Here is a 72,089-nt window from a genome sequence, read left to right on the forward strand (position 1 = left end):
AGTATGCCTTAAAAAGCAGGCTAAAAGTAAAAGGTGAGTTTCAAAAACGCTATGGTTGACTTTCACTTTAATATACATCAGTACTGTATAAATGTACCAATTATATATAAGTATAGGATAACCATCTGATGCCCAGCACAGTATACCAACTATGAAATGACTGATATGTGTAATAACTATATTTATAAGGATTGAGCCAATATGCTGAATATAAGATGGTTGACGAATTGTGTTTAGAGTAAATGACATGTTTATTACATGTATCTGATGTACAACTGTATAAGCATGATATTACATAGGGGCTAGAGATTCTGAAATTACTACTCACCTATAGGAAATAAATTATGCTCAGACTAATTTAAGAAATAGATTGTATACACTCAAATATCGTTAAGGAATGTGCACAAATAACACAATGGCCACTATTTAACAAAGTTCTTGCGGACCTGATCCGACAGTGTGGATCAGGTCCGCCAGACCTCGCTGAATGCGGAGAGCAATACGCTCTCCGTATTCAGCATTGCACCAGCAGCTCACAAGAGTGCAACGCCGCCCCCTGCAGACTCGCGGCCAATCGGCCGCCAGCAGGGAGGTGTCAATCAACCCGATCGTACTCGATCGGGTTGAATTGTGGCGATTCCTGTCCGCCTGCTCAGAGCAGGCGGACAGGGTTATGGAGCAGTGGTCTTTAGACCGCTGCTTCATAACTGCTGTTTCTGGTGAGTCTGAAGACTAGCCAGAAACATGGGCCATCAAGCTCCTTTCGGAGCTTGATAGATAGGCCCCAATATATTTATAACAGGTAGTCACTAAACCTAAAAAATATATACAGGGTATAAATATATATATATAATCCCTCTTATAGTGAATCCAGCCTCCTGTGACATCTGCCTGGGTGCTAACATGTACCAAACAATTGCAATGAAAGAAAGCACTCACAGGACTTCTTACTTGTGGGTTAACCAAACAGGCAACTTTACTTGAATTGACGTTATGAGGTTCAAACTGACCCCTTCCTCAGAATTCTGAGGAAGGGGTCAGTTTGAATCTCAAAACGTTGATTCAAGTAAAGTTGCCTGTTTGGTTAACCCACAAGTAAGAAGTCCTGTGAGTGCTTTCCTTCATTGCAATTATATATATATATATATATATATATATATATACTGTATATATATATATATATATATATATATATATACACATATATATATATATATTTGATTTTGTGGTCCCAGGAAAATGCAGAACTAAATATGTGTTTTGGGGACTTTTGGTAAGTGGGCAAAGTCAAAAGAGCCCTGAAGGTAAGAACATCAGATATATGGTACCCTGCATCACAGTTACTATTACTTAAAGGGATAGGAAAGTCAAAATTAAACTTGCATGATTCAGATAGAGCAGGTCATTTTAAGACACTTTTAAATTCACTTCTATTTTCAAATGTGCTTCGTTCTCTTAGTATCCCTTGTTGCTTAAAATTGCATGCTCTATCTGAATCATGAAAGAAAAAAATTGGGTTCAGTGTCCCTTTAAGAGCTGGCCCAGTTTTGGTTTAGCACCTGGGTAGCGCTTGCTGATTGGTGTCTAAATGTAGCCATTCTGCTATTTTAACACCTTACAGAAGGTGATGGAACTCTGATAAAGCTCTGTAATAGAGCGAAACGCGTTGAATGTTGTGACTATCTATCATTGGAGCAACTCTATATTGGAGTTTTATAACCCTGGGTATTTATTTTTCAATTCTACAAAGATTTCCATCGCCTGCGTGCATAGCACTAAGTGCAGGCATCAGCGCATATATCCACCCTCTACTGGAGGCAAGACGCTTATCCTCAGTGACCATAAGGATATTGTCAAACTTTTTCTGAGTCGCAAGGAGGAACGAGCCCCCCGAGTGTCACCGGTGACGTCAGACGTTAAGTCACGTGCGTTGAACTCGAGTTTGATGTGCAAGACTAACAGTTGCTACTTTGAAACTGCTCTACAGATATACAAGGATTTCAAGGTAATATGTATCATTTTTGCTTATAACATCATCAGATTTCAGAACGGTCAGCGCTACAGAGACATAGAATCCAAAGGTAACAAGTACTTTGTGTGGTAAACTTCCTGTTTCGGAACCATCTACAATTGTGCCGTTAACTGCCTAATGGTTTCTGATTGCCTATATAGTGGAAAATCCACCTCTATTTGCCAGAGGAGCTCCTCGCTATTAATTAGGAACTTTTGAATCATCACAATCTTTTAACACAATTTGAACTGTAGCTTTATGAACTTTTGATTATATTAACGCTACTGTGGAGATTTCCGTACTGATAATATCTGTGGTCCAATACAGATTTATTAGCATTTTTTAGCCTCTTGGCATGATCTATTTGTGGTTGATATTACATGTCAGATCTCTTTTAAGTTGATTTTTGAGTACCATATATCCAGATTCTTTTAATATTTAATATTATATATCTCTTGTTAATTTATCTGTTATTTTAGATTGTGTATATTTACTGGGGAGACGTCCCCTTGTGTATTGCTACCTTTGGTAATAACATTTCTATGTATCTTAGCTAATATTTACACAGATTTTTGCACTTTATATATCTGCAATAAATATATGTTTTATTATACCTTTACACTGATTATATTCTTATTCACTGATTAATAAACATTTGGACACTTTTACCTATAAACACTTAGTGTTATTCACTGATACCTTCATCTATAAACACTTATTGTGATTCACTGATACTTTTAGATTTTTTAGCGCCCTTACACTTTTTTTTCCCCTTAAAATAGAACCGCTTTGAAGAGAGCTGCAGGGACCTGAGGAAAAATTACAGGATGACGAGTAATAATCCTGCTACTGTAGTTGTACCCAACAATTTAATGTTCCTTAAAGGGCCATAATAGTTGAAAAATTAAGTTCTCTAATTCATTTGACCATACACTGTGTTTTTAAAGCTCACAAAGGGGTTAAATACACAACAGATCCTGGCCCTGTGCAGAGACTGATGCCAATCCAATCAGCAGCATTAGTTACACATCTAAATAATATGGGTTTCAGATCAGTACCAACAGTGCTCTGTGCGGTACTTCTACTGTGTGTTTAACCCATTTGCAGGGATTACACAGAGTGGTGCAGGATTATATGTTCTAATGAATTAGACCACGTCATTTTGAACTATTTTGTCCCTTTAACTCATTTCTAGTCTTTTTTATATATTGTTTTGAGTTGTTTTTTTTTTACCTCGAATTGAATCAGATACAAAGCAATTTAGCAGAACACATCATTGAATAGTTTGGTTATTGAAGGTATTATACCAAAATCGTGTTTGGATAGTGTTGGGACTACTGATTACGATAAACCATATTGCTTGCTTTATACGATTTAGCAAGGTCACAACAGTTCTGTATGAAGATAACCCTCACGATAGCTCTAATACAAACATCATCACCAACTGACACAGGAAAATAAAATGACCCTGAACGGTGTCACGTGCTACTATGTACCAAAAACAACACAGCCATATGCTAAAGTAGATAAATTATTACCAATAGCTGCATTGCTCCCAACGGAAGTGACGTCTTGAGACTTCCCGGCATGCAATGGGTTGGACTGTCAGACGGAGCGGGACCTGAACATAGTGCTGCAGTTGGTTTGATTCTTTACCATGGTCTCGCTGCTGTCCCGGGGTATCGGGGTGTTTGTCAAGGCTGTAGTGGAGCTGAAGGCCACGCAGACAATAAGGTGGCTGCACGGGAGGGGAGCTCTGGGCAGGGATATTCAGTATTCGGTTTCCTAGAGCCTGTCCTGGGCACCTGTTAGGGTCACTGGGACACATGCTCTGCTCTCAGGCCTATCGAGCACTGAATAATATCACACCAGCCTTGTGTTTTTTATGTATAATACAACAATATAGCACGTGTTTTACTATAAATCATAACGGCACATTCCAAAAATCTGTTGGGAATCTACTAAGTATTTATGGAATAACCTTAAAATGTGACTGTAGTTATTCTGCTATGGAGACTCTGCGTCCAGAGGACAGTAATTATTAAATTCTGCTATCGAGTCTTTGGGTCCTGGGGACAATAATTATTAAATTCTGCTATGGAGACTGGGTCCTGGGGACAGTAATTGTGCTATGGGGACATTGGGTACTGGGGACAGTAATTGTTCAGTTGTGCTATGGAAACGTTTATCTCTAATATCACACAATAGCAAAATAAAAATATAAGAGTTTTCATTTAGACTTTGGACCTTGGCAGAAAAATCACAGCTCTGTATTTATTGCACATAAAGATTGTAGTCTTGCACTGAGATCAAACACCATGCAATATATTTATTTTATTTAAAGCTTTATTTAAAATATCCATTTAGATAAAGATTGTAGTCTTGCACTGAGATCAAACACCATGCAATATATTTTACTTAAAGCTTTATTTAAAATGTCCATTTAGATTTTTACACTTTTCACTTACCTATGGTGCGAGAAAAAGAACCAACTAGTGAGGATTAAATGGATATGAATCCCAAGCTTTTTCTTTCATGATTCAGATAGAGCATGCCATTTTAAACAAATTTCTAATTTAATTCTATTATCAATTTTTCTTTGTTCTCTTGGTATGTTTTGTTGGAAAGCAGCGATGTATGCTTAGGAGCCTGCCCATTTCTGGAGCACTTTATGGTAGCAGTTTTGTAGGCATATTATCCATTTGCAAGAACACTAGATGGCATCGCTATTTCCTGCCATGTAGTGCTTCAGATGCCTACCTAGTAGGGCTGTGCGATTTTGAAAAAAAAAAAAAAAAATTACGTTTTTCGACCCAAAAATACGCAGTTTGCGATTTTATTAAAAATGACAAACGCCTTACTTTTTCAGTTAAAATTTTATTTAATACTACAGAGTCTTAATGTACTTGTTTTTCAATGGCCAATACACTCTATGATTGATGATCACTCAACTCAATTATCAGGGAATGCAATGGAATCAAATGTTATGCGTCACAGAAGTTAATAAATAAAAATAATTAAAAACACTTTAAAGTTATTGGACGCTAGTACTACTCCTTTAATTGCTCATACTATGATGATTATCTACACTCAACTCAATTATCAGGGAAACTTTTTGTTTTGCAGTCTAATAAAAGGTAATTAAATCAATTTTTATTACCTCTGTCGCATCTAAAACAGAACTTTGTTAAATTGTTTTTTGTTTTTTTTTTAAAGAATTTTCCTGTTCTGAAAAAACGCAAAAACCCCCAAAAACTTTTTAACTTTATGCTTGTGGGGGCATATCCCTGGCTACCAATGGAGCTGTGGCAGTTTTATCAGCCAGCGTTACTTTCGCACAGACTAGTTGTGCACAAACCTGTGCTTCCTGTTAGTTTCAAAATAATCCGCTATAATTTAACCTACAAAAATCCCTTTATAATGTTTTCTCATAGGCATAGAAGATTTTCCTTTAAAGTCCATTTGATGGGGTTCTTTCCGGACAATATGCATATTCTTCCAATTTTGGGATTAAATGGTTATTTCCTTTTACCCTATTTAACAAATATAATAAAAGTGACTAAGAAACAGCTGTTCAAATATAATCTTTTGAGGGTCTATACATGATAGGAATTCAGTTCATTGCAACTAAATTATGGCAGGATGTCTGAATACAAACACATTAAATCAGTCCCTATTTTAAACTACCCTGCTCATGCAACTATAGCATTTTTAATTCAGTGCTCACTGCTTAGAATATAAATAGAAAACTAATGCAATTATTTCTTACCTGTTCAAAACTGTTTTTTTTTTTTGGGTTGGAAAAAGTTTTGCCTAAATATAAGACCACTCGCAAATTAACCTGCAACCATTGTAAATGACAGAGATGTCCTGCTAGTACTGATACTGTACAATACTTGACTCAGGCAGTTCCTTCTTTCCCGCTCAGCAGGAAATGTTTCAGAACATTGCCGTCGTAACCTGCGGCAACGCTCTGATTTAAAACTGTCAGAAGTAGAACATAGCCGCACAGGCAGATGAAGGAGGGGTGGGTGCCGTGGGGCCGCAAAAAATATTTTGTTCCAAAAAACCGCGGACTCTTGCGATTCTTAAATTGCGGAGGTTAATCACGGTTTAAAACCCTATATTAAAGGGACGCTGAACCCACATTTTTTCTTTCGTGATTCAGATAGAGCATGCAATTTTAAGCAACTTTCTAATTTACTCCTATTATCAAATTTTCTTCATTCTCTTGGTATCTTTATTTAAAAAGCAAGAATGCAAGTTTAGATACCGGCCCATTTTTGGTGAACAACCTGTGTTGTTCTTGCTGATTGGTGGATAAATTCACCCACCAATAAACAAGTGCTGTCCAGCACCAAATATTGGCTGGCTCCTTAGCTTAGATGGCTTCTTTTTCAAATAAAGATGGCAAGAGAACAAAGAAATTGCTAATAGGAGTAAATTAGAAAGTTGCTTAAAGTGAAGGTCAATTTTCATGTGAAAGTGCCCGTTTTTTAAAAAAACTATTAAAAACGTATTTTAAAAATACCACCTTCTTCTGAAACGCCGGATCACCGTTCTGAAACGATGCCCCGCCTGCTTCTTCCTGGTTTACTTACACAGCAATGACGAAACCGGCTTCCTCCAATCACGGCGTTGCCTCAGTCAATGATTACCCTGGGGGGGGAGCCGTGATTGGAGGGTGCCAGAATCGTCATTGCTGACGTATGAAGAGGCTTGCGACGGGCTGGTGAAGCACTGGAGCGGCTTAAAGTATATTTTAAAAAATTGGCTGAAATGTCAATTTTCATGAATGAAAGTGCCCTTGTTTTTTTATAGTTTTTTTTTTTTTTTTTTTAAACCCGGGCACTTTCACATGAAAATTGACCTTCTCTTTAAAATTGCATGCTCTATCTGAATCCCGAAAGTAAAAATTTGGGTTCAGTGTCCCTTTAATAATTTTCTATCACTTTCTAAAATACATCTTTTTATTTATCGTAAATCCCACTTCCAAAACAACCCCCCCCCCCCCAAAGTACTTTTATATTCAAGACAGCACTAGCCAATACACTATTGCTTGTGTCTGTTTATTGTACAGTACTAGTAATGAAATAGAACTGGAGCAAGGCTTAATGTGATTGTAAAGTTTAATGAATAAGTGCCCGGTATCTAAAAATACTCTTAAAAACAGGGGCACTTTCATTCATTAAACTTTACATATGAAGCTTCTTTTTGTAAATACCTTTTCTTTATGCAAAACAGACCGGCGATCCTCTGCCTGCTTTTCCTGCTGTAGTTAGCATAGCGAGGACGAATCCGGCTTCCTCCAATCGTTGCGTGGCCCCATGAGCTGGACACCAAAGGGGGCGTGCATAATATTCTAAAATATTCTGCTATCCAAAGCACAAGTTAATTGTATAATTTAACCTAAATGTATTTAAAGGGACAGCAAAGTCAAAATTAAACTTTTATAGTTCGGATAGAGCATCCAATTTACATCTGTTATGAAATTTGCATTGTTCTTTTGGTATCTTTTATTGAAGTGTAAACCTTGGTAGGCTCATAAGGGCTCAGGAATGTGCACGTGTATTTAGCATTCTATGGCAGCAGTGTTTTGCAACATTGTATAACAAAGCTACAAATAATGTTCCAAAACACCGCTGCCATAGAATGCTAAAGACGTGCACACTCCTGATCCCTTATGAGCCAACCTAATTTTGCTCTTCAATAAAAGATACCGAGAATGGAGCAAATTTCATAGCAGAAGTAAATTGGAAAGTTGTTTAAAATTGCATGCTCTATCCGAATCATAAGTTTAAAGGGACACTGTACCCAAAATTTTTATTTCGTGATTCAGATTGAGCATGACATTTTAAGCAACTTTCTAATTTACTCCTATTATCAAATTTTCTTCATTCTCTTGGTATCTTTATTTGAAATGCAAGAATGTAAGTTTAGATGCCGGCCCATTTTTGGTGAACAACCTGGGTTGTCCTTGCTGATTGGTGGATAAATTCATCCACCAATAAAAAAGTGCTGTCCAGAGTACTGAAACCAAAAAAAAAGCTTAGATGCCTTCTTTTTCAAATAATGATAGCAAGAGAATGAAGAAAAATTGACAATAGGAGTAAATTAGAAAGTTGCTTAAAATTGCATGCTCTTTCTGAATTACAAAAGAAAATATTTGGGTACAGTGTCCCTTTAATAATAATTTGTGCAATAAAATATTGAAAAAAGTATTACTAGTTTATTTTAGCTTAAATGGATACTAAACCCACATTTTTTCTTTAATGTTTCAGACAGAGCATGCAATTTTAAGCAACTTTCTAATTTACTCCTACTATCAATTTTTCTTTGTTCTCTTGCTATCTTTATTTAAAAAGCAGGAATTTAAAGCTTAGGAGCCAGACAATTTTAGGTTCAGAACCATGCATAGTGATTGCTTATTGGTGGATACATTTAGCAAACCAATAAACAAGCATAACCCAGGTTCTCAGCCAAAAATGGGACAGCTTTTAAGATTTACATTCCAGCTTTTTAAATAAAGGTAGCAAGAGAACGAAGAAAAATTGATAATATGAGTAAATTAGAAAGCGCATGCAATTTTAAGCAACTATCTGAACCATTAAAGAAATAATTTGGATTTAGTGTCCTTTTAATATTGTTTTAAATTTTAGCTGTGTGGATAGTAAAATCATCTGGGTGGTGCACCCATTAAAAGGTCCTGAGAATAACGCTGGAAGTTGTTTGTTAAAATGTTTTGTATGAAAAAATGTAATGGACAGTCTACCTGAATTTTTTTATTGTTTAACTCTTTGAGTGCTAACGACGGCTCTGAGCCGTCGTAATTTGTCCCAGTCAGGTGCTGACAGCTCAGAGCCGTCACTAGCACTCACCCGCCTTGAGGGCAATCTGGGGGCTCTCACTGACTCCCACCCCGGCAATCTGGCTTGTATAGTGACAGGCATCTCCAGGGCTTCACGTTTTGCATGGTGGCGTCACGCACAATGACGTGATGATGTCACTGCGCAACTTTATTTAAAAATTACAATGGACAGTATATTGAAATGGGGGCATGCTGCTTAGAAGCCCGTATCTCAGGCATCTAAGTAGCTAAAGACCCCCAAGACCCACCGTTGGAAAGGTAATCACCTAACCTTTCTAATGTATGTCTTGGAGATCTGGGGAAAAAAAAAAAAGTAAAAAAAAATATATATTTAAAAGACAAAAAACTTGAATCCAGCTTGGCACACAGGTGGGAAATTGCTTAGCACTCAAAGGGTTAAAAAGATAATCGGTAGCCTACTGCATAATGCTCGTAGGGCAAGCATGGCTGTTAGCTAAGAGGTGGAAACCGTCGCCTCACTGAAAAAACTGAGCTGTGCTGCGGGTGGCCGGAGGAGCTTAGGTTAGCGCTTAAACTGCAGAGAAATAGTTACCTATTCATCAGTTCTTTTTTTAAACCAATGAATGAAGGTCGCTTTTATTTTAGTGATGGTAAAACCTACCATATTTTGAAACGTTAGAATTTACCATCACTTTAAATATACTTTTTTACCTCTGATTACCTTGTATCTAAGCCTCTGCAGACTGACCACTTTATCTCAGTGCTATTTACAAACTTGAATTTTAGCCAATTAGTGCTGGTTCCTGCATAACTCCACAAGAGTGATCACAATGTTTATATATATATATATATATATATATATATATATATATATATATATGTTACACATGAACTGGCTGTGAAAAGCTGATATAATAATGCACTTAGATATGAGGCGGCCTGCTGAGGCTTAGAAACAGTCATATCAGAATATCATTTTGTCTGTTTTAGGATGCTTATCTAAAGTTTTAAATATCTGGTCATTTGTTTTACGGTGTCTGGCTATTTGGTGTGTAGTGTTTTACATATGTGTATTTTTATTCCTTACGTAGATGTAACAGCCTTGCAGGCAGCATTTCATCCTGGCAATGCTTAACTTCAAGGTGGTTTTCTAACAGCCAAAAACAGCCCGATGGCTGCCCAAAGAGGCCGCTTTCTGCCTACATCCGTTTTTTTTGTGAAACAGATGCCGATACTCCATAAACAACATCCAGGTGAGCAAGAAAGTGGGGGAATTACTTTCTGGGTGAGCTTAGATTACTGTAAGCTTTATTTAAACATATTTTGTGTATTTTTGGGTAAACACAGTTTTTATTTTATACCAACAATAATGATCATTGATGGGAAATGAGCATATTTTGTGCCTAGGGCAGCAGGATTTAGAATGGGGAGCAAATTTTAAAGGGACATGAAACCCAGAATTTTTCTTTCATGATTCAGATAGAGCATACATTTCTAAAAAAAAGGTTTTTAATTTACTTCTATTATCAAATTTTTGTTCCCTTGTTATTCTTTGTTGAAGAGATATCTAGATAGCGTGCACATGTCTGGAGCACTACATGACAGGAGATAGTGCTACCATCTAGTGCCCTTGCTAATGTGTAACATTGTAGCAAAACTGCTGTCATTTTAGTCCTGCAGACACGTGCACACTCCCGAAATTACCTCCCTGCTTTTCAACAAATAAGAATGCAAAGAAAATATGATAATAGAAGTAAATTGGGAAGTTGTTTAAAATTGTATGTTCAATCTGAATCATGTAAGAAAAATGAGTTTTGTGACTACCCTTTAAGGGGTAGTCCTGTGGCATTAAACCTTCCCACTCCTATGTCTAACAAATATTGATCCATTTTATTACAATTTAACCCCTTAAGGACCAAGGACGTGCCTGACACGTCCTCTGGGGTTTCAATCGCTGGAAGCGATGGTGATCTCTTCCAGATGCTTTCAGGGTATTGCAGTGATGCATCGATATTGAGGCATCACTTCAATACCCTTTTTTTTTACCCACTGATGCACAGAGGGCCACTCTGTGGCCCTCTCTGCGTCGGTCATCGATGGTGCCGATTGTTGGTGGGTGGGAGCTGTAGCAGGGAGGCGGGTGGGCGGCCCATCGTCGGTCAATTTCCTGATCCGGTCATACGGGAGTGCGGCGTGCATGCGCCACATTTGCCTAAATATATTGTAAATGTATGGGAAGGAGGAGGGGGGGGGAATAAATACTGGGCAAGAATCTGGGAGGGGGCAAGTTATTGAGGGGGCAGCTACACTAGAGAAAATGTGTGTATGTATATATAATAAAAACCTTTGTTATTCGTAATTAGAAGGCCGCTAATGCCGCTGCACACCACATTTGTATTATGCCCAGCAGTGAAGGGGTTAATTAAGTAGCTTGTAGGTTTAATTTTAACTTTAGTATAGAGATCAGCCTCTGACCTGACACATCCCATCCCTGATCCTTCTCAAACAGCTCTCTTCCCTCCCCACCTCACAATTGTTACCACCATCTTAAGTACTGGCAGAAAGCATTTTTTATTTATATTCTGCAGTGTTGGATCCCCTCTTAGCCCCTGACCTTCCTGATCCCTCCCATAAAGCTCTCTAACCCTCCGCCTTCTCTACCTAATTGCCGCCATCTTGGGTACTGGTAGCTGTCTGCCAGTACCCAGTTTGCCAAAAAAAATAATGCCAAAGCCATATATGTCTGCTATTTCTAAACAAAGGGGATTACAGAGAAGCATTTACAACCATTTGTGTCATAATTGCACAAGCTGTTTGTAAATAATTTCAGTGAGAAAACTAACGTTTGTGAAAAAGTGAACAATTTTTTTTTTTTTAATCGCATTTGGCAGTGAAATTGTGGCATTAACTATACCAAAATGGGCCTAGATCAATACTTTGGGTTGTCTACTAAAAAAAATGTATATATACATGTGAAGGGTTATTCAGGGATTCCTGACAGATATCAGTGTTACAATGTATCTAAGGCTAATTTGGAAAAAAAATGCTTTGGAAATAGCAAAGTGCTACTTGTACTTATTGCCCTATAACTTGCAAAGAACATGTAAACATTGGGTATTTCTAAACTCAGGACAAATTTTAGAAACTATTTAGCATGGGTGTTTTTTGGTGGTTGTAGATGTGTAACAGATTTTGGGGGTCAAAGTTAGAAAAAGTGTTTTTTTTTCATTATATTTTATAATTTTTTTTTTATAGTAATTTATAAGATATGATGAAAATAATGGTATCTTTAGAAATTCCATTTAATGGCGAGAAAAAACGTATATAATGTGTGGGTACAGTAATTGAGTAAGAGGAAAATTACAGCTAAACACAAACACCGCTGAAATGTAAAAATAGTCCTGGTCCCTAACGGTAAGAAAATCAAAAAATGTTCTGGTCACTAAGGGGTTAAAGGGACAACCCCCCCAAAAATGTTTTACTTCTATTATGAAATTTGCAGCATTTTACTACTGGCAACTATCTGAACATATCTAGTAAGCCAGTCATGATTCAAATGTGTGCAGGCACCAATCAGCAGCTAGCTTCCACTAGTGTAGGATATGTGGGTATTCTTTTTCAACAAGGGATACCAAGAGAACTAAGCACATTTGAAAATAGAAGTGAATTTATAAGTGTCTTCAAATTACATGCTCTATCTAAAGTATGCAAGTTTAATTTTAACTTTCCTGTCCCTTTTTAAGGATCTTTTGTTTTCTAGTGGGATTCATGACCCCTGCATGGGCCTCTATATGGTGGAGCGGATTAATCGGAGGCCATGGCAGCTTAAAAAAAATTAATACATTCCTGATGGGAAACCATGTCAAATTAATCCTGTGTAAATTAAAGGGACAGTAAAGTCAAACATAAACTTTCATAATTCAGATCATGCAAATTTTAACACCTTAACTATGGCCATCATTCATATGCCTTCTTATTAGTGCCTGTTTATAGTGCAGGTCTTGCCGATGTCGCAACATCACGCTATATCTGCATGTTTCCGGTAGTGAGGCATGCAGTACTAGCGCAGTTTCTCCACTATCAGCAAAGCTGCGCTAGTAAACAGCTGTCTGTCGTTAAGAGGTTAAACAACTTACAAGTTTACTTCCATTGTCAAATTTGTTTTTTTCTCTTGGAATACCTTAGAGTATACCTAGGTAGGCTCAGGATAAGTAGTGCACTACTGGGAGCTAGCTGGTGATTGGTTGCTGCACATATATGCCTCTTGTCATTGACTCACTAGTTGCAACTAGCTCCCAGTAGTGTATTGCTTCAACAAAGGGATACCAAGAGAAGTAAGCTAATTTGATAATTGAGGTAAACTGGTAAGTTGTTTAAAATTGCATGTTTTGTCTGAATGATGGTTTAATTTTGACTTTCCTGTCCCTTTTTATCTCCTTCGCTACCGGGAAATTTCAGATAAAAACTTGCTTGAAGTACTAGAGAACTATAATTTATTTACCTACAAAATAATATAGTAAACAACCCTAGATATTGATCTAGGCCAGTGATGATGAACCTTGGCACTTCAGATGTTTCAGAGCTACATTTCTGAAACATCTGGAGTACCAAGGTTTGGCATCACTGATCTAGGACCATTTTTATATATTTAATGCCGCTATTTGGCCCCCAAATTAAAAAAAAAAAAGATTAAATATATATATATAATAATAATTGTGTTTTTTTTTTGTTTTTTTTTTAAATAGCATTTTTGACATTTAGAGCTGTTGCTAATTAATGGTGTGTGATTTACAACAATACAAATTATTCTTTGTTTTCATATATATATTTAAACTTCTTTTCTCACAGAAATTAAACAAGTTGATCGTACTAGAAAAATTGCACAGGAATGGAAAGAACTTCCACAATATATCAAAGAAGTAAGTAACGGTTAAAATACTCGGGTGTAAATATACATTTTATTATAACCGTTGCATTTTTAATTACTCTGAACATAATCACATGGATTAAAGGGACATTTGAAAGAATAAAATGCTTAACTAGAAGGATGACCAATTGGCGGACCAGGCCATATGTGGCCCACTGCATTCGTTTTTTATGGCTCCTGGGGCAAAGTGGAATTGAAAATGTGTGCTTTAAGAACTTGTGGCAAAGTGGTCACAACTCAGAAGAGCTCTTGAGGGGAGGGGCAGCAACAGGGTACCCTGCAACCTAACCAAATTTAAAACCTTGTGCATTGATCTGCGGCACTCGTTTTAGGAAGATGGTTATCACTGCTCTAACACATTTAAATCTTAAGCCAGCATTTTCTTAAAGGGACACTCAAGTCAAAATAATCTTAACAATTTTTACTTTCTTTATTTTTGCACTGTCTTTTTATATGCACAATTTCTGAGGAACAAGCTCGCCAGGTATATGTATACTACTCTGTGATTGGCTGATGTCTGTCACATGATACGGGGGCCAGCAAATAAGAAAAAGTAAATTTGCTCGGAAAAAAAAATCTGTTTTTTGAAATTCAGAGCAGGTGTTATTGCATTGTCTTTTTTATTATGCACTTGTTAATTATGCAATTCTACTGCATTTAGTGGTCCTTTAATTGAATGTTGTGGTTAACACCTGGGGTTAAAGGGCCGTTAAACACTAAATATATTTTATAAGCATAGCATTGAGGTTATTTCCCACTTCTCTCTAATCATTACTGCCGCCATGTTGGAATCTGTATTTCACTACATTCCAGTGCTGACCTGTTTGGACAGATACCTCCAGAGTAACCTAGGTTCCTTAATGGCAGCACCCCATTATTAGAGGGATCTACATGAACTGCGTTTAGTCTCCCTTTAAATACATAATGTTATGATCTCAAGCTCAAAGCATTACTGCTTTTGAGACGGCCACAGCCAATCGGGAGTGGCATATATATGTAGTGTATGTGTGTGTATCACGCTCTCGCTCTCTCTATATCCATTTAGTCCTCTCTTATTCTCATCTTTTTATATATATATTGGGTGAAAATATTTATTTTTATTGTTTTTAGCCCTTTGTAACAGCTGCAAGTGCAGAACAGCTAAAGTTCCGGGAGGAATATAGAATATATAAAGAAAGCCTAACGCCGTCTCAGTTGGAAATTCGAAGAGAAGAAAGACGACAAAGAATGGCCAAAAGTAAAAGCATGAAGAAAAAAAGGGTAAAATGTGTTTTATGTATTTTATTTTTCAATTTTCTGTAGAAAAAAATGTTGTTGTTTTTGTTTTCAGATTTAGGCATAACATAGCCGTCTTAAACGGTGCCCATCAATGAGGATGATTTTCTCATCCTTTTAAAAGGTAGATCTTATTTACCTTGTGGAGTTATGATCGGTAATCATCAGCCACTCTTTATATACTTAAGTCAGCTGTCTTCGACAACGCATGTGACATCATCAGTGTGCAAAGGGAGCTACTCAGAAGCAGATGCACTGCCAGACGCAGGGTCTCTTACCATTTATAGGGGCATGCGGTACATTGGTTAACAAAGTGGTGTTTTCTCTTTCAGACGAGGGGTCACATAGCTCTCAAGTGCAGGTGGTTGTTTTAAAACTGGTTATTACCTGCAACACTAAGCAGCAGAAACCTTTAGAATAAACACGGCCTCACCTCTTTTAAATAAGAGGTCACTTATCTCATATTTGAGTGAACTTTCTTCCCACTAGAAGGTGATCACTACAGGGAACTGTGCTGGAAAGGGGCATGGAGATTACCTGCACCACTAGACACCATAAACATGTTTTATAAGACCCTCTATCTCCTTCTGTCATCTGTGCAAAAGGATGCTAGGCCCCTTATTTCCACTGAGTAGCCTTATTTCCAGTTGCTGTAAAACAAACTACCTAATACATGTAATTGTATTTTCTGAAAGTGTCTAATTTTAGTGAATGTGAGAGTCTAAAAACCTCTTATTTACAGCTGATATTATGGCACTAATGTTAGGGATTTTGTTGAGTAATCTTTAAATGTAGATGTTGTGACAGTGATACAAATGAGCAATCCGTCTTAGAGAGAGATATAGATATAGAATGTTTGACTGTAGCTCTTTGTTCCTTGTAACACGGTTTCACCTGGTATCTTTATGATAATGAAGCCCCCTAGTGGTCTTTAAAGTGATATTTACTGACCTGCAAGTTTCATTACTTGTTTTAAATATTGACAAAATAAGTAAAGTTTTAGTGTCTATAAAACAATGAGAGCTGCCATGTTGTAACTTAGGTTACCTTCTTTGCTGTGGCCAATTAGGGATGGTTATAAATGGGTCACTAGAGTGTGCAGCCAATGGCTGTGTGGAATATAACAGTGTTCTGCACTTCCATTTCAAACAGCTGAAAAACTCAAAATTTCAGAATAGAATTACAGGAAAAGGGGACAAAATAAATAATGAAAGTATATTAGAGATTTTTGTTTTATATATACAGCTTATTTTACATTACCATCTCAAAGTGTTAAATGTCCCTTGATTGATAGAATGATGTCTTCAAAGCAAATATTAGCCAGTGAATAATATGTATGTGTATTTGTAAAATTCACATTAGTTTATTTAAATATAAAAAAAATAACATTCTAATGTCTATATAGCAGTGGCTGCTGCCATATTGTAACTTAGGTTTCTTTTTCTGCAAAGGCCAATTAAGGACAGTTATAAACGGTTAAAGGGACAGTCTACTCCAGAATTGTTGTTGTTGTTGTTTAAAAAGATAGATAATCCCTTTATTACCCATTCCCCTGTTTTCCATAACCAACACGGTAATATTAGTATTGTATCTAAGCCTTTGCAGACTGCCCCCTTATTTCAGTTCTTTTGACAGATTTGCATTTAGCCAATCAGTGCCTTCTCACTTGTAAATATATGGGCGTGGTCACAATGTTACCTGTATGGCACACATGAACTTACGTCCTCTAGCTGTGAAAAACTGCCAAATGCATTGAAATAAGGGTTGGCCTTTAAGGTTTTAGAAATTAGCATATGAGCCTACTTAAGTTGAGCTTTCAACAAAGAATAGCAAGAGAACAAAGCAAATTTGATGGTAAACGTGAATTGGAAAGTTGTTAAAAATTGCATTCCCTATCTGAATCATGAAAGTTTTTTTAATTTTGACTAGACTGTCCCTTTAACTAGAGTGCAGGGTGGATTTGATTTAAATGATAGTTTTTCATTTTTAGAATAACTTCAGATTATTTTTCCAGTTATATCAGACCATTACTGATTTAGTTATATATCATTAGATATGCATAGATAGATAGATCATTGAAATGAATGACATTATTGGGAAGTATCTCCAGCTTAATAGGTTAATCTTTCATATTTGATCAACTTTTCAGCTGTGCTTTATTGGAAGGAGAAAGTGATTACCTTAATAATTGAAATAATTTAATTTAACTAAATAAAAATAACCATTACTTTAATAACAATTTAAAAAGTTTTATTTAATTTAAACAATAACACTATATATATTTTTTTTTAATTCATGCCCCCCTCCTCACACTTAGGTCCTTGTGCAGATATATTCCACTCCAAACAATCTTCTCTATTCAGTGAGCTTCTAGAAACTTATTATGGGTTGATTCTGTGTACATAGATTTGCAGGGGAGCAATGGCATTAAAGGGACAGTAAAGTCAAAATTCAACTTTCATGATTCAGAAAGAACATGCAATTTTAAACAATTTTCCATTTTACTTCTCTAATTTGCTTTGTTTTCTTGGTATCCATTGTTGAAAAGTGCACTATTCTGAGCTAGCTGCTTATCACTGTCTCACGCAATATGCTCAGCTAGGCCCCTGTAGAGCATTGCTCTCCTTCAACAAAGGATATCAAGAGAATGAAACAAATTAGATAATAGAAGTAAATCTGAAAATGATATGCTCTATCTGAAACCCAGACACTTCTTACATGATTATGTCCCTTTTTAAGGTCTATTTCTCAACTCTGTTTTATAAAAAATTTGCTTTGTAGAATGGGCATCTATATAATATCTTCAAGATGGAAAAATTGTCCAAAATAATCACACAGAAACCTCTTTGGAAGCATGACGCACTGAATGGATTAAAGGAATTAATTTACCAAAATAATTATTCATTACAGCCATGAATATACATAAAAAGAGAGAGAGAGATGCACTCAGCTGAGACAGAACAAAAGCTGGAAAAACTTCCGTGCCTGTTCATTTTATTATAGTGTGTCACTCAGGGTGCATACTCTTTTAGCACACTATGCCCCTTCACAGAGAAAAAATATCCTGTAGCATATCAGTCTGATCCTGCCCAATGACAGTCCAGCGCCGAAATACCAGGCAATTCTTCTCTGAACAAGAGAAAACAACAACCCCAGACGATCGTTTCGGCCTTTTGTGGGCCTCGTCAGTGAGGTGCAGTTGCATCTCTCTAAGGGCATGTGTGCAAGGAGTCCACGTCAGGTTTCCCCTTTTACTCTTAGGGAGACCCAAGAGCAATTTGCATAAATAAAAAGAGAGAGAGAGATGCACTCAGCTGAGACAGAACAAAAGCTGGAAAAACTTCTGTGCCTGTTCATTTTATTATAGTGTGTCACTCAGGGTGCATACTCTTTTAGCACACTATGCCCCTTCACAGAGAAAAAATATCCTGTAGCATATCAGTCTGATCCTGCCCAATGACAGTCCAGCGCCGAAATACCAGGCAATTCTTCTCTGAACAAGAGAAAACAACAACCCCAGACGATCGTTTCGGCCTTTTGTGGGCCTCGTCAGTGAGGTGCAGTTGCATCTCTCTAAGGGCATGTGTGCAAGGAGTCCACGTCAGGTTTCCCCTTTTACTCTTAGGGAGACCCAAGAGCAATTTGCATAAATAAAAAGAGAGAGAGAGATGCACTCAGCTGAGACAGAACAAAAGCTGGAAAAACTTCCGTGCCTGTTCATTTTATTATAGTGTGTCACTCAGGGTGCATACTCTTTTAGCACACTATGCCCCTTCACAGAGAAAAAATATCCTGTAGCATATCAGTCTGATCCTGCCCAATGACAGTCCAGCGCCGAAATACCAGGCAATTCTTCTCTGAACAAGAGAAAACAACAACCCCAGACGATCGTTTCGGCCTTTTGTGGGCCTCGTCAGTGAGGTGCAGTTGCATCTCTCTAAGGGCATGTGTGCAAGGAGTCCACGTCAGGTTTCCCCTTTTACTCTTAGGGAGACCCAAGAGCAATTTGCATAAATAAAAAGAGAGAGAGAGATGCACTCAGCTGAGACAGAACAAAAGCTGGAAAAACTTCCGTGCCTGTTCATTTTATTATAGTGTGTCACTCAGGGTGCATACTCTTTTAGCACACTATGCCCCTTCACAGAGAAAAAATATCCTGTAGCATATCAGTCTGATCCTGCCCAATGACAGTCCAGCGCCGAAATACCAGGCAATTCTTCTCTGAACAAGAGAAAACAACAACCCCAGACGATCGTTTCGGCCTTTTGTGGGCCTCGTCAGTGAGGTGCAGTTGCATCTCTCTAAGGGCATGTGTGCAAGGAGTCCACGTCAGGTTTCCCCTTTTACTCTTAGGGAGACCCAAGAGCAATTTGCATAAATAAAAAGAGAGAGAGAGATGCACTCAGCTGAGACAGAACAAAAGCTGGAAAAACTTCCGTGCCTGTTCATTTTATTATAGTGTGTCACTCAGGGTGCATACTCTTTTAGCACACTATGCCCCTTCACAGAGAAAAAATATCCTGTAGCATATCAGTCTGATCCTGCCCAATGACAGTCCAGCGCCGAAATACCAGGCAATTCTTCTCTGAACAAGAGAAAACAACAACCCCAGACGATCGTTTCGGCCTTTTGTGGGCCTCGTCAGTGAGGTGCAGTTGCATCTCTCTAAGGGCATGTGTGCAAGGAGTCCACGTCAGGTTTCCCCTTTTACTCTTAGGGAGACCCAAGAGCAATTTGCATAAATAAAAAGAGAGAGAGAGATGCACTCAGCTGAGACAGAACAAAAGCTGGAAAAACTTCCGTGCCTGTTCATTTTATTATAGTGTGTCACTCAGGGTGCATACTCTTTTAGCACACTATGCCCCTTCACAGAGAAAAAATATCCTGTAGCATATCAGTCTGATCCTGCCCAATGACAGTCCAGCGCCGAAATACCAGGCAATTCTTCTCTGAACAAGAGAAAACAACAACCCCAGACGATCGTTTCGGCCTTTTGTGGGCCTCGTCAGTGAGGTGCAGTTGCATCTCTCTAAGGGCATGTGTGCAAGGAGTCCACGTCAGGTTTCCCCTTTTACTCTTAGGGAGACCCAAGAGCAATTTGCATAAATAAAAAGAGAGAGAGAGATGCACTCAGCTGAGACAGAACAAAAGCTGGAAAAACTTCCGTCCTGTTCATTTTATTATAGTGTGTCACTCAGGGTGCATACTCTTTTAGCACACTATGCCCCTTCACAGAGAAAAAATATCCTGTAGCATATCAGTCTGATCCTGCCCAATGACAGTCCAGCGCCGAAATACCAGGCAATTCTTCTCTGAACAAGAGAAAACAACAACCCCAGACGATCGTTTCGGCCTTTTGTGGGCCTCGTCAGTGAGGTGCAGTTGCATCTCTCTAAGGGCATGTGTGCAAGGAGTCCACGTCAGGTTTCCCCTTTTACTCTTAGGGAGACCCAAGAGCAATTTGCATAAATAAAAAGAGAGAGAGAGATGCACTCAGCTGAGACAGAACAAAAGCTGGAAAAACTTCCGTGCCTGTTCATTTTATTATAGTGTGTCACTCAGGGTGCATACTCTTTTAGCACACTATGCCCCTTCACAGAGAAAAAATATCCTGTAGCATATCAGTCTGATCCTGCCCAATGACAGTCCAGCGCCGAAATACCAGGCAATTCTTCTCTGAACAAGAGAAAACAACAACCCCAGACGATCGTTTCGGCCTTTTGTGGGCCTCGTCAGTGAGGTGCAGTTGCATCTCTCTAAGGGCATGTGTGCAAGGAGTCCACGTCAGGTTTCCCCTTTTACTCTTAGGGAGACCCAAGAGCAATTTGCATAAATAAAAAGAGAGAGAGAGATGCACTCAGCTGAGACAGAACAAAAGCTGGAAAAACTTCCGTGCCTGTTCATTTTATTATAGTGTGTCACTCAGGGTGCATACTCTTTTAGCACACTATGCCCCTTCACAGAGAAAAAATATCCTGTAGCATATCAGTCTGATCCTGCCCAATGACAGTCCAGCGCCGAAATACCAGGCAATTCTTCTCTGAACAAGAGAAAACAACAACCCCAGACGATCGTTTCGGCCTTTTGTGGGCCTCGTCAGTGAGGTGCAGTTGCATCTCTCTAAGGGCATGTGTGCAAGGAGTCCACGTCAGGTTTCCCCTTTTACTCTTAGGGAGACCCAAGAGCAATTTGCATAAATAAAAAGAGAGAGAGAGATGCACTCAGCTGAGACAGAACAAAAGCTGGAAAAACTTCCGTGCCTGTTCATTTTATTATAGTGTGTCACTCAGGGTGCATACTCTTTTAGCACACTATGCCCCTTCACAGAGAAAAAATATCCTGTAGCATATCAGTCTGATCCTGCCCAATGACAGTCCAGCGCCGAAATACCAGGCAATTCTTCTCTGAACAAGAGAAAACAACAACCCCAGACGATCGTTTCGGCCTTTTGTGGGCCTCGTCAGTGAGGTGCAGTTGCATCTCTCTAAGGGCATGTGTGCAAGGAGTCCACGTCAGGTTTCCCCTTTTACTCTTAGGGAGACCCAAGAGCAATTTGCATAAATAAAAAGAGAGAGAGAGATGCACTCAGCTGAGACAGAACAAAAGCTGGAAAAACTTCCGTGCCTGTTCATTTTATTATAGTGTGTCACTCAGGGTGCATACTCTTTTAGCACACTATGCCCCTTCACAGAGAAAAAATATCCTGTAGCATATCAGTCTGATCCTGCCCAATGACAGTCCAGCGCCGAAATACCAGGCAATTCTTCTCTGAACAAGAGAAAACAACAACCCCAGACGATCGTTTCGGCCTTTTGTGGGCCTCGTCAGTGAGGTGCAGTTGCATCTCTCTAAGGGCATGTGTGCAAGGAGTCCACGTCAGGTTTCCCCTTTTACTCTTAGGGAGACCCAAGAGCAATTTGCATAAATAAAAAGAGAGAGAGAGATGCACTCAGCTGAGACAGAACAAAAGCTGGAAAAACTTCCGTGCCTGTTCATTTTATTATAGTGTGTCACTCAGGGTGCATACTCTTTTAGCACACTATGCCCCTTCACAGAGAAAAAATATCCTGTAGCATATCAGTCTGATCCTGCCCAATGACAGTCCAGCGCCGAAATACCAGGCAATTCTTCTCTGAACAAGAGAAAACAACAACCCCAGACGATCGTTTCGGCCTTTTGTGGGCCTCGTCAGTGAGGTGCAGTTGCATCTCTCTAAGGGCATGTGTGCAAGGAGTCCACGTCAGGTTTCCCCTTTTACTCTTAGGGAGACCCAAGAGCAATTTGCATAAATAAAAAGAGAGAGAGAGATGCACTCAGCTGAGACAGAACAAAAGCTGGAAAAACTTCCGTGCCTGTTCATTTTATTATAGTGTGTCACTCAGGGTGCATACTCTTTTAGCACACTATGCCCCTTCACAGAGAAAAAATATCCTGTAGCATATCAGTCTGATCCTGCCCAATGACAGTCCAGCGCCGAAATACCAGGCAATTCTTCTCTGAACAAGAGAAAACAACAACCCCAGACGATCGTTTCGGCCTTTTGTGGGCCTCGTCAGTGAGGTGCAGTTGCATCTCTCTAAGGGCATGTGTGCAAGGAGTCCACGTCAGGTTTCCCCTTTTACTCTTAGGGAGACCCAAGAGCAATTTGCATAAATAAAAAGAGAGAGAGAGATGCACTCAGCTGAGACAGAACAAAAGCTGGAAAAACTTCCGTGCCTGTTCATTTTATTATAGTGTGTCACTCAGGGTGCATACTCTTTTAGCACACTATGCCCCTTCACAGAGAAAAATATCCTGTAGCATATCAGTCTGATCCTGCCCAATGACAGTCCAGCGCCGAAATACCAGGCAATTCTTCTCTGAACAAGAGAAAACAACAACCCCAGACTGACGAGGCCCAAGAGAGGCCGAAACGTACGTCTGGGGTTTGTTGTTTGTCTTGTTCAGAGAAGAATTGCCTGGTATTTCGGTGCTGGACTGTCATTGGGCAGGATCAGACTGATATGCTACAGGATATTTTTTCTCTGTGAAAAGGCATAGTGTGCAAAAAGAGACTGCACCCTGAGTGGCACTGGCCTTGTGGACAAGCACGGAAGTTTTTCTAGCTATTGTTCTGTCTCAGTGAGTGCGTCTCTCTATTCTCTTGATTTTATGTAAATTACTCTTAGGTCTCCCTAAGAGTAAAAGGGGGAAACCAGACGTTGGACTCCTTGCACACATGCCCTAGAGATATGCAACTGCACCTCACTGACGAGGCCCAAGAGAGGCCGAAACGTACGTCTGGGGTTTGTTGTTTGTCTTGTTCAGAGAAGAATTGCCTGGTATTTCGGTGCTGGACTGTCATTGGGCAGGATCAGACTGATATGCTACAGGATATTTTTTCTCTGTGAAAAGGCATAGTGTGCAAAAAGAGACTGCACCCTGAGTGGCACTGGCCTTGTGGACAAGCACGGAAGTTTTTCTAGCTATTGTTCTGTCTCAGTGAGTGCGTCTCTCTATTCTCTTGAAGCCATGAATATACAACATCTTGCTATATAATTAAAAAAAAATATATGTATCAGGATGAATAACCTTTTAAATTATAATGTACCTTAAATAGAAACATTCCAACTTAAATAAAAATCAGATTTTAAATATTTAAAAAAAATCTTTTCTTTTTTTTTTTAATCCACCCTGTATATGGCACACATGAACTAGCACTGTCTGACTGTGACAAGCTAATAAAATGCCCTGAGATAAGAGGCAACCTGCAGGGGCTGAGAAACTGGCACATATTTAGAGGTTGTAAAATATATCAATATGATGCTGTTGGTTGTGCAATGCTGGGCAATGAGTAGTAAAGGAGTTATCTATCTTTTTAAACAGTAAAAAAAAGTAGAGTAGTGTCCCTTTAAGGGAGACTTCAATAACATTGTTTTATCTCTACAGGAGTTGACGGTATTTGGAAGACCAAAAAGACCTCGTAATGCTTTTAACATTTTCATGTCTGAAAACTACCAAGAAGCTACCGGAATTTCAATGCAGGTACAATAACTGGATCATGAGTTTAAATCTCCATTTTAGTAATTAAACTGATGGTTTCAAACTGTGCTCTACTACAAATATTATTAGTGAGATAAAGCAGAATTTGAATAGTTATGTCTATGTGATGTGAAAACCATTTATGAAATATTGAATGAAAAAAACACACGCGCACACATATATATATATATATATATATATATATATATATATATATATATATATATATATATATATATATATATATATATATATATATATATATATATATTTAAATACATTTTTTTTTTTTGTGGGGGTACTCACCGACTCATAAGGGGTCATATTTGTAATTATCATGTAAATACTAGTGGGGGCTGCAAAATGCATCACACATTGTAAATAATATTGTCCCTTTGCTTTACTCAGTTACTAAGCAGAAAATATCAATCAAAAATCAATGAGAACCGGAACCTTTTCTTTTACAAAAAAGCACTGTGTATATGTGTGTGTGTGTGTATGTATGTATGTATGTATGTGTATATCTATCTATACATATACAATTTGAAGATTGCAGCACTCTCACAAACTCTTCCCGACTCGGCAATAATCAGACCAGGGTGCATCAAGGATGCAATAAATGAATAAAGAAAATGCACTCTCTGGATTTAAAAGTTTCAATAAACTTTACTGTGTGACGTTTCGAGGCTTTCACCCCTTCCTCAGACAAAGACATTGTGAACAATGAAACATTATAAAGACATACATAAGCCCCTCCCCCTCAGTGCACCACCAATAACAAGTGAACCTGAACCCTTTGCAATCAATTAGCTAATTAACCTTTAGCCATATGTTCATTTCATGATATGCCATTACGCTACAATGTATTTCAATACCAGCAGTGAGTTGTCATAATACATATATACATATGTACATCGATTCTATTGTATTTAGATTAGCTTGGTTAATGCTTATTCACTGTATATGCTGCTACCGAGCTCATAATTCTTAGATTTACGAAGCTGAGATAGAGACAGAGTCGTGTCGGTAAATGGAATATATTGGAATCACTCTGTGTTTATGCGCTCCAGGGAGAATCTACCTGCTTAAACGTCAGGTTTAAACCTATTTCAAAAGAGCACTATAAAGCTCATTTTATTTGTGCGGTGAAGATGTGTCAGTAGCCTAGCACGCTATTCATATCTATTGTAGGGAACCTCGCATCCTGCGTTCGTGGGCAAACGGGGGGGCATGGTTAAGCCAGCGTGTAAAATACGTAGCGCTCAACAGTGTAACCAATAGCGGAGTAATAGGGAAAACCTTGCAATTACCATTTCGCAATAAACAGCGTGTAGTAAAAGTGTATGCGAGATGCCAATAGCCAAAAATAGCCTTGCTCTACATGGGCTTGTAATACCATATTAAATGGAACAGGCAATGACCTAGTTGTAAAGTACCTATTATGTGGATTCAGCATATACCTAGTAAGTGGAATATAACTAGCCCCTACATGCCACTAATTGGACTTTGAAATAAACGATTGTGCATAACCATCTATACAGCCCAATGTATAAAGGAGTGTACCTGGCTTTTACACTGATTGCTAGTGCCAACTACAATAGTTAGGGGGAGCAGCAAAGGCGACAATAGAGAGAATGTTGATAAAAAGCTAGTAAATATTGTCTGAACTAACCCATAGATATACATCCATCTTATCCTATGGTCAGATCATCCTGTGTGCACCCTCTAGCCCCACTAAGAGGACCTGTGGACCTCATTAAAGTAGGTCATAATAAATAGATGTAGACATACTGGAAAACACAGTCAGTAAGACCCATAGGTAATAAAGCAAAAAAAGCAATAATGTTTGTAATGATGATGACAGGAACAAAATGGCCAATCATCGGAGGGCAATAAGGGCATCTTTGGATACTAACAAGACTAAGCAACCCGTTGCACGCCACTTTTTAGAAGCCAAGCATACTGTCAAAGATCTGAGGTTTATATTGATAGACCATGTGTGTGTGTCCCAGCCCGAGGGGGTGATAGGAAAAAGAAACTGTTGCAGATAGTCTAGATGGACTTTTAGACTGGATACGTTATACCCTAGAGGTCTCAATGCTAGTATTGATTGGCACTGTTTTCTGTAATAGTCCCTTGGAGAAACGTTTATACAATATTATTAACCCTTATACAGTGCTATCTACATTAAGTATATACAACACTTATAGTACAGGTACATTGCATACGTAATAGTCAGGTCTAATAGGACTAATTTCATAGTATTGCCATAATCATCATTATTGCTATTTTTGCTATATTACCTATGGGTGTTACTGACTGTGTTTTCCAGTATGTCTACATCTATTCATTATGACCTACTTTGATGAGGTCCACAGGTCCTCATAGTGGGGCTAGAGGGTGCACACGGGATGTTCTGACCATAGGATAAGATGGATGTATATCTATGGGTTAGTTCAGACAATATTTACTAGTTTTTTATCAACATACTCTCTATTGTCACCTTTGCTGCTCCCCCTAACTATTGTAGTTGGCACTAGCAATCCGTGTACAAGCCAGGTACACTCCTGTACACATTGGGCTGTATAGATGGTTATGCACAATCGTTTATTTCAAGGTCCAATTAGTGGCTTGTAGGCTAAACATATTAGGGGCTAGTTATATTCCACTTACTAGGTATATGTTGAATCCGCATAATATTAGGTACTTTACAACTAGGTCATTGCCTGTTCTATTTAATGTGGTATTACAAGCCCCTGTAGAGCAAGGCTATTTTTGGCTATTGGCATCTCGCATACACTTTTTTACTACACGCTGTTTATTGCTAAATGGTAATTGCAAGGTTTTCCATATTACTCCGCTATTGGTTACACTGTTGAGCGCTACGTAGTTTACACGCTGGCTTAACCACGCCCCCTGTTTGCCCGTGAACGCAGGATGCGAGGTTCCCTACAATAGATACGGATAGTGTCCTAGGCTACTGACACATCTTCACCGCACAATACTCCAGGTATCCCTAGTATGGGGTTCTAAGTACATGTAAGAAATGAGCTTTATAGTGTTCTTTTGAAATATGTTTAAACCTGACATTAAAGCAGGTAGATTCTCTCTGGAGCGCATAAATAAACACAGAGTGATTCCGATATATTCCATTTACAGACACGGCTCTGTTTCTATCTCAGCTTCGTAAATCTAAGAATTATGAGCACGGTAGCAAGATTTACAGTGAATAAGCATTATCCAAGCTAATCTCTATCTATATCTCAAACATTGTAGGTGGATTAGCATTCACACTTTGAGACTATCAGCCAGGGTGTCAGGGAACAGAAGTATTATAAATGGAGAAATGGATGCGCACTCACCGGACTTTTCAAAAACAGGTGCAAATTTATTGTGATGTTTCGGGGGTCCAAACCATTTGTTCCCCGAAATGTCACAATAAATTTGCACCTGTTTTTGAAAAGTCCAGTGAGTGTGGATCTATAATGTATGCTGCTTTGTATTATTCCTGGTATTTTGAACAACACTCACATAACAAGCACATAGCGTACCACATTCTTTCGCATTCGTCCCGCTCACCTAGCAACTACCAGGGTGGGTTACAAAGCTCCAAACTGAGGCGCTTAGCTGGGCGTTACAAGTCATTGTCTTGTCAACAAATAGGAGGCGGCTTGTAGTCAATAAGGGAGGTAGCTTTTTTTATTAAAGGAATGGCATTTTTTTTTCAGTGTATGACTGTTTAGAAGATGGTTTTTTTTTTTGGTTTTTTTTTTTGGTTTTTTTTTCTCGAGGCAGATGAGTTGGCAAAACATGGAACCAAGAACACAGTGTCCCTCTTTCTGTCAATTACATAAAAGCCATGCGGATGCCAACGATTTATAGGGGCTGAACTGAGAAAGTGAAACGTAGCTAGAGATTGCTGATTATTTTACTTTATCACCCAAGCGCAGTGTTTCCCAACCGTGGTCCTCAAGTACCCCCAACAGCCCTGGTTTTCATTATAGCAGAACCAGTACACAGGTGAAGTAATCAGCTGATCAGTATCCACAAACATACAGCGACCAGAGAGCAGCGCTCCAAGAAACATCTCCCACGCAGCGGTACTCAGCCCAATCTGTAAACCACAGCCGTCTTCATGCTACCGCAGCTGCACGCCAAGGGGGAACGGTCCCAGGAAGATGACGTCACTGGTGCTAGTTCACACTAAGGCGCTCTACCAACGCCAGACACAAATATCAAACACGACCAAGGAACAGCACCTGGGAATCCGAACAGGACACAGCAGACTCTTCATATGACATCAAATTGATTTAATAAGCACCCAAAATAACAGAGTACATCAAGGCAAAAGTGCAAGGTCAAACATGTTTCGTGGTAATCACATATACTTCATCAGTGACCTGTAACTAACAAATAAAGGCTATCTCCATATATACTCTCTATACCTACCCTCCCCCTTACTAATTAATTACCATTATCTCAAACACCTGAGAGACATAAGGTCTCTCACAAGTGAATAATAAAAAGGATGGGGAAAAAGTGGAAAAAATAATAAAAAGAAATACAAAATAAGTTATGCAATAAAAATAGATGCATAATAACAATCTCCTACTTATTTCTTAAAACAAAGATCAGAAGCTATATTTTGAATAGGAACAATTAATTTCAATACACATCTATATTGTGAGAATACTATAAGTGCTGATACAAAGCATGCATAGTACATGCATTAATAACATAATTGCTGATGTAAATATATCTAACACAATTTCTAAAAATAGATCTACAAGAAAACAAAATAATAACGTTTATACGTTTTCCTTTACAGAAAATAGGAGGAGGGGTAGACAGTACAAAAAGGGTAATCCTCAGTCTGGTAAGAAAGTCGCATTCAGTGATACCGACACTGAATATGACTATGATTCGTCTGATTTAGAAGGAACAACAGACACAACTAGACAGCAAGCCACCACTACCTCCTATGTTCTACAGACTAGAGAGGACACACAAGATTCACTAATAACCACATAGTCAAAAAACAAGAAGAGGCCCCCTCAGCCTATACGAAAAAAATACGTAGAGGGGGCCGCAGATACAAGAGAACTAATTACCCCACAGATAAGTGTACAAACCAGAATGCACAGATACCCCCAGAGGAAGAAAACGAATCGGACAAAGAAATATATTTAGTAAACAGTAATGTCAATTTGTCTGGGTATAATTTAACCAATACACAAATTAGTCTTCTTTCCCTTTGTCTTAACTTTGCTCCAACTGTTCATTTTAATCTCTTTAACACAATAGTTGACTTGAATAGGTTTGTTTAGCATTTTGGTTCTCAAAAAACATTTTCAGAATGTTGAACAACCAACTCCTAGAGAGGGAACTGGTAATTCTACAGACATAACTACTAATTTTTTATTTTTTTGGATAAATGTGCCAAACTGGATCTTGTGTCACTGGATGCTGAGAATATTGTTGGTGGTCATATATCTATTATTAAAACGGATGACACCAAGCTAAAAGCTAAATCAGATTTTTATCCAGTACATACAAGATCCATTGCTATTGAGGTTTTCCAAAAATCTGTAGAATTACAGCTAAAGGAACTTAATGGTTCTATTGATTGGTCTGATCATAAGTGTGAAAATCTCACCAAACGAGTACCTAGCTTTACAAACTTTGAGAAATAACACTGATTTGGTAATCAGGGGCTCTGATAAGGAAGGCAAGATTGTTGTCCTAGATAGGGCTGATTATATTGCTGAAGTCAATAGGCAGTTGTCAGACACCGAGGTATATGAGAAATTACCTTACAACCCTATTTTTGCCTATCAAAGAGAGCTATCTTTAATTGTAGACTGGGCTGTCAAGAATGGTATAACACAGAAAAAGGTTGATTTTTTTTGTTGATGGTTAAACATCCTAAAGTGGCAGTATTTCATTACTTGTCCAAAATACACAAGAGTCTTAAAAATCCCCCTGGTCGCCCAATAGTGGCAGGGATAGGTTCATTAACTGAACCACTGTCTGAGCTGATTGATTGTTACTTACAGCCATTGGTCTTAAATCTTAAAAGCTACATCAGGGATACCAGTGATGTCATTAGACATATTGAAATTTTAGAGTGGCAAGATGGTTTTTCATTTTTATCCGTTGATGTTGTCTCTCTGTACACTTCCATACCCCATGACAAAGGTATTAGGGCCATAGAGTTTTTCTTAAATTGGTTTTCTGATTATAGTGAGATGTTAAAAGAATTCATCTTAAGATCTATAGATTTTTTGTTGACACATAACTTTTTCATGTTTGAGGAGGGCTACTATCTCCAGAGGCGCGGAACTGCTATGGGAGCAAAATTTGCTCCCTCTTATGCCAACCTGTATTTAGGCTGGTGGGAGCTTTTCCGCGTCTTTGGAGATAGTAGTCCTTTTCGTGAGAACATCCTCTTTTTGGCCACTATATAGATGACCTTCTCTTTGTATGGAAGGGTCCTGAGGAACTGATCCCTTTCATTTATGAGTCATCTACAAGAGAATGACCTTAATCTTGTGTTTACCCATACACATAGCAAAGATTGTATCGCCTATCTGGATGTTTTATTGAAATCAAATGTGAACAATAAGCAAGTTGAGGTAGAACTGTACAGGAAAGAAGTGGCAGGTAATACTGTTTTTTAAATGCAGAATCTTGTCATCCCAGACATACTATAAATGCTATCCCCAAGAGTCAGTACATGCGGATAAAGAGAAACTGTACTATTACAGATAAATATGAGTCACATGCCACTGAACTCACAGAAAGGTTTATAAATAGGGGATACAATAAGGAAACTTTGTTGGAAACTAAAAAACAAGTAGACCTTCAGGACAGAAGTTCACTTTTCATTCATAGAAAAAAGTCACAAGATATGAGAAATCGACCTAAGTTTATTACCACGTACAGTAATTAATACCACACAATTTGTGGAATTATTAGAAATTCATTATCTATTCTGGAAACTGATGATAGACTTAGGGAGATTGTGAACAGTGGTTGCTGCTTTGTGTCTAGAAAAGCTAAAACCTTAGGGAACATGTTATCTCCATCCATGCTACCAGGGCAAAGAAAGCCCAACTGGCTTTCTTTGAAGCCAGGTTTTTACAAATGCAACAGCATGAGATGTAAGTCTTGTTCATATGCCATTTTTGGCACTGAATTTACTTCACAGGTTACTGGTAAGAATTATCAAATGCGACAACATTCCACGTGTAATTCTTGTTTTGTGGTGTACCTTTTTGACCTGCAAGGAGTCCTATAAACAGTACGTGGGTTTAACTACACGAGCTCTAAAGGATCGATTTCTTGAACATCTGAGAGCAATTGATGACCCTGAGTCAACCACTCCAATCTCCCTGCATTATCACAATGCTGATAGCTCACTTTTGACATTCCAATGCATACAAGTTATTCCAAGACACCCCAGAGGGGGGGAACAGGGAAGAAATCCTAAGACAACGTGAGGTCTTTTGGATTTTCCATTTGGATACACGGGTGCCAAATGGTTTGAAGTCTGATTGGGATGTTAAACTGTTTGTATAGCATATGTATACATGTAGCATTCATGCTATTTTTATATATCACACAATGATATGTATAGCATAGTAAAAACATTTTTTGTTTTCTTGTAGATCTATTTTTAGAAATTGTGTTAGATATATTTACATCAGCAATTATGTTATTAATGCATGTGCTATGCATACTTTGTATCAGCACTTATAGTATTCTCACAATATAGATGTGTATTGAAATTAATTGTTCCTATTCAAAATATATCTTCTGATCTTTGTTTTAAGAAATAAGTAGGAGATTGTTATTATGCATCTATTTTTATTGCATAATTTATTTTGTATCTCTTTTTCCCCTTTTTCCCCATCCTTTTTATTATTCACTTGTGAGAGACCTTATGTCTCTCAGGTGTTTGAGATAATGGTAATTAATTAGTAAGGGGGAGGGTAGGTATAGAGAGTATATATGGAGATAGCCTTTATTTGTTAGTTACAGGTCACTGATGAAGTATATGTGATTACCACGAAACATGTTTGACCTTGCACTTTTGCCTTGATGTACTCTGTTATTTTGGGTGCTTATTAAATCAATTTGATGTCATATGAAGAGTCTGCTGTGTCCTGTTCGGATTCCCAGGTGCTGTTCCTTGGTCGTGTTTGATCAGTATCCAACCTGCTCTCATCCATCAGTTGATTATTTCACCTGTGCTCTAGTTCAGCTATAATGAAAACCAGGACTGTTGAGGGTACTTGAGGACCGCGGTTGGGAAACACTGACCCAAGGGGACAGATCTTTGCTGCAGGCCTGGGGGTACATCTCTGATTAGGCTATTAGCGGACCATTAAAGAAAATATTGTAAGGCGTGAGAGAAACCCTCAAACAACTTCCAGACATGCCACTGACAACACGGCCTCCATGTGCGTACCGCTGTTAGTGGCATGTCTGGAAGTTGAGTAACCCGAGTCAGCGCTGCTTTTTTTTAATTTTTTTTTTACCAGGTTTACTTGGCAGCAGAGGGCTAGCCTAAACGAGACCCTCATACACATCATAAAGGGTGGGGTTAAAAATTGCGTACTTCTATGGTGTCATATTTTAAATCGTGATTAATTGCATCATGCTATTAATTGTGCAGTGTATATATATGTATGTGTGTGTCTGTATGTATGTATGTCAGTATATGGCCGGGTTATAATACAATATATTTAATAATTATTCTTTAAAACAAACCCCCAATAAAATGCATATACAAAACAGTTAAAATTAATGTAAATTCCTAAATTCTTTATATTAGTTACATTTATAAACCCAATGAATTATATTTATAGGAACCAGATTATGAATCAAACTATAAAAGCGTAAACTGTTACAATATTCTTTACAAAGCAAATCAAATCTACCTTTAGAATTAACCTTATTCACAATTGAATTGCATTAAAATACCACAATGAGATACCAAGATATGAGCCACTAACATTTAGACCAGTATAATTAAGCTACTTAGCCACAATTGATCCTATATAACTCAAATTTAAAACATCAGAAATTGTATAAATTATTTGTGCAAACAACCAACTCCTATGCCAATTTATCTGAGCTGAAATGAATTCTTAATTATCTACAATTAAGACAAATTCTAAAATATATTTATATGTTTGCAAAGATAAATTACTTAGCATTAATGATTAGTTTTAGACTACGCAGGATTATGAAACACAAGTTTAAAATACAAATTGGGCCCTTTTAAATTTACTAACTGGAATTAGATTGTAACAATAATGAATGTATTTGCTTTCAAATATCAAATTACATACTTTACCCAAATAAGCAAATCAGTGTTTCATATTCCAGAGTTTCTTGTGGGTCATCTATGGATGGTTTACTCACAATGTGCACAGGTATAGACTTTAAGAATTGTTAATCTTTCTTTGTTCAAGAAAAAAGTGTCTCCAAAAATGGCAGAGAATATGCTTGGCACCAAAGCCTATGTATTTTCTCTCCAAAAGTTAATGCTTCTTTTAGTCTGTCTTTTGTGCAGTAAACGGTCTGGACCTTTTATATCCAAGAATAAAGAATTCCTCCCACGTTTCTTTAATCATTCCCACAAGATTTTGATAGGCCCTTTTGCTTGTCCCTGATCCGCCCTTAATAGAGCTGAGCATTGATTGGTTATTTGGATTTGCATATGCTTTAAACAGTCAATTCGTTTTAATCCCCTAGGGGGCAGCAAACAACCGCAAATGCAGATCTCATCATCAATATTGCTAACAATTTAATACATCCTTATAAAGTGATTATTTAAACTACTTTACTTCCTTGTATTAATCATTTACAATTTTAATTATAGATGGGATAATATGTCATTTTTCTGATTACTTTAATACCAAATACAAGCATGTTTCTAGCAATCATACCACTAGGCAATTACACGGTCAATCATTTGCTCTCCCCAGAATCATAGCATTCAACATCCTGTTATTGTATTGCATCTTAAATAAATACAGCACATTTCACATTTCTAATAATTTTTGAGTGCATGAAAAACCCGATGTTGGTCTGAAATGAAAGAAATAATGTTGTTAAAAGTGTCAAACATTTATACAACTATTTGTAGTATTTATCAAGCTCAGCAAATATTTATCTAATATGTTACTATTAGGCATTTCTTCTCAGGAGATGTATATATTGAAAGCACTCAAAGTATCAACGCTCAACAAGTTGGGAAAACAATTACCACACTGTTAACAGAGTGACCATTTACATCAAATATTACCCACATTGTTACTGTGTCACAATACGTTTGTGGATACAAATAAAATTTATCTATTATTTAGCATGCAGTGAAAAGGTCAACACTGTCCTCCTCTATATTGTATTGGGGTAAAGCAAAACCAAAACAAAAGAAGAAAGTCAATCTTTTATATAGATGAGGATTAGATCCACTTTTCTTGCAGCCTTATTCCAAAATTGTAACAGAGTGTCCCCATGGAGATCTCAGTGTAATCTGAAATGGGTAGAAGAGGGAAGGGGCGAACAAAAAAGCCAGATCTGGGTGCAGTATGTTTACACAGCCTCTTTTTAGACCAGTGTGCTTTTCTGAAGCATATCAGTCTGATCTCGCCAAGTAAGATCAGTCCAGCCTCGAAATACCAGGCAATTCTCTCCTGAACAAGGAACATGGCAACCCCAAACCATCATTTCGGCCTCCTATGGGCCTTGTTAGTGAGGTGCAGCCACATTCCTCTAAGCACATTGGTCAAGGAGTCCACGTCTGATTTCCCCCTTCACCTATAGGGAGACTTCCCCAGGGTCATATTAATTTCCATACAAAGAGATCAGAATGATATACTTCAGAAAAGTTTTCCTCTGTGAAAAGCACACTGGTGTAAAAGAGGCTGCTCCTGGGTGGTAAATCGCCATAGAACTAGCTGATGAGCTGCTGTTCGTACTTGGTAGAGCGATTCTCTCTTTGTATGATTTATTTATATATATATATATATATCTCCTATCTATATATCTATATATATATCTATCTATCTATATATATATATCTATCTATCTATAAATCTATCTATCTATCTATAAATCTATCTATCTATAAATCTATATATCTATCTATAAATCTATATATCTATCTATAAATCTATATATCTATCTATAAATCTATATATCTATCTAATAGAAATGTGTTAATTTTCTCTTTTTTTATATTCAAATATTTTATAGCTATAATCCAGGATTTTAAATGTAATCTTCAGTTTTGTCCACAGAAAAGTTTGCCATCCGGGTGCGTTATGAAGTAGTTGGGAGGGGGGCAGTGTAATACTTTGCAATATTATTATAACATTTTCTGTTGTTTACAAATATTACTTAAGCTCTCCAATGCAACAATAATTGCATAAATTCATGATAACTTGTGCGACATGCATTGAAAAAAGTTTAGCTTTGGTACTTTTTACCAATCAAAAAATTTGATTAATTTTATTATATTCGAGGAGTTCTGTTTAGCATAAGTATGAGTATAATTTTAATAAGGCTGCTGCTAATCTAGAAATTGGTGATCAACCCACTCTATAAAATGTTTGGCGGCACCTGTTCTCCAGAATCAAGACAGTACTTTGCACTTCTATACTTGTTTATCCACATTGTTCCCTAAATCCAATAGATATTGCAATTTATTTCGCTAATATGTACCAATTTTGTTGTTTTCACAATTATATTCAATATTTTCACCAGCATGTACAACAGTTTATAGATTTGTCAGTATTAAAAAAAAAAAAAAAAAAAAAAAAAAAAACTGTATGGAAACAAAACCAGCCTAATTTTTAAAATTCAGTTCAATGTAACAGAATTTATCTAAATTAGTAGTTTATTAATTAAGTAAATCTATGAATTCATCATTAAACATTTAAATAAATAGAGTAAGATTTTGCACTGCCTATACTTTTAAAACTTCAATGGTGTTAATTGACTAAATATATTGTCATCAGCTGAGTATTATGTTGTTTATCCCAGTCCATCAAAATTCAGATGGCTTTTTTTTCTTTTTAATGACACGGTGAGTCCACAGATCATCTAATTACTATTGGGAATATCACTCTTGCCCAGCAGGAGGCAGCAAAGAGCACCACAGCAAAGCTGTTAAATATCACCTCCCTTCCCTCCCAACCCAGTCATTCTCTTTGCCTACGTTTTAAGAGCAAGGAGGTGGTAAAGTAGGTGTTAGAAAAAGATCTTATTTCAAGAGTTTATTATTTTTTAAAGTAGTACAGGATTGTGCTGCTTTGTCCTAGGATGTAGCTGTTGTCCATATCAGTCTCTTTAGTAGAGCAGTGGTGACTTTTAAGCGATGGGAACTGGTGGGACATAATTCTCACTGCGCCTCCCATACTGACGCTGCCTTAACTCTGAAAAACTGAGGGATCTTACTCAGTCCTTTCTCTTTTGTCACAGGTCCATGTGAGGGAGAGGACCTCTGAAACCTGGGAGCTGCCCTACTGTCGGGCAGATTATGAGGTAAATGACTTATCTGGGGGACAAGGACTCAGAAAAGTTATGCACTTGATTACAACAACGGACAATAGAGACTCATGGGATATGGGACACTTTATGGCACAAAGCTCCTATGTTGTCAGGAGGCATATGTGGACAGTAACAGGCACTGGGGCTGGATGTAGAAAGCATAGACTTATGGTGGTTCTCATCTCCCAGCATTTTTAATAATATGCACGACCGGGAGATGACAGGATTTGGCGACCCCCACGATGGACGGTACTAGGAGATCGCATTGCGCGCCCTTTCTTACTTCCTCTTCCTGGTAGTTGGATGAAGAAGCTTGTTAGCTAATTCTACTGCGCATCTAGTCGGAAGAAGCGCTTGTTAGCATATTCAACTGCGCATCTTTGGTGAATTAGATGAGTGCCAACTAGCGACTGCAGAGTTCTGGTACTGTTAGTGGGAACGGCTCCAGTCTAAGCAGAGAGGGTTGATTTCTTCAGACAGTTAGGCACCTCAGCAGAGTACTGCTGAGGTGTAGAGGTGATCTGCAGGGCTTATTTGTATTACTGTATTTACATACGTTCAAAAGGAAAAAAGTTAAAGTTTTTTTAAAATTTTTTAGAGACGGTAACTTTTTTTGTTCAGTTCTAATTTGCTTAAAAATTATTTATTTTTGTGATCAGTTGTGAGTTAAGATGGACCAAGAGTCCTTGCAAGCTGTCACTTGTTCTTTATGCTTTGATGCCAATGTGGAACCACTAATTCCTTTCTGTTCCTCATGTATTGAGCGGACTTTAAACTATAGAGAGACTTTTTGCTGAGCCATCATTTTCTATAGGGGATGCTGTTCAGGAGTCTGACAATACTCAATATATGCCGCAGCTTTCTCCTCAAGCGTCCCAAACTTTACTGCCCTCACATGCAGTTCCCTGCGCTTCCTCTATAGCTCCTGCTGGGGTTACTTTACAAGACATCGCTTCTCTTATGTCTTCTGCAGTTTCAGATGCGTTTTCCGCTTTTCCAATGTTGCAGGGAAAGCGTAAGAGGAAAATCAGACAGTCAGTAAGCAAGGTTTCTGATATAGTTCTTGCTATTTTACGGATGCCCCCTCCCAGAAGCCTGAGGAGGAGGATACTGTAGTAGCATCTGAAGGTGAAATTTCAGATTCTAACAGTGTAATCCCTCTTACTGATACTGAATTGGTATCTTTCAGGTTTAAGCTATAACACCTCCTCCTACTACTTAAGGAAGTTTTAGCTACATTGGACGACAACGACTCCATGGTCGTTATTAATCCTAAGAAATCCAGTAAGCTTAACAAATAAATATTTAGAGTTCCCTTCCTCGATAGATGTCTTTCCGGTTCCAGACTGAGCTTCTGGGATCATTACTAAGGAATGGGAGAGGCCGGGTATCTCCTTTTCTCCATCTCCTATATTTTAAAAGATGTTCCCCATAGTCAACTCTGTCAAGGAGGCTTGGCAAACAGTCCCCAAGGTGGAAGGAGTGGTTTCCACTCTGGCTAAGAGAACTTCTATACCCATAGAGGATAGTTGTGCTTTTAAAGATCCTATGGACAAAAAAATTAGAGGGGTTACTCAAAAAGATGTATGCACACCAGGGTTTACAGTGGCAGCCAGGTGTGTGCATTGCTACCGTCACCAGTGCGGCAGCATATTGGTTTGATGCGTTGTCTGATGCTATTAGGATAAAAGCTCTTAAATTGGCTAATTCCTTTATTACGGAGGCTTCCCTTCAAGTTATCATACTGAGAGCAAAGATTTCAGGTTTCTCGGTTCTAGCTTGCAGAGCCTTATAGTTAAAACCTTGGTCTGCGGATGTATCCTCTAAGCTTTTAGCGATTCCTTACAAGGGGAAGACCTTGTTTGCACCTGGCTTGACGGAAATAAATTTTGATATTACGGGAGGTAAGGGTCATCTTCTCATTTAGAAATTTCAAGGGAAATTCTTCCTCTTCCGCTTCCAAACAGGAACAGTCTAAACCATCATGGAGACCCAATCAGTTTTGGAATAAGGGGAAACAATCCAAGAAGCCTGCTATTGAATCTAAGACAGCATGAAGGGTCTGCCCCCGATCCGGGACCGGATCTTGTAGAGGGCATACTTTCCTTCTTCGCTCAGGCTTGGGCTGTAGACATAGTGTCCCAAGGATACAAACTAGCGTTCAAAAGTTTTCCTCCCAGAGGCAGGTTTCTGCTTTCAAGATTATCTGTAGACCAGACAAAAAGAGAGGCGTTATTACACTGTGTAAGAGACCTCTCCGACCTGGGAGTGATAGTTCCTGTTCCGATACAGGAACAGGGTCTGGGATTTTATTCCAATCTGTTCGTGGTTCCCAAAAAAGAGGGAACCTTCAGACCAATTTTGGATCTCAAGAGTCTAAACAAATTCCTCAGAGTACGCTCCTTCAAGATGGAAACTATTCGTTCCATTCTTCCTTTGGTCCAAGAGGGTCAATTCATGACAACAGTGGATTTAAAGGACGCTTACCTGCATGTTCCTATTCACAAGGATCATCACAAGTTTCTAAGGTTTGCCTTTGTAGACAAACGCTTCCAATTTGCGGCTCTTCCTTTCGGCCTTGCAACAGCTCCCAGAATTTTCTCAAAGGTTCTTGGATCGCTGTTGGCGGTGCTTAGTTTACAGGGCATTGCAGTGGCGCCCTATCTGGATGACATCCTGGTCCAGGCGCCATCCTTACAACAAGCAAGATCCCACACGGAAATTTTGTTATCCTTCCTGCGATCTCACGGTTGGAAGGTAAATTTGGAAAAGAGCTCCTTGGTTCCAAACACAAGGGTATCTTTCTTAGGAACAATAATAGATTCCCTATCAATGAAGATTTTTCTGACAGAAGTCAAGAAATCAAAAGATTTTCAATACTTGTCTAGCTCTACAGTCCACCCCTTGGCCATCAGTGGCTCAGTGCATGGAGGTAATCGGGCTGATGGTGGCGGCAATGGACATCATCCCATTGTGTCATTGAAAAGAAAAGGAAATTTATGCTTACCTGATAAATTTATTTCTTTTTTGACACAATGAGTCCACGGCCCGCCCTGTTTTGATAGACAGGTTGTTAGTTATTATAAACTTCAGACACCTCTGCACCTTGTTACTTCCTTTATCTCCTTTACTTCAGTCGAATGACTTGGTTGGGAGGTAAGGGAGGTGATATTTAACAGCTTTGCTGTGGTGCTCTTTGCTGCAGGTAAGCATAAATTTCCTTTTTTTTTTTTTCTTATAGGTTTTGTAATTCAAAGCCATTCCAATCTATTTGAAAATGAAAACCTTGACAAATTCATTTTGAAAGACTGAGTGATTACAACATGCCCTGTTAAATGTATTGGACAGTTTGGGCTTGATTTATCAAACTAGGGCGGACAGGGGCGTACATATTTGCCCCTGCCTGCCCCAGCTCGCCTCTGGCGGGCAGCAACCTGCTGCCAGAATTCAGCATTGCACAAGAGCACTATTATGCACTCTTGTGCAACACCACGCACAGCCAATCACACGCAGGCAGGAGCTGTCAATCTCCCTGGTCGGACGAAACTGGGGAGATTGAAATTCTCCACCTAAGAGATGGAGAAGAGGCTAGGAAGAAGCAGTCTCATGACCGCTGCTTGATAAATACTGACTGCAGGTTCTCTTGTGAGAACCTGGAGTCGGAGCTGATAAATCGAGCCCTTTGACTGCAGCATTCAATTCCATCTTTTGAACACCATTTTGGTCTGCTTTAAATATCATATATTAGCACATCATATTTTTTTTTTTTATGCTTTTATGTAGGACTGCAACTAATGATTATTTTTCATAATCGATTATTTGGTCAATTTTTTTTTTTTTTTTCGATTTAATTGGTTAAAAAAAAAAAAAACACAAAAAATAAATAAAAATATTATTGGAGCAGATGTGGACTTGTTTCAAGTTCCAGAAAACCAAAAACTAAACGACTTATTTTTCCCAATATTATTTTAAAAATAGTTTAGGTTTACATGGGATTTAATCATGATTATGCTCCCAGTGGGGTTGTAACATAAACAGAGAGGTACTAAAATGTTCCTTTTCAATTTTCTGATTTTCTCTACTCTAAGTATTGGTCTCTGCAAGTAAATGGTGAGAAATGAGATAAGGACTCTCTTGGTCCGCTCTCTCTAAAAGCTAAGCACATTTTATTTGGTTGTGGGTATAATTAACAGGAACTGCTATATACAAATAGAAACCTAATGTATAATCTTCCTTCCTTGCATTTTAAACTCTGCAGCTGGTATTAGTAATTGGAAAAACATGGGGAAACTACTACTTTTTACAGTACATTTCCCCCTTAATGCAATTTATTTGGTGCTTTAAAACAATTATGATTATCTGGCTCAATCAGGGAGATTTTCTCACCTAACAGATGTGGGACAGAAAATGGAATGAACATGATTTCTGTGTAGGTGTCTCTGTGAGAGCTGGAAATTGGAGTAGCAATTAGTATGGTTGCCCTGTAGTGTACCAGACAAATGTGCAGACCAAATGATTCCCACTAGACTACCAGGGAGGGAATATTACTTTCTTTTTCAAGATACGTTGAGTCCACGGATTTCATTCTTGTGGGATATCGCCTCCTGGTCTGCAGGAGGAAGCAAAGAGCACCACAGCAGAGCTGTATAAATAGCTCCTCCCTTCCCTCCCAACCCAGTCATTCTCTTTGCCTGTGTTAGTGATGGGAAGAGGCAAAGTGAGGTGTTAGTTATAGATTCTTCAGTCAAGAGTTTATTATTTTATTTTGCAGTATATGTTAATACTGCTTTGTCCTAGGGTATAGCTGTGTTCCATTTCAGTCTGTTGAAAGAGCTTTGGTGGCTTTAAAGCAATGGGAACTTGTGAGACATACTTAAACTCACTGCGCCTCCCATACAGTATTGCTGCCCTAACCTTGAAAATCCTGAGGAGCTTGTATCAGGAATTTCATTAATTTCAGAGGTCCATGTGGAGTGATGGAACTCCTCAAACTGGCTGAACTGCCTTGGCTGTCAGGCATCAACATGAGGTAAGTGCTTTTTTTCCCCCTAATCTGAGAAAAATGGAGCACTTTATTACACTTCATAAAGAATTTACACAGTAAGCTTATAGCATTATATTATAAGCACTTGGGACATTATTCTCTCAGAGGGAGAGTATGAGCCAGCATGTTACAGGGGCTGGGAGACGAGCTTTAATGGTGGTTCCCACATGGCTAATGTTTAACTTTTTTCCTATGTGAGATAGATGGTTAGACACGCCCACAAAGGGGCGTGGCCTAGTTATTGCCGTTTTTTTTCCTTTGGCCTAGCCTAGCAGTACAAGGTTTTAACGGAGTTCCTCTCAGGATCACTGCTTCACTAAAATATACAAGCAGGTTTCTAGGACAGTGTTACGTTTTTGTGCTGCATCGTTTTTAACCCTTATCGATCCAGAGTGACAGTGTTCATATCATAGCGGTCAGAGGGTCAGGTAGGTGCCTCAGCAAGACTGCTGAGGTGTAGGGGTGCATTATTTTTCATTTTGGAGTATAAAACACATTGTTTTGAACATTTTTTTTCTTATTGCAGTAAAAAAGTTACGTTTTTAAAATTTAAAGTGACAGTAACGCTTTTTGATTAAAATATTTTTTTGTTTTCAGTGTTTATTGTGCTTCAATATGGACCCAGGAGACTTGCAGAGCTCTATTTGCTCCTTATGTCTTGATGCTAATGTGGAACCACCAATCCCTTTTTGTCCCTCATGCATTAAGATTGCTGAAAACGGCAGAGAATTGCTTTTTACTGAGCAAAGCCTTTTACTATAGATACTTCTCAAAAGAGCTTTCTCCCCATACGTCTCAATCTATTACGCCCGCTCAATCAGTGTCCTGTACTCCTGCTTTAGCGCCCACAATCACTCTAAAAGACATAGCTTCCCTTATGTCATCTACTATCAGTGATGCGTTGTCGGCCTTTTCCCCCCTACAAGAGGGTAGTCGTAAGGAAGGTTAGACAATCTATAAGTGAGGGTGCAAAGGCTACCGATAAACCCTCATTGCCTTCCTCCTCAGGTTGGGAAGGTATATCTGAAGAGGAAATTTCAGATGCAGGGAATTCAATACCTCAAGTAGATATCAGAGGTGGTGAATTTTAGATTAAGCTGGAACACCTCTGTATGCTATTAAGGGAGGTTTTACTTACACTAGATACTGTTGTCACATGCTAGTTGTGGCTTCTACAGGTACCAACAAGTTGGACAAGTATGTTGATATTCCTGCCTTTTCAGAGTTTTTTCCAGTTCCCAAGCGGACTTCGGGAATACTCACTAAGGAATGGGAGAGGCCTGGTATTCCTTTCTCTCCATCACCTATGTTTAAGAATATGTTCCTAGTAGAAGATACTTTTAAAGAAATCTGGCAGGCTATTCCTAAGGTGGAGGGCCCTATCTCCACCCTGGCTAAGAGAACCACTATTCCCATAGAAAATAGCTGTTTGTTTAAAGACCCTATGGATAAAAGATTAGAGGGTATACTTAAGAAACTTTATGTACATCAGGGACTTCTGATGCAACCCACTGCCTGTATTATTACCGTCACGGGTGCGGTGGCTTACTGGTTAGACAATCTAAATGAGTTGCTTCAGTCAGAAACTCCCTTTTTTCGGTCCTAGCCAGCAGGGCCTTATGGCTAAAGCCTTGGTCCGCGGATGTGTCTTCTAAGACTAAGCTCCTTACTGTTCCTTACAAGAGTAAGACCTTGTTCAGATTACACTTAAAGGATGACAGACTAATTTTCGTTCCTTTCGTAATAACAAAGGAATTGCTTCCTCTTCCTCCGCCAAGCAGGAACAACCTAAGCCTGCATGGAGGCCCAACCCTTCTTGGAAGCCCAAGCAAGCCAAGAAGCCTGAAATTGGAACTAAGTCAGCATGGAGGGCATGCCCCTGATCCGAGGCCGGATCTGGTAGGGGGCCGACTATCCCTTTTTGTTCAGGCTTGGGTGCGGGATGTTCAGGATCCCTGGGCTTTAGAAATAGTGTCCCAGGGGTACAAATTGGAATTCAAAAAATTTCCCCCTATCAGCAGGTTCCTGCCTTCAAGATTATCTGCAGACCAGATAAAAAGAGAGGTGTTCTTGCGTTGCATAGAGAATCTCTCTGTCAGGGGAGTGATCATTCCCGTTTCAGCACAGGAATAGGGTCTGGGTTTTTACTCAAATCGGTTTGTGGTTCCCAAAAAAGAGGGAACCTTCAGACCAATCTTGGACTTCAAGAGTCTAAACAAATTTCTAAGAGTTCCGTCTTTCAAGATGGAAACTATACGTTCCATGCTACCACTGATTCAAGAAGGTCAGTTCATGACCACAGTGGACCTAAAAGGATGCATATCTATATGTTCCTATTCACAGGGACCATTACAAATGTCTAAGGTTTGCATTCTTAGAAAATACTCTTCTGGCGGTTCTTCAACCGCAGGGTATTGGAGTGGCGCCGTATCTGGACAACATTCTAATTCAACCGCCATCATTTCAACAAGCCAGATCCCATACCAACCTGGTATTATCCTTCCTGTGTACTCATGGGTGGAAGATAAATCTGAAAAAAGTTCCTTCTTTCCAAGTACAAGGGTAACCTTTCTAGGGACCATAATAGATTCCCTGTCGATGAAACTTTTTCTGACAGAGGTCAGGAAAACAAAGTTGTTACATACCTGTCGTGCCCTTCAGTCCACTCTCCGGGCCTTTGGTGGCTCAATGTATGGAGGTAATTGGGCTGATGGTGGCGACAATGGATATCATCCCTTTTGCTCGGTTCCATCTCAGACCTCTACAGCTAAGCATGCTCAGGCAATGGAACAGGGATTATACAGACCTGTCTCCTCTGATGACTCTACATCAGGAGACAAGGGATTCTCTTCAGTGGTGGTTGTCTCTGGAACGTCTATCCCAGGGAACCTGTTTTCGCAGGCCGACTTGGGAAATTGTGACAACAGACGCCAGCCTTCTGGGGTGGGGAGCTGTCTGGAACTCCCTGAAGGCTCAGGGACTTTGGATTCAGTCAGTCAGTTCTCCCTATAAACATTCTAGAACTGAGAGCGATTCTCAATGCGCTTCTGGCCTGGCTTCGGTTAGCCGCGGCCAAATTTATCGGGTTCCAGTCGGGCAATATAACTTCTGTGGCTTACATCAATCATCAGGGGGGAACAAGAAGTTCCCTAGCGATGACAGAAGTATCCAAAATAATTCAATGGGCGGAGACCCATTCTTGTTGCCTGTCAGCGATCCACTTCCTGGGAGTAGACAGTTGGGAGGTGGATTTCTTGAGCAGACTGACGTTCCATCTGGGGGAGTGGAACTCCATCCGGAGATGTTTTCTAAACTGATCCTCAAGTGGGGACAGCCGGAGTTGGATCTGATTGAGTCTCAAAGGAATGCCAAACTTCTGAGATACGGGTCGAGACCCAGGGACCCCCAGGCGGAATTAATAGACGCTCTGGCGGGTTCCTTGGAACTTCAATCTAGCATACCTGTTAACTCCATTTGCACTTCTTCCTCGGGTAATTGCCCGACTCAAACAGGAGAGGGCGTTGGGGATACTCATAGCACCGGCATGGCCTCCAAGAATTTGGTATTCGGACCTGATAGAGATGGCATCTCTACCACCTTGGAGACTGCCGTTGAGGAAGGACCTTCTCATTCAGGGTCCCTTCCTTCTTCCAAATCTAGCTTCTGTGAAGCTGTCTGCGCGGAGATTGAACGCTTAATTTTATCCAAGCGTGGGTCCTCTGATCTGGTCATAGAGACCTTGATTCAGGCTCTTAAGCCTGTAACTAGAAAAATCTACCATAAGATTTGGCATAGATACTTTTATTGGTGTGAATCCAAGGGCTACTCTTGGAGTAGAGTTAGGATTCCTAGAGTTTTGTCTTGTCTCCAGGAAGGTCTGGAGAAGGGTTTATCTGCTAGTTCCCTAAAGGGTCAAATTTCGGCTCTATCCATTTTTGTTTCACAAACGTCTAGCAGGTGTACCAGATGTTCAATGTTTTTGTCAGGCCTTGGTAAGAATCAGGCCTGTGTTCAAACCAGTTACTCCTCCATGGAGTCTTATTCTAGTTCTCAAAGTTCTTCAAGGGGCTCCGTTTTCCTTAGATATCAAGTTGCTATCATGGAAAGTTCTTTTTCTGGTTGCTCTTTCTTCTGCGTGAAGAGTCTCAGAACTCTCGGCGTTACAATGCGAATCTCCATACCTTATTTTCCACTCAGATAAGGTAGTGTTTAGAACAAAATTTAAGTTTTCTTCCTAAAGTCATTTCGGATAGGAACATTAACCAAGAAATTGTTGTTCCTTCCTTGTGTTCTAATCCTTCTTCCCAGAAGGAGAGACTTCTTCACAATTTAGATGTGGTTTGGGCCCTGAATTTTTATCTTCAGACGACTAAGGACTTTCATCAGTCCTCTTCTTTGTTTGTAGTTTTTTCTGGCAGACGTAAGGGGCAGAAAGCTACGGCTTCTTCTTTCTTTGTGGATGAAGAGTATCATACGTCTTGCATATGAAACTGCTGGGCAGCACCCTCCTGAGAGGGTTATGGCTTATTCCACTAGGGCTGTGGCTTCTTCGTGGGCATTCAGAAATGATGCTTCTGTTGAACAGATTTGCAAGGCTGCAACTTGGTCCTCTCTTCACACTTTTTTCAAATTTTCCAAATTTGATACTTTTGCCTCTGCTGAGGCTGTTTTTGGGAGGAAAGTTCTTCAAGCAGTGGTGCCTTCCGTTTAGGTTCCCTGTCTTGTCCCTAGCCTTTAATCCGTTTACTATAGCTTTGGTATTGTATCCCACAAGTAAGGATGAAATCCGTGGACTCATCGTATCTTGTAAAAGAAAAGGAAATTTATGCTTACCTGATAAATGTATTTCTTTTTCGATACGATGAGTCCACGGCCCGCCCTGTTCTATGAGATAGGTTATTCAATTTTTGTTAAACTTCAGACACTTCTGCACCTTGGCTTTTCCTTTCTCTTCCTAACTTCGGTCGAATGACTGGGTTGGGAGGGAAGGGAGGAGCTATTTATGCAGCTCTGCTGTGGTGCTCTTTGCCTCCTCCTGCTGACCAGGAGGCGATATCCCACAAGTAAGGATGAAATCCGTGGACTCATCGTATCGAAAAAGAAATAAATTTATCAGGTAAGCATAAATTTCCTTTTTTTAAGAAAATATATTGCAGGATCTGCAATCCATTCAGCCAAGCTCAATATATATTTATTTTATTTTAAACAAAAAAAGTAACTTCCAGTACGCCCTAAGAAGACTTCTAAGCGCTGGAATAAATTAATGGTTACTGTCCCTGATGCCCCTGCCCACACAGCCCTTCCCAACACATGGCCTGTTTTTATCTCCCTAAGATAAATAGCTTTGTGAGAGGGAAAGGCGCACACTGTGATAAAAGCTTAGGCCTAAACGTAGGAAAAAGTTTGCGAACTTGTGTGCTAACTTAGTGACCGCATCTGCAGGCACCATGTTAGATTTTTGAGAGATAAATAAATATGGTACCTGCACATGCCGGTCACTGTTAGCACATAAGTTTGCAAACTTTTTCTTATGTTGAGACCTAAGCTTTTAACACAGCGTGTCCCTTTCCCTCACACAGCTCTTTACCTTGGCAGCACTCCCAAGTCTCACTGCCGAGTGCTATCAAGCACTATAACCTTCCTGAGCCGCCCTGCGTGCTGCGCGTGATCTAACAAGGCTTGGATGCGCAGGATAAGTCACTGATGTCCCCACCTACACAGCCCTTCTCAACCTGCCCTTCCCAACAAACGGCCGCACTCTTACAGGACCGATCTGACATGCTGCAGCCTGCATGTGTATTAAGCATGTAAGTTAGATAACCGGGGGGGGGGGAGACCTACCTTACCACAGCGCAGTGCGAGTGAAGTGAACTGTTCCACGGCGCGCCTTCCTTTCTTCCTCACTCTACACATGCACGCTGCGTGCTGCAAGCAGCCCAACTAATCGACTGACGATTGTCATTATCGATTTAGTCGCTTAGTTGTTTCAGCCCTACTTTTATGCATTGTCAGTTCATTTACAGTTACAAATTTTCTCTTGCTGCAATAACATTTCTGGGGGAAAAATATCACCCAAGTTGCTTCAAAGCATATAGTGTATATTTTGACGCTTGTGTACTCATGCTAAAAAGATGGCGTTAGATCAGTTTTTGTTTCATTAAAGAAATATGGTTTAAGATGTTATTTTCCTTATTGCAGATTGCTACCAAATCATATTACAAATGCAATTGAGATATATATTATTTTTTTTCCATTTAGTCAAAGATGAAGAGCTTACGAGATGATTGGAAAATTCTACCCAATTCACAAAAACAGGTATTATTATTAGCATATTTTATTTATTTTGTGCATGTTTACAGTTGCCAGTAGCTGTAAATACCCTTGTTGTGTTAATATCATACTTCATACATAGATACAGAGCATCCATACATGATTTTGAAAGCTCTTTAAGAGAACTGTGATATAAACATCATTTTATTTAAAACATGTAGATTTACAGGAGTCTGTATGAAATGTTCAAATAGATAAACTTTTAGTAAAGAATCAAAATATTGAATCCATATAAACTCTTATTTGACATTATACATCCAACAAAAAGAAATTCTGTTGCACTTAAAGGACCAGTAAATACAGTAATACATTTTTAACAGATGCATAATAAAAAAAAGACAATGCAATAGAATATCAGACTGACATATTTTAAAGTTATGCCTATTTCCATTCTCACTGTATCATGTGACAGCCATCAGCCAATCACAAATACATATACACATATTCCGTGAATACTTGCACATGCACAGTATTTGCAGGTGTCTCTAAAATTTACTTCCACTAACAAAATAAGCACATTTTTTTTATATTTATACTTTTTACGGTGTTTACAATTACATACTCTATCTGAATCATGAACATTTAGCCAAGTAGAAATTGCTCATTTATGTTTCTTTTTGCAACATAAATAGCTCGATTTGCTCTTTGAAACCACAGACCATCATAATAGGCTTGGCTTGCTGACAGATCAAATCTCATCTTATCACTCAAATGATTTCCTTTTCTCTTGCAAGGTGTATCCAGTCCACGGATTCATCCTTTACTTGTGGGATATTCTCATTCCCTACAGGAAGTAGCAAAGAGAGCACACAGCAAAGCTGTCCATATAGCTCCCCCTCTAGCTCCACCCCACAGTCATTCTCTTTGCTGGCTCTAAGCACTAGGGTCTCTCTCGGGAGTGTAAAGTGAATGTGGTGTTAGAATTGTAGTTTTATTATCTTCAATCAAAAGTTTGTTATTTTAAATGGTACCGGTTTGTACTATTTACTCTCTAGCAGAAAAGTGATGAAGATTTCTGCTGAGAGGAAAATGATTTTAGCATGTTGTAACTAAAATCCACTGCTGTTCCCACACAGGACTGAGTACCACCAGAAAACTTCAGTTGGGGGGAACAGTTTGCAGGCTTGACTGCAATGAGGTATGTTCAGTCATTTATTTCTAGACAAGACTGAGATAATGCTAGAAGACTGACAAGATCCCCATGAGGGGAGGGTAAGCTATGTTCACAGACTTAGTAAGGAATTGAATGCTTACATAATAGGGCTAATATACTGGTTGACACTTATTCAGGGCAATCGATTGTTTGGCTAAGGAAAAATCGTTTTGCAAGACACTTTGAAAGCCCTTTTGGTTTTTTTTTCTGGGGTTATTACCACATGGCTGGTTTTTAGTCACTTAGGAGTGATTTACTAGGCCTCACAGCTCCGGAGTAGAGTGGGAGGGGCCTAATTGCCTCAGATGCGCACTTAGAATTGCAGATAAGTTCATGCTGTTTCACATGGAGGGTCCTGCTGATGTTTGAGGGCCTAAAATAAGCTATATTCCCCCAAATCTGATCCCTAAGGGAAGGTAGGGCCACAGCAAGGCTGTGGCAAGGTGCTGTAGTGATTTAACCAGGTGTTGGCTTTAGGCTGCTCCGGTTTGGGAATTAAGGGGTTAATTGTCTTGAAACTCGGGGTGCAATCTTATTAAGGCTTTAGCTACATACTGTGAAAATTTCAGAAAGTTTGCTGCATTTTTCACCGTTTTGTAAAATTGTGTGCTTGTTTTATCTCTTAAAGGCACAGTAACGTTTTTTTCAAATTGTGTTTATTTGATTAAAGTGATTCCAAGCCTGTTTGTGTACTCTACTAGTCTGTTAAACATCTCTGACACTAAGGAAAATCCTTGTTCAATGTGTTTAGAAGCCATGGTGGAACCCCCTCTCAGAATGTGTCCCACTTGTACTGATATGTCTATACACTTTAAAGATCATATTGTTGCACTTAAGAATGTGGCCCAAGATGATTCTCAGACTGAAGGTAACGAGGGTAGCCCGTCTGCCTCTCCCCAAGTGTCACAACCAGTTACGCCCGCGCAAGCGACGTCTAGTACTTCTAGTGCGTCTAACCCTTTTACATTACAAGACTTGGCGGCAGTCATGGATAATTCTCTTACAGCCTTCTTATCTAAACTGCTCGTGTTACCTGCAAAGCGTGATAGCTCCGTTTTAAGAACAGATTATGAGCATTCTGACGCTTTGGTAGCATATCCGATATACCCTCACAACGCTCTGAAGTGGGAGCGAGGGATTTGATGTCTGAGGGAGAAGTCTCTGATTCAGGATGGGTTCCTCCCCAGACAGATTCAGATACATTGGCTTTTAAATTTAAACTAGAACACCTCCGTGTTTTACTTAAGGAGGTATTAGCTACTCTGGATGACTGTGACCCTTTGGTGATCCCAGAGAAATTGTGTAAAATGGACAAGTACCTAGAGGTCCCTGTTTACACGGATGCGTTTCCGGTCCCTAAGAGGATTGCGGATATCGTTACTAGGGAGTGGGATAGGCCAGGTGTCCCTTTTGTCCCCCCTCCTGTTTTTAAGAAAATGTTTCCCATATCCTGACCCCATGCAGGACTCGTGGCAGACGGTCCCTAAGGTGGAGGGGGCTGTTTCTACACTAGCTAAACGCACAACCATACCAATTGAAGACAGTTGTGCTTTTAAAGACCCTATGGATAAAAAAATTAGAGGGTTTACTTAAGAAAATTTTTGTTCAACAAGGTTTTCTTCTCCAACCTATTGCCTGCATTATTCCTGTAACTACTGCAGCTGCTTTCTGGTTTGAGGCGCTGGAAGACTCGCTCCAGACGGAGACCTCATATGAGGAAATTATGGATAGAATTAAGGCTCTAAAGCTAGCTAATTCTTTTATCACTGACGCCACTTTCCAAATAGCTAAGTTAGCGGCGAAAAATTCAGGTTTCGCCATTTTGGCGCGCAGGGCGCTATGGCTAAAGTCCTGGTCGGCCTATGTGTCGTCTAAATCCAAGCTTTTGAACATTCCTTTCAAAGGGAAGACCCTATTCGGGCCTGAATTGAAAGAGATTATTTCAGATATCACCGGGGGAAAAGGCCATGCTCTCCCTCAGGACAAAGCCTTTAAAACAAAGAACAAAGCTAATTTTCGTTCCTTTCGCAATTTCAGAAATGGCCCCGCTTCATCCTCTCCGGCTGCAAAGCAAGAGGGTAACCCTTCACAGCCCAAGGCAAACTGGAAACCTTACCAGGGCTGGAATAAGGGTAAACAGGCCAAAAAGCCTGCAGCTGCCACCAAGAATGCATGAAGGGGTAGCCCCCGATCCAGGACCGGATCTAGTAGGGGGCAGACTCTCTCTCTCTCTTTGCTCAGGCCTGGGCAAGAGATGTACACGATCCTTGGGCATTGGAGATTGTAGCCCAGGGATACCTTCTAGAATTCAAGGACTCTCCTCCAAGGGGAAGGTTCCACATTTCTCGTCTGTCTACAGATCAGACAAAGAAAGAGGCGTTTTTACGCTTTGTAGAAGATCTACATACAATGGGAATGATCCACCCAGTTCCGATTGCAGAACAAGGACTGGAGTTTTACTCAAACCTGTTTGTGGTTCCCAAACAAAGAAGGAACTTTCAGACCAATCCTGGATCTCAGAATTCTAAACAAATTCCTCAGAGTCCCATCATTCAAGATGGAGACCATTCGAACAATCTTACCAATGATCCAGGAGGGTCAATATAGGACTACCGTGGATCTAAAGGATGCGTATCTGCACATTCCTATCCACAAAGATCATCACCAGTTTCTCAGGTTCGCCTTTCTGGACAAGCATTTTCAGTTTGTGGCTCTTCCTTTCGGGTTGGCCACTGCTACCAGAATTTTCACAAAGGTGCTAGGGTCCCTCCTGGCGGTTCTAAGACCGCGGGGCATATCAGTGGCGCCTTACCTAGACGACGTCTTAATTCAGGCGTCAACTTTCCAAAGAACCAAGTCTAACACGGAGATTGTATTGGCCTTTCTGAGGTCTCACGGGTGGAAGGTGAACATCAAAAAGAGTTCTCTCTCCCCCCTCACAAGAGTTCCATTCCTAGGAACCCTGATAGACTCGGTAGAAATGAAAATATTTCTGACGGAGGTCAGAAAGCTAAAACTCTTAACTACTTGCCAAGCTCTTTATTCCATTCCTCGGCCATCTGTGGCTCAGTGCATGGAGACAATCGGTCTAATGGTTGCGGCAATGGACATAGTCCCTTTTGCTCGGATACACCTCAGACCACTGCAACTATGCATGCTCAAACAGTGGAATGGGGATTATGCAGATTTGTCTCCTCAAATTCAGTTGGACCAGGAGACCAGAGATTCTCTTCTCTGGTGGTTGTCTCAGGATCACCTGTCTCAAGGAATATGTTTCCGCAGGCCAGAGTGGATCATCGTAACGACCGACGCCAGTCTGTTAGGCTGGGGTGCTGCCTGGGACTCCCTGAAAGCTCAGGGCTTATGGTCTCGGGAAGAAACTCTTCTCTTCTGATAAACATTCTGGAACTGAGGGCGATATTCAACACTCTTCAGGCATGGCCTCAACTAGCGGCGGCCAAATTCATCAGATTTCAGTCAGACAACATCACGACTGTAGCTTACGTCAATCATCAGGGGGGAACAAAGAGTTCCCTAGCGATGACGGAAGTAACCAAAATAATCAGGTGGGCGGAGGATCACTCCTGCCATCTCTCAGCAATTCACATCCCAGGAGTAGACAACAGGGAGGCGGATTTTCTAAGTCGTCAGACTTTTCACCCGGGGGAGTGGGAACTCCACCCGGAGGTATTTGCCCAGCTGACTCAGCTATGGGGCATCCCAGAGTTGGATCTGATGGCGTCCTGTCAGAACACCAAACTTCCTCTCTACGGGTCCAGGTCCCGGGATCCCAAGGCGGTATTGATAGATGCTCTAGCAGCGCCTTGGTCCTTCAATCTGGCTTATGTTTTTCCACCGTTACCTCTCCTCCCGCGTCTGGTTGCCAGAATCAAGCAGGAGAAGGCTTCTGTGATTCTGATAGCGCCTGCGTGGCCACGCAGGACTTGGTATGCAGACCTAGTGGACATGTCACCTGTCCCACCATGGACACTGCCAATGAGGCCGGATCTTCTAATACAGAGTCCGTTCAAGCATCCAAATTTAGTTTCTCTACATCTGACTGCTTGGAGATTGAACGCTTAATTCTATCAAAGCGTGGTTTCTCTGAGTCAGTTATAGATACTCTGATTCAGGCTAGAAAGCCTGTCACCAGGAAAATCTACCATAAGGTATGGCGGAAATATCTTTGTTGGTGTGAATCCAAGGGTTACTCATGGAGTAAGATTAGGATTCCCAGGATATTGTCCTTTCTCCAAGAAGGACTGGAGAAAGGATTGTCAGCTAGTTCCTTAAAAGGACAAATCTGCTTTTGTCTATCCTTTTACACAAGCGTCTGGCAGAGGTACCAGACGTTCAAGCGTTTGCTCAGGCTTTAGTCAGAATCAAGCCTGTCTATAAACCTGTGGCTCCGCCATGGAGTTTGAATCTAGTTCTTTCAGTTCTTCAAGGGGTTCCGTTTGAACCTTTACATTCCATAGACATTAAGTTGTTATCTTGGAAAGTTTTGTTTTTGATAGCTATCTCTTCTGCTCGAAGAGTTTCAGAATTATCTGCCTTACAGTGTGATTCACCTTACCTGGTGTTCCACGCAGATAAGGTAGTTTTGCGTACCAAGCCTGGTTTTCTTCCTAAAGTTGTTTCTAACAAGAATATTAACCAGGAAATTGTTGTTCCTTCTCTGTGTCCTAATCCATCTTCGAAGAAGGAACGTCTATTACACAATCTTGATGTAGTTCGTGCTTTAAAGTTCTACTTACAAGCAACTAAGGATTTCAGACAAACATCTTCCTTGTTTGTTATCTATTCTGGTAAGAGGAGAGGTCAGAAAGCGACTGCTACCTCTCTTTCCTTTTGGCTGAAAAGCATCATCCGTTTGGCCTATGAGACTGCTGGCCAGCAGCCTCCTGAAAGAATTACTGCTCATTCTACCAGAGCAGTGGCTTCCACATGGGCTTTCAAAAATGAGGCTTCTGTTGAACAGATTTGTAAGGCAGCGACTTGGTCTTCACTGCATACTTTTGCCAAATTTTACAAATTCTATACTTTTGCTTCTTCGGAGGCTATTTTTGGGAGAGAGGTTTTGCAAGCAGTGGTGCCTTCCGTTTAAGGTACCTGTCTTGTTCCCTCCCTTCATCCGTGTCCTAAAGCTTTGGTATTGGTATCCCACAAGTAAAGGATGAATCCGTGGACTGGATACACCTTGCAAGAGAAAACAGAATTTATGCTTACCTGATCAATTACTTTCTCTTGCGGTGTATCCAGTCCACAGCCCGCCCTGGCATTTAAGTCAGGTAAAAATGTTTTTGTTTAAACTACAGTCACCACTGCACCCTATGGTTTCTCCTTTTTCTTCCTAACCTTTGGTCGAATGACTGGGGGGTGGAGCTAGAGGGGGAGCTATATGGACAGCTTTGCTGTGTGCTCTCTTTGCTACTTCCTGTAGGGAATGAGAATATCCCACAAGTAAAGGATGAATCCGTGGACTGGATACACCGCAAGAGAAAGTAATTTATCAGGTAAGCATAAATTCTGTTTTTTATCTCTCTCTCTGTACAATACTTAAAAAGAACAATTGAAAATTAATATTTCAGAGCTTTCTCTTCCACCTCCCACTGTGAGTGTAATTTCTTCTGCTGGCTGTGTTACATAGTTTTCTCAATACCCTATACCTAGGTATAGAAGCTTTCAGTATAGGTTGGGATACTACAGGCAAAATCAACTATTTCAAGTGTCTATATAAAGGCTAAGGATCCATTTGTAAACAATTTAATACACTCCAGCATGTAAAATGGATCATTGGGAATCAATTAAAGAAGAGAGAGTTTTTGGGTAACTGTAGGAAAATGAAAAATATATATATCACAATACAGGGATTAAATAACACAAAACAAATAAAATAATGCATAAATAACCACCTACACCAATGTAAATCAAAACCTGTGTAGTAAAAATTATTATATTTAATTTTCCAAATCTTCACTAATTGGGTATTCAAAGTTGATATCCAAACCAGGTTTTCTCAAAAAGAACAGAGAGAAAATAATATTCATAGTGTAAAAATGTTAAATTAAATTAGAATATAGCCGAAAAGAAAGGTACTTGCATATGCCAGAGCTTCAACAGCTTTGGGTAAAAGCGCACTTTCAGGATCTCATCTTAAAGGGATAGTATAGTTTTAAAATTAAACTTCCATGATTCAGATAGAGCAGGGAATTTCAAGCAACTTTCTATTTTATTCCTATTATCAATTTGTCTTCGTTCTCTTGGTATCTTTATTTTTAAAAGCTGGAATATGTAAGCTTAGAAGCCGGCCCATTTTTGGCTTGCTGATTGGATGGCTACATTTAGACACCAATCAGCTAATGCTACCCAGGTTCTGAACAAAAAATGTGCCAGCTTCTAAGCTTACATTCCAGCTTTTTAAAATAAAGATACCACGAGAACGAAGACAAATTGATAATAAGAGTAAATTAGAAAGTTGCTTAAAATTGCCTGCTCTATCTAAAACATCAGTTGTTTTTTGTTTTTTTTGTGTTTTTACTAAACTATCTCTAAATTAGCCATTTATTTTGTAATATAGATTACTAAAACCACAGATTAAAAACAGACCAAGATTAATGGACATTCTTGGCACAAGCACATAAAGCTGAGACTGGGGTTCTGGTTGAAAATCCTGCCCTTCCTTATGACCAGCCCTTTGCATTCCTGAAATTAAGTTGCAGCTCTTGATCAACAGATGATCGGCGAGCCAATTAGAATCAGCATATGCACATAGCCACCAATCACTGTCTGAAAACCACAACACACTGCCGCTCCTGATTGAAACAAACAGTCCTTTAGGTATGTGAATTAACCCCTATTTTTCGAGGTTAATAACAGAATGTAATTTATGTATTATTGTACCTAAATTAAAGCTTTTTTTTGTTTTAGCATGTTCCTTTAAAAACATGTTTAATAAGAATATTTCTGCAGACTTATGTTCAACTTGCTGAAGATGACAAGATACGTTACGAAAACGAAATGAGTTCTTGGGAGGAACAGATGATAGACCTTGGGCGCGAAGATCTTATTCGACGTACGAAAAAGAGGGCTACAAGAATGCGAAAAGTGACTGCAAAAAGGGAGAATGTCATAGAGACGTTGAAGTCTGATAAGATCATGAAACAGCAAGGCAATATGATGACTAAGCATGAAGAATAAATGGTTTATGTAATTATTTTGTAATTCATATTCGCTTCTCTTTCTGAATTTTAAGTTTCTGAAGATCATCTATGACCTGTTTTTGGGTCATTAATAAATAACTTTTAAACTGAGAAGTCAGACGACAATTAAACCATGCAAGAGGAATTGGGTTCTATAGAATCTGTGAGCAGTTTTCTCTGGTTAATGTCAGTAGGGTGCAACAATATACATTTCCCGGTATAAGAATCATGAGAAAAAAAATGGAAATTATATTTCAGATGTTTTTCAATAACTATGTACAAGTCTAAACCATTTCTTTGTTGATAAAAAAATATTACTCCCTCCATAGTTCTCAGTTATTTAAATTATTAATGGAAACAAAAAGGTTCTATTTTTTGCATCGAGTTTTGTAAAGTAACTGCATACTAGAAAGCAATTTTGTGCATGTCTTTTTATACGTCATAAGGAAGAATAAACCTGTTCTAAAACCATTTGCCTAAGGACTGATTGATATTTCAGTGTGATATTTAAATGGATTATATGAATTAGCAGTAATATGATTACCAGAAGCTTATTAATACTTTGAAAATTCACAGAAATTTACTTTTTTTTTTTTACCCACTTGCAATCAAAGACATAAGACCGTTTCAGTCTATTTGTTTATAGCAGGGACGCAGAAACTTTTTTTTTTTTGTATGAAGGACGGTCACTAATACCAGAATTGGCCATGGGCCAAATTAAACTCAGATTTCTGATAACGCCTCAAGATAAAAAATAGTAACTAATTTCATATGCAAAATGTGAATCTATTAGTGAATTTAAAGGGACAGTTCACCCAAAAACTTTCTCCCCTTTAAATTATTCCCAATGATCCTTTTTACCTGCTAGAGTGTATTAAATTGGTTGCAAGTAGCTCCTTTACTCATATTTCAGCATTTGAAATAGCTGATTTAGCTTGTGGTTTCCCAACCTATACTGAAAGTTTTGATACTGGCGTATAGGCTATTGACAAGCCTAAGTAAACACAGCCAGCAGAAGAGATTACACTCTCAGTGGGATGCATGATAGTTAAGTAATAAAATGATAATGTTCCATTGTTCTCTCTATGTATTGAGCTTTGGTGTTCCAGACAAATATAAGATAAGGAAGCAAGTCTGTGTACATAAAAGTGATAACATAATGAGATCTGATATTACCTGAAGCTCAACCCATTGTAATAGGCTGTGGTTTCAAAGCACAAACCCAGCTACTTCAGATACACAAATAAACCCGAAAATGCAACTTCTCAAATATTTTATACTCTGCAGTTGGTATAACAAGTCATTTAAAATACATTTATGGAAAAACAATTTTACAGTGTACTGTCCCTTTAATTTTAATACTACTCAGATTTACTAAAATTAGGTAATTAAGCATGAGTTTTTGTACCAACCATCGACTGGTACAGCACTTATATCCACTTCTCAGTGTACTGCATGTGGAATAGGATTTGCTGCTTACACTCACCGGCCACTTTATTAGGTACACCTGTTCATTTGCTTGGTAACACAAATTGTTAATTAGCCAATCACATGGCAGAAACTCAATGCATCTAGACGTGGTGAATACAACTTGCTGATGTTCAAAACGAGCATCAGAATAGGGAAGAAAGGGATTTAAGTGACTTTGAATGTGGCATGGTGGTTGTTGGTGCCTAACGTGCTGGTCTCAGTATTTAAAAAATCTGCTAATCTATTGGGATTTTTATGCACAAACATCTCTAGAGTTTACAGAGAATGGTCCTAAAAAGAGAAAATATCCAGTGAGCGGCAGTTGTGTGGACAAAAACGCCTTGTTGATGTCGTTTAAACGCCACGGCCTACCTGAGTTGTTGCTGATCATGCCCATCCCTTTATGACTACAGTGTACCCATCTTCTGATGGCTACTTCCATAATGCACCATGTCACAAAGCTCAAATCATCTCAAACTGGTTTCTTGAACATGACAATGAGTTCACTGTACTCCATTGGCCTCCACAGTCACCAGATCTCAATCCAGTAGAGCACCTTTGGGATGTGGTGGAATGGGAGCTTTGCATCATCGATGTGCAGCTGACAAATCTGCAGCAACTGCGTGATGCTGTCATGTCAATATGGACCAAAATCTCTTGAATGTTTCCAACACCTTGTTGAATCTATGCCACAAAGAATTAAGGCAGTTCTAAAGGCAAAAGGGGTCTATCCTGGTACTAGCAGTATTACTACCTAATAAAGTGGCTGGTAAATGTGTGTAAAATATATATATCTTAATCATGCATGTCATCTGCTCATAAAGGTTTCTTTTATCTATTCAAATCTCTAAACAAAGAAAGCCATAATTTCACTTTAATGCAAACTGTTGAAACATCAGCGCCACCTAGTGGCAGCTACATATTACTAATTCATATACTTCCCTACTTAAAAAAACAGCCTGATAAAGTTGGCTATTTTACCTACCTGTCTTAACCACAAATAAGTTTAAATAACATGAAAGAAAAAAAAATCAAATATTTACAAAAGAGTGCAGCTTGTCCCCCTGCTTATCAGTTGCACAAAAGCAATGCTTAGCAATTACCATGAGCAAATGAGCCTAAGGTGTGTTAGGGATAGAAAGGTGCAACATTAAATGTTTATGGATGCATTTTACTTTTGAATAGAAAAACATGTTTGCATTTTTTTTAGGAATATATGCAAATATGCTATGAGTGCCGTGTGTCTGCATTCAAACACCACAACTTCAAGAGGATAGAAATGGAGTTAGGAAAGGTTAGTGTAGGTTGTATGCATCCCTGAACAGTAGAGTCTTTAGGGAGCACTTGAAGCTTTCAAAACTAGGGGAGAATCTTGTGGAGCAAGGCAGAGAGTTCCACAAGATGAGACAGTCTGGAGAAGTCCTGTAAACGGGAATGTGAGGAGGTAACGAGAGAGGAGGAGATTGTGAGCAGAAAGAAATAGTTTTACTCCAAAGAAAAACAAAACAGTATATGTCTCTAAATTATTTCAGTCTAAAATTGGTAAGTTCTGTTCATACTCCGTTATGTTTCTCACACAGGATATAAAGGTTTTAGAGAATATAAACCATTATAATTGAATCTGTCTAGCAGCTACTTATACCTTCCATGTCTCTCTTTAAAAGGAGGATTAGACTTAAAGGGGTACTAAACTCATTTTTTTTTTCCTTTCATGATTTAGATAGAGCATGCCATTTTAAGCAACTTTCTATTATCATTTTTTCTTTGTTCTCTTGGTATCTTTATTTGAAAAGCAGGAATCTAAAATTTACATTAAGGATTTTTCAAATAAAGATACCAAGAGAACAAAGTCAAATTGATAATGAATGCTCTATCTATAAATCATTAAAGGGACAGTCTAGGCCAAAATAAACTTTCATGATTCAGATAGAACATGTAATTTTAAACAATTTTCTTTTATCACCAATTTTGCTTTGTTCTCTAGGTATTCTTAGTTAAAAGCTTAACCTAGGAGGTTCATATGCTAATTTCTTAGACCTTGAAGCCCACCTCTTTCAGATTGCATTTTAAGTTTTTCACCACTAGAGGGTGTTAGTTCACATATTTCATATAGATAACACTGTGCTCGTGCACGTGAAGTAATCTGGGAGCAGGCACTGATTGGCTAAACTGCAAGTCTGTCAAAAGAACTGAAAAAGGGGCAGTTTGCATAGGCTTAGATATAAGATAATCACAGAGGTTAAAAGTATATTATTATAACTGTTGGTTATGCAAAACTGGGAAATGGGTAATAAAGGGATTATCTATATTTTAAAACAATAAAAATTCTGTCCCTTTAAAGTAAAAATGTGGGTTTAGTATCTCTTTAAGAAACATGTTTTGTATGATATGATTGTGTAATGTGTCATTTATTTCGTTTTTTTTATATTACGGAGTGTTCTTAAGGCAGATTTAAACCCTAGATTTGTTGTATCCATTAAAAATAAAAATGCTGTTACTTGATTTTAACAATTTTTATTTACAGTGGCATCTATAATGCCTCTAACACCTTAAAGGGATAGAAAAGTCAAAATTAAACTTGCAAGAATTGGAGCATGTCGTTTTAGGGCACTTAAATTCATTTCTATTTTCAAATCTGCTTCATTCATTTGGTATCCCTTGTTGAAAAAGAATATGCACATATCCTACACTAGTGGGAGCTACTTGCTGATTAGTGCCTGCACACATTTGTCTCTTGTGATTGGCTAACTAGATTTATCTTGCTGCCAGTAGTGCAATGCTGTTCCTTCAGCTAAGGATAACAAGAGAATTAAGCAATTTTAATTATAGAAGTAAATTGGAAAGTTGTTTAAAATTATGTTCTATCTAAATCATAAAAGAAAATGTTGGAGTTTCTTATACTTTTAAGATACAGTATGTGCTCATGCAATACCATCAGATCCTCATCTGGATTCTCTATTAGTGTGTAAGATGGTCCTGAATATATTATTCTCCCTTCATCAGGGATGTATCCATTGGTGGTATCAATTCTTCCCTAGCAAGGCGGCTGACAAGTGCCATTTTACAGCGTGTGTGGCTACAGGACAAGATGAAAGGCTGACACCAGCTGATTGATCAAAAGCCCTAGAAAGCTATTGCATTGTCTGTGATTGGCTTCTCATTTCTCTTGCTCCTTAATAATGCCAAGTTTTAATGGGTTGTCAATGAAGAAAAGTGTCTGTTTCATATCCAAAAATAAGCTTAAAAGATCAATTTATCATACATTTTTTTTACTCTGCTGCTGGAATAATGTTATTGGATAAACATTAATGGAAAATAGATATTACATCATACAGTCCCTTTAAATAAACTTTTGGCATATAATTTAGCACTGCAATACAAAAAAAATAGAATCATTGAATACTATAAGGGTTTTAAAAATCAAGAGCATTTTAAAATGTATTGGGATAAACTTAGGAATTGTAAAAGGCCATGGGGGTGAGCAGGATAGATGTTGGTTGTAGATAGAGAAGATGCAAGTATGGTCTAAACAAGAGAATTTAATTTGCCTGTTTTTTTTTTTTAAAAAGTAGTTTTACATATATGATAATGCAGATATATGTATTTGTGAAGAAGTTCACAATTTTGTTTAATAGTTACATGTTTATCTGACAATGTAAATAAAAATAAGAGATTTATATGTGATAATAAACATTAGCACAGACGAAGCCCCAACCTACTACATAATGGGGGTAAAATGCGCTGAAGCATGTGACTAGTAACGTGGCCTCCATGCGAAAACTTTCAAGAGCAGCGTATGGAGAGTGGTTTGTTTGTTTACACAATGGCTACAAATCATATAATCATGGATTGCAACCATGAAAAGAGTCAATATAAATAGATTTTCGCTTGGCATCAAAGTCCAGCAGGATATCTAATATAATATCAATAACACTTAAAGGAATGTGACAAAGAATTGCGATTTATTAACCTTCAGATATTAAACTTCATAGGTAACAACTACTCAAAGTTAGATGTATAAGGCCGTAAGTATAGCACTAATTATGGTAGGGTAATCAACACTGGGTATATCTATGCACCTCTTCCCAGTAAGAAAGCTAAATGCAAGAATATCTTGCTATATTGTATAGTAGTATACCCTCCCAAGGATGGAAAATCAGGTACTTAACACTATTAGAATGAACCACTACGTGTATTGCAGTCTTCCAATTAATACGTTTAAGTAGAATGCATGAGAAACTGCGTTATAGCGAATGTGAGAATCATAGATATAGTGGTTGACTATGTGACTGGTGGTAAATGCAGCCTGAGGTTACATGCTGTTGTAATGCATGATACTAGGTAAGAAAAAAGTAGGTGTTTGAGTGTTATGGGGATAACACTACAACTTGAATGCCTAGTCTTTAATATTTGAGTGACCTCCTAGTTAAATAATAGTCTATAATGCTACCTATATAAACACCATACACTGTTGGTAATGAAGTTGGTAAATATTCAGATTGATTATAAAGTCAAAGTGCCGTGCACTACTGAACAACCCTTCAACATGTAAGTTCAATGAAACTGTTTGTATAAATGGTTACAAAGTTGTCATATATACATGATTATGTCGATATTTTAGTCGCTCATATCATTATTTTCCTTAGGTAAATGCATTAGCCATAACTTGAGTAATAATGCCAACTTTAACTTATGTATCGTCCGCTTTTAGTATAACTAAGGAGATATTATTTATCAATTACTGCAATATGAATCTTAGTACAGGTGGCCCTCGGTTTACAACGGTTCAATTGGCACAGTTTAAGAATAACAACCTTTTCTCTTGTTAAGTGTAGTCAGTCCACGGGTCATCCATTACTTATGGGATTATATCTCTTCCCCAACAGGAAGTTGCAAGAGGATCACCCAAGCAGAGTTGCTATATAGCTCCTCCCCTCACATGTCATACCCAGTCATTCTCTTGCAACCTAACCAGGGCCGCCACTAGAAATTTTGGGGCCCCTGACTTAACCATTGATCAGGCCCCCCCTCCTTTGACATGTGCAATTTTTGACCAAGTGACTAAAACGTATATGCACTTTATTCTTAAGTTTCTATTTAAACTTAAAGGTAGTAACATACACTGAAACACACACTCACACATAAGGATTCACATATAGACACTCTAGCAAACACGCAAAGAAACTCAGACACAGACACCCAAACAGACACTTAGCACTTGTTTACATTGACCTGACAAGTAATGAGGTAAACTACAGTTTTGTAAAAAAAGGAGATTTAGAAAACAAAATATGGAGTTCTGATTATCTTTTTGTAAAGGAAGATGCCAACTAAATGATGACAACAGCATGCAGTGGCTGAAAGGAAGGGCCCTGAACTGCCTAAACAATAATTTAAAGGTTAAATGGTAGATTGGTGACTTACGGAAAGGTCTCAGTCTCAAAGTCTGTAGAAAGATGTGAATAATCAGTAGTAAGGTCAAAATGTCCTAAAAAGGAACAGACAATGGACACACACACAAACTCAAACTTGCACATACACCCAAGGAAACACCAACAGAGACAGCCTCAGAAAACACACAAAGACATACACACACACACACACACACACACACAGAGACACCCACAGAAAACACAGAAAGACATACATACACACCCTCACTGAGACATCCACAGAAAACACACAAAGACATACACACACCCTTACAGAGACACCCACAGAAAATACACACCCTCACAGAGACATCCACAGAAAACACAGACATACATACATACACACACACACCCTCACAGAGACATCCACAGAAAACACAGACATACACACCCACCCTCACAGAGGCATCCAGAGAAAATACACAAAGACAAACACACGCCCACCCTCACAGAGACACCCATAGAAAAAGCTCAAAGACATATGCACACACCCTCACAGACATCCACAGAAAATGCACAAAGACATACACACCCACTCTCACAGAGATACCAACAGAAAAAAATACATACACACTCATAGAGACACAAACCAAAGCACAAAGACATAAACACAGACACCCACAGAAACAGGAGCAAACATTTATGCACCTTGCATCCCCTAAATCAACAGTGTGTGACATGCATGATAAAAAAAAAAATCAGAAATTAAGAGATCACTTTTTAAAGAATCATATTTGTAAATGTGCAAACAAAAATAATTCTCTGAATTCAAAATTGTACATTAATGATCTGGGTAGATGGCTAGATGAAGAAAAGTACTTTTAAAAGGTTGACATATGTTTGTTTGATATTTTCCCCAACCAAGAGCACCACTTCAATTATAGTGTACAAATGTTCCCATCTGTCAGCTGTACTTGTGGATTTTGAAAATGCTGTACTCTATATGGTCTTGGTGGAACCATAAGCTGGGGTACTCATACCATTAGATCTGGTTAAATGCAGGATTTAAGCTTGTTGGTATGCATTTCAAAATTAAGTCAGCTGTAGAGTAAACTTAACAGTTTTAAGTTAACCTATCTCATTTCCAACACTGAGCAATCTTAGTCTGAGAGTATAACATGTTATGCAGATGTAAAAATCTTAGATAAAATGACTCCTTGTATCTGGAAAGTCCTTGCATAAAGGGGCAGTAAACTGGAATGTAATATATATCATTTGTGTATTGAGGAGGAAACATTTCTGCATGGTTTTAAATATAGAATTTATACAGCATTGTCAAATAATCATAAATACACTGCTGCTAAAAAATGTGTTTTTATGGACCCCTGGCCCCACCATACAACTACTACCACACTGAAGTTACAATCTTAAATTGCACAAAGAAATAAAAAACATTTGCTAAGTAATTCTTACCTCCTCTGCAAATGAAAGTGATCAGCTGTCTGACTCAGGCACACACTCTACAAACAAAGTGCCAAGTCTGTCTCACACTGTGCATAGTGGTTTAGTGCACACTCAGAAATCTTCTCAAATGCTAATACTTTACTCCTTGTAATAACATTTCCCATGCTCAATTAGCACTCTGCTGTAGTACCCACTGGTGGCTGCCAAAATGTAAAAAAAAAAAAAAAAAAAAATTTTTGTTCTTGCCTCATGGGGCCCCCCTAGCCCATTGGGCCCCTGACAGGAGTCACCCCTGTCACCCCCTGATGGCGGCCCTGAACCTAACTAAAGATAGGTCGTTGTGAGAGGTCTGTGGTGTTTTTAAACTTAGTTTATTTCTTCAATCAAAAGTTTGTTATTTTAAATGGCACCGGAGTGTGCTGTTTGTTTCTCAGGCAGCATTAGAAGAAGAATCTGCCTGCGTTTTCTATGATCTTAGCAGACGTAACTAATATCCACTGGCTGTTCTCGCACATTCTGAGGAGTGAGGTAACTTCAGAAAAAGGGAATAGCATGCAGGGCCCCCCTGCAAACGAGGTATGTGCAGTAAATTATTTTTCTAAGCAATGGAATTGACTGAGAAAATACTGCTGATACCAATGTAATGTAAGTTCAGTCTTAAATGCAGTGGTAGCGACTGGTATTAGGCTGATGAGTGTGTGTACACTGAAGTATTTTTCTAGGGAATGGAATTTGACTCAGAAAATACTGTTAATACTGAAGTAATGTATGAGCCTTAACTGCAGTAAAAGCGACTGGTAGCAGGCTTATTAATAACACTTCATAACTTTTAAAATGTATGTTCAAAACGTTTACTGGCATGTTAATCGTTTTTTGTGAGGTACTTGGTGATAAAACTTATTGGGGCATGATTTTTACCACATGGCTAACTTTTGTTTCTGCATAGAAACAGTTAACTGAGCTTCCCCACTGTTGTAATATGAGTGGGAGGGGCCTATTTTAGCGCTTTTTTGCGCAGTAAAAATTCAGTCACAATCTTCCTACTTCATCCTCCATGATCCAGGACGTCTCTAGAGAGCTCAGGGGTCTTCAAAATTCATTTTGAGGGAGGTAATCAGTCACAGCAGACCTGTGACAGTGTGTTTGACTGTGATAAAAACGTTAATTATTACATTGTTATCCGTTTTTGGGTATTAAGGGGTTAATCATCCATTTGCTGGTGGGTGCAATCCTTTGCTAACTGAATACATTTACTGTGAAAATTTGGTTGCTATAACTAATTTGGTTCTTTGTTATTTCAACTGTGACAGCTTTTTGTGCTTCTTAAAGGCACAGTAGCGTTTTTTATATTGCTTGTAAATTTATTTGAAAGAGTATTTTCCAAGCTTGCTAGTCTCATTGCTAGTCTGTTTAAACATGTCTGACACAGAGGAATCTGTTTGTTCACTATGTATGAAGGCCAATGTGGAGCCCAATAGAAATATGTGTACCAATTGTATTGATATTACTTTAAATAAAAGTCAGTCTTTACATGTAAAGAAATTATCACCAGACAACGAGGGGGAAGTTATGCCGACTAACTCTCCTCACGTGTCAGTACCTTCGCCTCCCGCTCAGGAGGTGCGTGATCTGGGGCGCCAAGTACATCAGGGAGGCCCTTACAAATCACTTTGCAAGACATGGCTACTGTTATGACAGAAGTATTATCTAAATTGCCAGAATTAAGAGGCAAGCGTGATAGCTCTGGGTTAAGGACAGAGCGCGCTGATGATGTGAGAGCCATGTCTGATACTGCGTCACAATTTGCAGAACATGAAGACGGAGAGCTTCATTCTGTGGGTGACGGATCTGATCCAGGGAGACTGGATTCAGAGATTTCTAATTTTAAATTTAAGCTTGAGAACCTCCGCATATTGCTAGGGGAGGTATTAGCGAGAAAAATTATGTAGGTTGGATAGATACTATGCGGTACCGGTGTGTACTGACGTGTTTCCTATACCTAAAAGGCTTACAGAGATTATTAGCAAGGAGTGGGATAGACCCGGTGTGCCTTTTTCCCCTCCTCCCATATTTAGGAAAATGTTTCCTATAGACGCCACCACACGAGACTTATGGCAGACGGTCCCTAAGGTGGAGGGAGCAGTTTCTACTTTAGCTAAGCGTACCACTATCCCGGTGGAGGATAGTTGTGCCTTTTCAGATCCAATGGATAAAAAATTAGAAGGTTACCTTAAGAAAATGTTTGTTCAACAAGGTTTTATCTTACAGCCCCTTGCATGCATTGCGCCTGTCACTGCTGCGGCGGCATTTTGGTTTGAGTCTCTGGAAGAGGCCATTCGCACAGCTCCATTGGATGAAATTATGAACAAGCTTAAAGCACTTAAGCTAGCTAATGCATTTGTTTCTGATGCCGTCGTACATTTAACCAAACTTACGGCTAAGAACTCCAGATTCGCCATCCAAGCGCGCAGAGCGCTATGGCTTAAATCCTGGTCAGCTGACGTGACTTCTAAATCTAAATTGCTTAATATTCCTTTCAAAGGGCAGACCTTATTCGGGCCCGGCTTGAAAGAAATTATCGCTGACATTACGGGAGGTAAGGGCCATGCTCTGCCTCAGGACAGGGCCAAATCAAAGGCCAAACAGTCTAATTTTCGTGCCTTTCGTAACCTCAAGGCAGGAGCAGCATCAACTTCCTCCGCTCCAAAACAGGAAGGAGCTGTTGCTCGTTACAGACAGGGCTGGAAAACTAACCAGTCCTGGAACAAGGGCAAGCAGGCCAGAATCCCTGCTGCTGCCCCTAAGACAGCATGAAGAGAGGGCCCCCTATCCGGAAACGGATCTAGTGGGGGGCAGACTTTCTCTCTTCGCCCAGGCTTGGGCAAGAGATGTCCAGGATCCCTGGGCGTTGGAGATCATATCTCAGGGATATCTTCTGGACTTCAAAGCTTCTCCTCCACAAGGGAGATTTTATCTTTCAAGGTTATCAGCAAACCAAATAAAGAAAGAGGCGTTTCTACGCTGTGTACAAGACCTCTTACTAATGGGGGTGATCCACCCAGTTCCGCGGACGGAACACGGACAAGGATTCTATTCAAATCTGTTTGTGGTTCCCAAGAAAGAGGGAACCTTCAGACCAATGTTGGACTTAAAAATCCTAAACAAATTCCTAAGAGTTCCATCATTCAAAATGGAAACTATTCGAACCATCCTACCCATGATCCAAGAGGGTCAGTACATGACCACAGTGGACTTAAAGGATGCCTACCTTCACATACCGATTCACAAGGATCATTATCGGTACCTAAGATTTGCCTTCCTAGACAGGCATTACCAGTTTGTAGCTCTTCCCTTCGGGTTAGCTACGGCTCCAATAATCTTTACAAAGGTTCTGGGCTCACTTCTGGCGGTACTAAGACCACGAGGCATAGCGGTGGCTCCGTACCTAGACGACATTCTGATACAAGCGTCAAGTTTTCAAACTGCCAAGTCTCATACAGAGATAGTTCTGGCATTTCTGAGGTCGCATGGGTGGAAGGTGAACGTGGAAAAGAGTTCTCTATTACCACTCACAAGGGTTCCCTTCCTAGGGACTCTTATAGATTCTGTAGAGATGAAAATTTACCTGACGGAAGCCAGGTTATCAAAACTTCTAAATGTTTGCCGTGTCCTTCATTCCATTCCACACCCGTCAGTAGCTCAGTGCATGGAAGTAATCGGCTTAATGGTAGCAGCAATGTACATAGTACCATTTGCGCGCCTGAATCTCAGACCGCTGCAATTGTGCATGCTAAGTCAGTGGAATGGGGATTACTCAGATTTGTCCCCTCTGCTAAATCTGGATCAAGAGACCAGAGATTCTCTTTTATGGTGGCTTTCTCGGCCCCACCTGTCCAAGGGGATGACCTTTCGCAGGCCAGATTGGACGATTGTAACAACAGACGCAAGCCTTCTAGATTGGGGCGCAGTCTTGAATTCCCTGAAGGCTCAGGGATCATGGACTCAGGAGGAGAAACTCCTCCCAATAAATATTCTGGAGTTAAGAGCAATATTCAATGCTCTTCTAGCTTGGCCTCAGTTAGCAACTCTGAGGTTCATCAGATTTCAGTCGGACAACATCACGACTGTGGCTTACATCAATCATCAAGGGGGAACCAGGAGTTCCCTAGCGATGTTGGAAGTCTCAAAGATAATTCGCTGGGCAGAGTCTCACTCTTGCCACCTGTCAGCGATCTACATCCCAGGCGTGGAGAACTGGGAGGCGGATTTCCTAAGTCGCCAGACTTTTCATCCGGGGGAGTGGGAATTTCATCCGGAGGTCTTCGCTCAACTGATTCATCGTTGGGGCAAACCAGATCTGGATCTCATGGCATCTCGCCAGAACGCCAAGCTTTCTTGTTACGGATCCAGGTCCAGGGACCCGGGAGCAGTGCTGATAGATGCTCTGACAGCCCCTTGGGTCTTCAACATGGCTTATGTGTTTCCACCATTTCCGATGCTTCCTCGACTGATTGCCAAGATCAGACAGGAGAGAGCATCGGTGATTCTGATAGCGCCTGCGTGGCCACGCAGGACCTGGTATGCAGACCTAGTGGACATGTCGTCCTGTCCACCATGGTCTCTGCCTCTGAGGCAGGACCTTCTAATTCAGGGTCCTTTCAACCATCTAAATCTAATTTCTCTGAGGCTGACTGCATGGAGATTGAACGCTTGATTCTATCAAAGCGTGGCTTCTCGGAGTCGGTTATTGATACCTTAATACAGGCTAGGAAACCTGTTACCAGAAAAATTTACCATAAGATATGGTGTAAATATTTATATTGGTGCGAATCCAAGAGTTACTCATGGAGTAAGGTTAGGATTCCTAGGATATTGTCTTTTCTACAAGAGGGTTTAGAAAAGGGCTTATCCGCTAGTTCGTTAAAGGGACAGATTTCTGCTCTGTCTATTCTTCTACACAAGCGTCTGGCAGAAGTTCCAGACGTTCAGGCTTTTTGTCAGGCTTTGGCTAGGATTAAGCCTGTGTTTAAGACTGTTGCTCCGCCGTGGAGCTTAAACTTAGTTCTTAACGTTCTGCAAGGCGTTCCATTTGAACCCCTTCATTCCATTGATATCAAGCTGTTATCTTGGAAAGTTCTGTTTTTGATGGCTATTTCCTCGGCTCGAAGAGTCTCTGAGTTATCTGCCTTACATTGTGATTCTCCTTAACTGATCTTTCATTCAGACAAGGTAGTTCTGCGTACTAAACCTGGGTTTTTACCTAAGGTTGTTTCTAACAGGAATATCAATCAAGAGATTGTTGTTCCATCATTATGTCCTAATCCTTCTTCAAAGAAGGAACGTCTTTTGCATAATCTGGACGTAGTCCGTGCCCTGAAGTTCTACTTACAGGCAACTAAAGAATTTCGGCAAACTTCTTCTCTGTTTGTCGTTTACTCTGGACAGAGGAGAGGTCAAAAGGCTTCGGCTACCTCTCTCTCCTTTTGGCTTCGTAGCATAATTCGTTTAGCCTATGAGACTGCTGGACAGCAGCCTCCTGAAAGGATTACAGCTCATTCTACTAGAGCTGTGGCTTCCACCTGGGCCTTTAAAAATGAGGCCTCTGTTGAACAGATTTGCAAGGCTGCAACTTGGTCTTCACTTCACACTTTTTCAAAATTTTACAAATTTGACACTTTTGCTTCTTCGGAGGCTATTTTTGGGAGAAAGGTACTTCAGGCAGTGGTTCCCTCCGTTTAAAGTTCCTGCCTTGTCCCTCCCTTCATCCGTGTACTTTAGCTTTGGTATTGGTATCCCATAAGTAATGGATGACCCGTGGACTGACTAAACTTAACAAGAGAAAACATAATTTATGCTTACCTGATAAATTTATTTCTCTTGTAGTGTAGTCAGTCCACGGCCCGCCCTGTCTTTTAAGGCAGATCTAAATTTTAATTAAAGTCCAGTCACCACTGCACCCTATGGTTTCTCCTTTCTCGTCTTGTTTTGGTCGAATGACTGGATATGACATGTGAGGGGAGGAGCTATATAGCAACTCTGCTTGGGTGATCCTCTTGCAACTTCCTGTTGGGGAAGAGATATAATCCCATAAGTAATGGATGACCCGTGGACTGACTACACTACAAGAGAAATAAATTTATCAGGTAAGCATAAATTATGTTTTTTTCCGAGTCATGTAACTGCTATTGAGAAGCAGTGCATTGATTAAAAAAAGCCAGTAGGTGGAGCTGTCCGCTTGTGTTGCAGCAAAGATATGCAAGCCAAGCAAGCTGAAATTAATCAGTTTAACCAGACCTGAGCTATAGAGCAGATTTCAAAGGAACAAGATCTTCCTGTCTATAAATCAGTCCAGATTGGAATGCATAGAAAGAACTGTTTGCAGAAAAATGCAAGTAAAGTCTGTGTTGTGTGATTATTTTATTAGGTTTATAATGCTGTTTAGCAAATGTTTTTCTTAATTTAACTTAGTTTAATTATATATTCTGTGTTGTGTGATTATTTTATTAGGTTTATAATGCTGTTTAGCATGTAAAGTCTTCATTTCAAAGCCTTAAAAATAATGTATTGTGTGTTACTTATGACAATTTTGAGAGGGGCCTGGACCCTAACTCCCTCACTTCCCATTGACTTACATTATAAACTGGGTTTCAATTTACAACGGTTTCGATTTACAACCATTCCTTCTGGAACCTAACCCCAATCAAAGTTAAAAAAGGGCACCCATCTACCCTTATACCCGCCTTCATTACCAACACTGTGTGGTGTTTATATAGGTAGCATTATAGACTACTATTTAACTAGGAGGTCACTCAAATATTAAAGACTAGGCATTGAAGTTGTAGTGTTATCCCCATAACACTCAAACACCAATCTACTTTTTTCTTACCTAGTATCATGCATTACAACTGCATGTAACCTCAGGCTGCATTTACCACCAGTCACATAGTCAACCACTATACCTATGATCCTCACATTGGCTATAACACAGTTTCCCATGCATTTTACTTAACAAACGTATTATTTGGAATACTGCAATACACGTAGTGGTTCATTCTAATAGTGTTAAGTACCTGACTTTCCATCCTTTGGAGGGTATACTATACTATATATAGCACTTTTAGAAAGGTAATTCTGATATACAATCCTTCCAAGTATTATAAGTAAAATATATGAAGAGTCCGGACTGTTAGTATGGTGCAATATTAGAGTCTTCCTCTTGTGCAGGCAGTTTAGTTGTATGTATCACGTATATGATGTGTGTCAAGGAGAATACTGCTGCTTGTTTCTATTCTGAAAGTCTCTAAGGTGTCTCAAATAGTGACTACTTGTCTTCACTAGGATTGTGTTATAGGTGAGTCGCAACAAAAATTAAGCACGATAAGGATAAAAATAAAAAACACCATGTCCAAAGTGTATCAATGCTG

General features: G+C 39.2%; 1 protein-coding gene across 1 annotated transcript; it reads left to right on the forward strand.

The window, feature by feature from the left end:
* Positions 1-3,587: 3,587 nt before the first annotated feature.
* On the forward strand, positions 3,588-56,830 carry TFAM (transcription factor A, mitochondrial). Its single transcript, XM_053692236.1, has 7 exons — positions 3,588-3,745; positions 9,932-10,093; positions 13,689-13,759; positions 14,878-15,027; positions 23,971-24,066; positions 47,933-47,989; positions 56,130-56,830. The coding sequence occupies exons 2-7, from the start codon at positions 10,012-10,014 to the stop codon at positions 56,355-56,357; spliced, it is 684 nt and encodes a 227-aa protein (XP_053548211.1). The 5' UTR covers positions 3,588-3,745; positions 9,932-10,011; the 3' UTR covers positions 56,358-56,830.
* Positions 56,831-72,089: the final 15,259 nt, after the last annotated feature.

The sequence above is a fragment of the Bombina bombina genome, chromosome 9, assembly GCF_027579735.1.
Source record: "Bombina bombina isolate aBomBom1 chromosome 9, aBomBom1.pri, whole genome shotgun sequence".
NCBI classification, from domain to species: domain Eukaryota; kingdom Metazoa; phylum Chordata; class Amphibia; order Anura; family Bombinatoridae; genus Bombina; species Bombina bombina.

Excerpts from the sequence above, each read along its gene's own strand:
- TFAM (XM_053692236.1), top strand. The coding sequence starts at position 10,012 with ATGGCTGCCCAAAGAGGCCGCTTTCTGCCTACATCCGTTTTTTTTGTG. Across the intron at positions 10,094-13,688 it reads ACTCCATAAACAACATCCAG|AAATTAAACAAGTTGATCGT; the intron begins GTGAGCAAGAAA and ends CTTTTCTCACAG. Across the intron at positions 24,067-47,932 it reads CTACCGGAATTTCAATGCAG|TCAAAGATGAAGAGCTTACG; the intron begins GTACAATAACTG and ends TTTTCCATTTAG.